Source organism: Triticum urartu, chromosome 7A, assembly GCF_056163025.1.
Source record: "Triticum urartu cultivar PI428250 chromosome 7A, HENAU_Tu73, whole genome shotgun sequence".
Taxonomy (NCBI): Eukaryota; Viridiplantae; Streptophyta; class Magnoliopsida; order Poales; family Poaceae; genus Triticum; species Triticum urartu.
The window spans coordinates 536391990-536464078 of record NC_141879.1 but is presented as its reverse complement, the minus strand read 5'-3'; the positions used below and the strand labels follow the sequence as shown (position 1 = coordinate 536464078).

At 46.3% G+C, this 72089-nt stretch overlaps 1 protein-coding gene across 1 annotated transcript; it reads left to right on the top strand.

Moving 5' to 3' along the window:
* Positions 1–17740: 17740 nt before the first annotated feature.
* On the top strand, positions 17741–24510 carry LOC125525284 (NAC domain-containing protein 75-like). The gene is made up of 6 exons (XM_048690282.2): positions 17741–18098; positions 18191–18383; positions 19108–19712; positions 22690–23016; positions 23128–23229; positions 23764–24510. The coding sequence occupies exons 1-6, from the start codon at positions 17952–17954 to the stop codon at positions 23842–23844; spliced, it is 1455 nt and encodes a 484-aa protein (XP_048546239.1). The 5' UTR covers positions 17741–17951; the 3' UTR covers positions 23845–24510.
* Positions 24511–72089: the final 47579 nt, after the last annotated feature.

Sequence of the window (72089 nt, the reverse complement as noted above, 5' to 3'; positions counted from 1 at the left end):
TTCTGCGATCATATCGTAGAAACTTTTATTTTTGTTACGATGATTCTCCACTTCACTCTGAAATTCTTCGAACTTTTCAAATGTTTCAGACTTGTGCTTCATCAAGTAGATATACTCATATCTGCTCAAATCATATGTGAAGATCAGAAAATAATGATACCTGCCGCGAGCCTCAATATTCATCGGACCACATACATCAGTATGTATGATTTCCAACAAATCTGTTGCTTGCTCCATTGTTCCGGAGAACGGAGTCTTAGTCATCTTGCCCATGAGGCATGGTTCGCAAGCATCAACTTATTCATAATCAAGTGATTCCAAAAGCCCATCAGCATGGATTTTCTTCATGTGCTTTACACTAATATGACCTAAACGGCAGTGCCACAAATAAGTGGCACTATCATTATTAACTTTGCATCTTTTGGTTTCAATATTATGAATATGTGTATCACTACGATCGAGATCCAACGAACCATTTTCATTGGGTGTGTAACCATATAAGGTTTTATTCATGTAAACAGAACAACAATTTATTCTCTTACTTAAATGAATAACCGTATTGCAATAAACATGATCAAATCATATTCATGCTCACCGCAAACACCAAATAACACTTATTTAGGTTCAACACTAATCCCGAAAGTATAGGGAGTGTGCCATGATGATTATATCAATCTTGGAACCACTTCCAACACACATCGTCACTTTGCCCTGAACTAGTCTCTGTTCATTCCGCAACTCCCGTTTCGAGTTACTACTCTTAGCAACTGAACCAGTATCAAAAACCGAGGGGTTGCTACGAACACTAGTAAAATACACATCAATAATCTGTATATCAAATATACCTTTGTTCACTTTGCCATCCTTCTTATCCGCCAAATACTTGGGGCAGTTCCGCTTCCAGTGACCAGTCCCTTTGTAGTAGAAGCACTTAGTCTCAGGCTTAGGACCAGACTTGGGCTTCTTCACTTGAGCAGCAACTTGCTTGCCGTTCTTCTTGAAGTTCCCTTTCTTTCCCTTTGCCCTTGTCTTGAAACTAGTGGTCTTGTTAATCATCAACACTTGATGCTCTTTCTTGATTTCTACCTTCATCGATTTCGTCATCATGAAAAGCTCGGGAATCGTTTTCATCATCCCTTGCATACTATAGTTCATCACGAAGTTCTACTAACTTGGTGATGGTGACTAGAGAATTCTGTCAATCACTATTTTATCTGGAAGATTAACTCCCACTTGATTCAAGCGATTGTAGTACCGAGACAATCTGAACACATGCTCACTGCTTGAGCTATTCTCCTCCATCTTTTAGCTATAGAACTTGTTGGAGACTTCATATCTCCCAACTCGGGTATTTGCTTGAAATATTAACTTCAACTCCTGGAACATCCATATGATCCATGACGTTCAAAACGTCTTTGAAGTCCCGATTCTAAGCTGTTAAGCATGGTGCACTAAACTATCAAGTAGTCATCATATTGAGCTAGCCAAACGTTCATGACGTCTGCATATGCTCCTGCAATAGGTCTGTTGAAGGAAATATGCCCTAGAGGCAATAATAAAGTTATTATTTATTTCCTTATAATCATGATAAATGTTTATTATTCATGCTAGAATTGTATTAACCGTAAACATAATACATGTGTGAATACATAGACAAACAAAGTGTCACTAGTATGCCTCTACTTGACTAGCTCATTAATCAAAGATGGTTATGTTTCCTAACCATGAACAATGAGTTGTTATTTGATTAACGAGGTCACATCATTAGTTGAATGATCTGATTGACATGACCCATTCCATTAGCTTAGCACCCGATCGTTTAGTATGTTGCTATTGCTTTTCTTCATGACTTATACATGTTCCTATGACTATGAGATTATGCAACTCCCGTTTGCCGGAGGAACACTTTGGGTGCTACCAAACGTCACAACGTAACTGGGTGATTATAAAGGAGCATTACAGGTGTCTCCAAAGGTATATGTTGGGTTGGCGTATTTCGAGATTAGGATTTGTCACTCCGATTGTCGCAGAGGTATCTCTGGGCCCTCTCGGTAATACACATCACATAAGCCTTGCAAGCATTACAACTAATATGTTAGTTGTGAGATGATGTATTACAGAACGAGTAAAGAGACTTGCCGGTAACGAGATTGAACTAGGTATTGGATACCGACGATCAAATCTCGGGCAAGTAACATACCGATGACAAAGGGAACAACGTATGTTGTTATGCGGTCTGACCGATAAAGATCTTCGTAGAATATGTAGGAGCCAATATGGACATCCAGGTCCCGCTATTGGTTATTGACCAGAGACGTGTCTCGGTCATGTCTACATTGTTCTCGAACCCATAGGGTCCGCACGCTTAAGGTTACGATGACAGTTATATTATGAGTTTATGCATTTTGATGTACCGAAGGTTGTTCGGAGTCCCGGATGTGATCACGGACATGACGAGGAGTCTCGAAATGGTCGAGACGTAAAGATTGATATATTGGAAGCCTATGTTTGGATATCGGAAGTGTTCTGGGTGAAATCGGGATTTTACCGGAATACCGGGAGGGTTACCGGAACCCCCCGGGAGCTATATGGGCCATAGTGGGCCTTAGTGGAAAACAGAAGGGGCTGCCCTAGATGGGCTGCGCGCCTCCCCCTTCCCCTAGTCCTATTAGGACTAGGAGAGGTGGCCGGCCCCCTCCTCCTCTTTTCCCCCTCCGAGGAATCCTAGTTGGACTAGGATTGGGAGGGAATCCTACTCCCAGAGGGAGTAGGACTCTCCTGCGCCCTCCTCCTTGGCCGGCCAGCCCTCCCCCTTGGCTCCTTTATATACGGAGGCAGGGGACACCTCTAGACACACAAGTTGATCCACGTGATCTATTCCTTAGTCGTGTGCGGTGCCCCCTGCCACCATATTCCTCGATAATACTGTAGCGGAGTTTAGGCGAAGCCCTGCTGCTGTAGTACATCAAGATCGGCACCACGCCGTCGTGCTGACGGAACTCTTCCCCGACACTTTGCTGGATCGGAGTCCGGGGATCGTCATCGAGCTGAACGTGTGCTCGAACTCGGAGGTGCCGTAGTTTCGGTGCTTGATCGGTTGGATCGTGAAGACGTACGACTACTTCCTCTACGTCGTGTCATCGCTTCCGCAGTCGGTCTGCGTTGGGTACATAGACAACACTCTCCCCCTCGTTGCTATGCATCACATGATCTTGCGTGTGCGTAGGAAATTTTTTGAAATTACTACGAAACCCAACAGTGGCATCCGAGCCTAGGTTATTTATGTTGATGTTATATGCACGAGTAGAACACAAGTGAGTTGTGGACGATACAAGTCATACTGCCTACCAGCATGTCATACTTTGGTTCGGCGGTATTGTTGGACGAGACGACCCGGACCAACCTTACGCGTACGCTTACGCGAGACCGGTTCCCTCGACGTGCTTTGCACATAGATGGCTTGCGGGCAACTGTCTCTCCAACTTTAGTTGAACCAAGTATGGCTACGCCCTGTCCTTGCGAAGGTTAAAACGGAGTCTATTTGACAAACTATCGTTGTGGTTTTGATGCGTAGGTGAGATTGGTTCTTGCTTAAAGCCCGTAGCAGCCACGTAAAACTTGCAACAACAAAGTAGAGGACGTCTAACTTGTTTTTGCAGGGCATGTTGTGATGTGATATGGTCAAGGCATGATGCTAAATTTTATTGTATGAGATGATCATGTTTTGTAACCAAGTTATCGACAACTAGCAGGAGCCATATGGTTGTCGCTTTATTGTATGCAATGCAATCGCGATGTAATGCTTTACTTTATTACTAAGCGGTAGTGATAGTCGTAGAAGCATAAGATTGGCGAGACGACAACGATGCTACGATGGAGATCAAGGTGTCGTGCCGGTGACGATGGTGATCATGACGGTGCTTCGGAGATGGAGATCACAAGCACAAGATGATGATGGCCATATCATATCACTTATATTGATTGCATGTGATGTTTATCTTTTTATGCATCTTATCTTGCTTTGATTGACGGTAGCATTATAAGATGATCTCTCACTAAATTATCAAGAAGTGTTCTCCCTGAGTATGCACCGTTGCGAAAGTTCTTCATGCTGAGACACCACGTGATGATCGGGTGTGATAGGCTCTACGTTCAAATACAACGGGTGCAAAACAGTTGCGCACGCGGAATACTCAGGTTATACTTGACGAGCCAAGCATATACAGATATGGCCTCGGAACACGGAGACCGAAAGGTCGAGCATGAATCATATAGTAGATATGATCAACATAAACGATGTTCACCATTGAAAACTACTCCATCTCACGTGATGATCGGTTATGGTTTAGTTGATTTGGATCACGTAATCACTTAGAAGATTAGAGGGATGTCTATCTAAGTGGGAGTTCTTAAGTAATATGATTAATTGAACTTAAATTTATCATGAACTTAGTACCTGATAGTATCTTGCTTGTTTATGTTGATTGTAGATACGGCTCGTGCTGTTGTTCCGTTGAATTTTAATGCGTTTCTTGAGAAAGCAAAGTTGAAAGATGATGGTAGCAATTACACGGACTGGGTCCGTAACTTGAGGATTATCCTCATTGCTGCACAGAAGAATTACGTCCTGGAAGCACCGCTGGGTGCCAGGCCTGCTGCTGGAGCAACACCAGATGTTATGAACGTCTGGCAGAGCAAAGCTGATGACTACTCGATAGTTCAGTGTGCCATGCTTTACGGCTTAGAATCGGGACTTCAACGACGTTTTGAACGTCATGGAGCATATGAGATGTTCCAGGAGTTGAAGTTGATATTTCAAGCAAATGCCCGAATTGAGAGATATGAAGTCTCCAATAAGTTCTATAGCTGCAAGATGGAGGAGAACAGTTCTGTTAGTGAGCATATACTCAAAATGTCTGGGTATAATAATCACTTGATTCAATTGGGAGTTAATCTTCCGGACGATTGCGTCATTGACAGAATTCTCCAATCACTGCCACCGAGCTACAAGAGCTTCGTGATGAACTATAATATGCAAGGGATGAACAAGACTATTCCCGAGCTCTTCGCAATGCTGAAAGCTGCGGAGGTAGAAATCAAGAAGGAGCATCAAGTGTTGATGGTTAACAAGACCACTAGTTTCAAGAAAAAGGGCAAAGGGAAGAAGAAGGGGAACTTCAAAAAGAACGGCAAGCAAGTTGCTACTCAAGAGAAGAAACCCAAGTCTGGACCTAAGCCTGAAACTGAGTGCTTGTACTGCAAGCAGACTGGTCACTGGAAGCGGAACTGCCCCAAGTATTTGGCGGATAAGAAGGATGGCAAGGTGAACAAAGGTATATGTGATATACATGTTATTGATGTGTACCTTACTAGAGCTTGCAGTAGCACCTGGGTATTTGATACTGGTTCTGTTGCTAATATTTGCAACTCGAAACAGGGACTACGGAATAAGCGAGCACTGGCAAAGGACGAGGTGACGATGCGCGTGGGAAACGGTTCCAAAGTCGATGTGATCGCGGTCGGCACGCTACCTCTACATCTACCTTCGGGATTAATATTAGACCTAAATAATTGTTATTTGGTGCCAGCGTTGAGCATGAACATTATATCTGGATCTTGTTTAATGCGAGACGGTTATTCATTTAAATCATAGAATAATGGTTGTTCTATTTATATGAGTAATATCTTTTATGGTCATGCACCCTTGAAGAGTGGTCTATTCTTATTGAATCTCGATAGTAGTAATACACATATTCATAATGTTGAAGCCAAAAGATGCAGAGTTGATAATGAAAGTGTAACTTATTTGTGGCACTGTCGTTTAGGTCATATTGGTATAAAGCGCATGAAGAAACTCCATACTGATGGACTTTTGGAACCACTTGATTATGAATCACTTGGTACTTGCGAACCGTGCCTCATGGGCAGGATGACTAAAACACCGTTCTCCGGTACTATGGAGAGAGCAACAGATTTGTTGGAAATCATACATACTGATGTATGTGGTCCGATGAATATTGAGGCTCGTGGCGGATATCGTTATTTTCTCACCTTCACAGATGATTTAAGCAGATATGGGTATATCTACTTAATGAAACATAAATCTGAAACATTTGAAAAGTTCAAAGAATTTCAGAGTGAAGTTGAAAATCATCGTAACAAGAAAATAAAGTTTCTACGATCTGATCGTGGAGGAGAATATTTGAGTTATGAGTTTGGTGTACATTTGAAAAACTGTGGAATAGTTTCGCAACTCACGCCACCCGGAACACCACAGCATAATGGTGTGTCCGAACGTCGTAATCATACTTTACTAGATATGGTGCGATCTATGATGTCTCTTACTGATTTACCGCTATCATTTTGGGGTTATGCTTTAGAGACGGCCGCATTCACGTTAAATAGGGCACCATCAAAATCCGTTGAGACGACGCCTTATGAACTGTGGTTTGGCAAGAAACCAAAGTTGTCGTTTCTTAAAGTTTGGGGCTGCGATGCTTATGTGACAAAGCTTCAACTTGATAAGCTCGAACCCAAATCGGAGAAATGCGTCTTCATAGGATACCCAAAGGAGACTGTTGGGTACACCTTCTATCACAGATCCGAAGGCAAGACATTCGTTGCTAAGAATGGATCCTTTCTAGAGAAGGAGTTTCTCTCGAAAGAAGTGAGTGGGAGGAAAGTAGAACTTGACGAGGTAGCTGTACCTGCTCCCTTGTTGGAAAGTAGTACATCACAAAAAATTGTTTCTGCGACACCTACACCAATAAGTGAGGAAGTTAATGATAAAGATCATGAAACTTCAGAACAAGATACTACTGAACCTCGTAGATCAACCAGAGTAAGATCCGCACCAGAGTGGTACGGTAATCCAGTTCTGGAAGTCATGCTACTAGATCATGATGAACCTACGAACTATGAAGAAGCGATGGTGAGCCCAGATTCCGCAAAGTGGCTTGAAGCCATGAAATCTGAGATGGGATCCATGTATGAGAACAAAGTATGGACTTTGGTTGACTTGCCCGATGGTCGGCAAGCAATTGAGAATAAATGGATCTTCAAGAAGAAGACTGACGCTGATGGTAATGTTACTGTCTACAAAGCTCGACTTGTCGCGAAAGGTTTTCGACAAGTTCAAGGGGTTGACTACGATGAGACTTTCTCACCCGTAGCGATGCTTAATTCTGTCCGAATCATGTTAGCGATTGCCGCATTTTATGATTATGAAATTTGGCAGATGGATGTCAAAACTGCATTCCTGAATGGATTTCTGGAAGAAGAGTTGTATATGATGCAACCGGAAGGTTTTGTCGATCCAAAGGGAGCTAACAAAGTGTGCAAGCTCCAGCGATCCATTTATGGACTGGTGCAAGCATCTCGGAGTTGGAATAAACGCTTTGATAGTGTGATCAAAGCATTTGGTTTTATACAGACTTTCGGAGAAGCCTGTATTTACAAGAAAGTGAGTGGGAGCTCTGTAGCATTTCTGATATTATATGTGGATGACATATTGCTGATTGGAAATGATATAGAATTTCTGAATAGCATAAAGGGATACTTGAATAAAAGTTTTTTCAATGAATGACCTCGGTGAAGCTGCTTACATATTAGGCATTAAGATCTATAGAGATAGATCAAGACGCTTAATTGGACTTTCACAAAGCACATACCTTGACAAGATTTTGAAGAAATTCAAAATGGATCAAGCAAAGAAAGGATTCTTGCCTGTGTTACAAGGTGTGAAGTTGAGTAAGACTCAATGCCCGACCACTGCAGAAGATAGAGAGAATATGAAAGATGTTCCCTATGCATCAGCCATAGGCTCTATCATGTATGCAATGCTGTGTACCAGACCTGATGTGTGCCTTGCTATAAGTTTAGCAGGGAGGTACCAAAGTAATCCAGGAGTGGATCACTGGACAGCGGTCAAGAACATCCTGAAATACCTGAAAAGGACTAAGGATATGTTTCTCGTATATGGAGGTGACAAAGAGCTCACCGTAAAAGGTTACGTTGATGCAAGCTTTGACACTGATCCGGACGATTCTAAATCGCAAACCGGATACGTGTTTACATTAAACGGTGGAGCTGTCAGTTGGTGCAGTTCTAAACAAAGCGTCGTAGCGGGATCTACATGTGAAGCGGAGTACATAGCTGCTTCGGAAGCAGCGAACGAAGGAGTCTGGATGAAGGAGTTCATATCCGATCTAGGTGTCATACCTAGTGCATCGGGTCCAATGAAAATCTTTTGTGACAACACTGGTGCAATTGCCTTGGCAAAGGAATCCAGATTTCACAAAAGGACCAAACACATCAAGAGACGCTTCAATTCCATCCGGGATCTAGTCCAGGTGGGAGACATAGAGATTTGCAAGATACATACGGATCTGAATGTTGCAGACCCGTTGACTAAGCCTCTTCCACGAGCAAAACATGATCAGCACCAAGGCTCCATGGGTGTTAGAATCATTACAGTGTAATCTAGATTATTGACTCTAGTGCAAGTGGGAGACTGAAGGAAATATGCCCTAGAGGCAATAATAAAGTTATTATTTATTTCCTTATAATCATGATAAATGTTTATTATTCATGCTAGAATTGTATTAACCGGAAACATAATACATGTGTGAATACATAGACAAACAAAGTGTCACTAGTATGCCTCTACTTGACTAGCTCATTAATCAAAGATGGTTATGTTTCCTAACCATGAACAATGAGTTGTTATTTGATTAACGAGGTCACATCATTAGTTGAATGATCTGATTGACATGACCCATTCCATTAGCTTAGCACCCGATCGTTTAGTATGTTGCTATTGCTTTTCTTCATGACTTATACATGTTCCTATGACTATGAGATTATGCAACTCCCGTTTGCCGGAGGAACACTTTGGGTGCTACCAAACGTCACAACGTAACTGGGTGATTATAAAGGAGCATTACAGGTGTCTCCAAAGGTAGATGTTGGGTTGGCGTATTTCGAGATTAGGATTTGTCACTCCGATTGTCGCAGAGGTATCTCTGGGCCCTCTCGGTAATACACATCACATAAGCCTTGCAAGCATTACAACTAATATGTTAGTTGTGAGATGATGTATTACAGAACGAGTAAAGAGACTTGCCGGTAACGAGATTGAACTAGGTATTGGATACCGACGATCAAATCTCGGGCAAGTAACATACCGATGACAAAGGGAACAACATATGTTGTTATGCGGTCTGACCGATAAAGATCTTCTTAGAATATGTAGGAGCCAATATGGACATCCAGGTCCCGCTATTGGTTATTGACCGGAGACGTGTCTCGGTCATGTCTACATTGTTCTCGAACCCGTAGGGTCCGCACGCTTAAGGTTACGATGACAGTTATATTATGAGTTTATGCATTTTGATGTACCGAAGGTTGTTCGGAGTCCCGGATGTGATCACGGACATGATGAGGAGTCTCGAAATGGTCGAGACGTAAAGATTGATATATTGGAAGCCTATGTTTGGATATCGGAAGTGTTCCGGGTGAAATCGGGATTTTACCGGAATACCGGGAGGGTTACCGGAACCCCCCGGGAGCTATATGGGCCATAGTGGGCCTTAGTGGAAAAGAGAAGGGGCTGCCCTAGATGGGCTGCGCGCCTCCCCCTTCCCCTAGTCCTATTAGGACTAGGAGAGGTGGTCGGCCCCCTCCTCCTCTTTTCCCCTCCGAGGAATCCTAGTTGGACTAGGATTGGGGGGAATCCTACTCCCAGAGGGAGTAGGACTCTCCTGCGCCCTCCTCCTTGGCCGGCCAGCCCTCCCCCTTGGCTCCTTTATATACGGAGGCAGGGGACACCTCTAGACACACAAGTTGATCCACGTGATCTATTCCTTAGCCGTGTGCGGTGCCCCCTGCCACCATATTCCTCGATAATACTGTAGCGGAGTTTAGGCGAAGCCCTGCTGCTGTAGTACATCAAGATCGTCACCACGCCGTCGTGTTGACGGAACTCTTCCCCGACACTTTGCTAGATCGGAGTCCGGGGATCATCATCGAGCTGAACGTGTGCTCGAACTCGGAGGTGCCGTAGTTTCGGTGCTTGATCGGTTGGATCGTGAAGACGTATGACTACTTCCTCTACGTCGTGTCATCGCTTCCGCAGTCGGTCTGCGTTGGGTACGTAGACAACACTCTCCCCCTCGTTGCTATGCATCACATGATCTTGCGTGTGCGTAGGAATTTTTTTGAAATTACTACGAAACCCAACATCTGTCACCTAGCGGTGCATTAAGGACATAATTCTTCTGTGCAGCAATGAGGATAAACCTCAGATCACGGATCCAATCCACATCATTGCTACAAACATTTTTCAACTTAGTTTTCTCTACGAACATATCAAAAATAAAACAGGGGAGCTAAACGCGAGCTATTGATCTACAATATAGATATGCTAATACTACCAGGACTAAGTTCATGATAAATTTAAGTTCAATTAATCATATTACTTAAGAACTCCCACTTAGAAAGACATCCCTCTAATCTTCTAAGTGATCACGTGATGCAAATCAACTAAACCATAACCAATCATCACGTAAAATGGAGTAGCTTTCAATGGCGAACATTAATATGTTGATCATATCTACTATATGATTCACGCTCGACCTTTCGGTCTCAGTGTTCCGAGGCCATATCTGCATATGCTAGGCTCGTCAAGTTTAACCTGAGTATTCTGCGTGTGCAAAACTGGCTTGCACCCGTTGTAGATGGACATAGAACTTATCACACCCGATCATCACGTGGTGTCTGGGCACGACGAACTTTGGCAACGGTGCATACTCAGGGAGAACACTTTTATCTTGAAATTTAGTGAGAGATCATCTTATAATGCTACCGTCAATCAAAGAAAGATAAGATGCATAAAAGATAAACATCACATGCAATCAATATAAGTGATATGATATGGCCATCATCATCTTGTGCTTGTGATCTCCATCTCTGAAGCACCGTCATGATCACCATTGTCACCGGCGCGACACCTTGATCACCATCGTAGCATCGTTGTCGTCTCACCAATCTTATGCTTCCACGACTATCGCTACCGCTTAGTGATAAAGTAAAGCATTACAGCGCAATTGCATTGCATACAATAAAGCGACAACCATATGGCTCCTGCCAGTTGCCGATAACTCGGTTACAAAATATGATCATCTCATACAATAAAATTTAGCATCATGTCTTGACCATATCACATCACAACATGCCCTACAAAAACAAGTTAGACGTCCTCTACTTTGTTGTTGCAAGTTTTACGTGGCTGCTACGGGCTTAAGCAAGAACCGTTCTTACCTACGCATCAAAACCACAACGATAGTTTGTCAAGTTGGTGCTGTTTTAACCTTCGCAAGGACCGGACGTAGCCACACTTGGTTCAACTAAAGTTGGAGAAACTGACACCCGCCAGCCACCTGTGTGCAAAGCACGTCGGTAGAACCAGTCTCGCGTAAGCGTACGCGTAATGTCGGTCCGGGCCACTTCATCCAACAATACCGCCGAATCAAAGTATGACATGCTGGTTAGCAGTATGACTTATATCGCCCACAACTCACTTGTGTTCTACTCATGCACAACATCAACGCATAAAACCTAGGCTCGGATGCCACTGTTGGGGAACGTAGTAATTTCAAAAAAATTTCCTACGCACACGCAAGATCATGGTGATGCATAGCAACGAGAGGGGAGAGTGTTGTCCACGTACCCTCGTAGACCGAAAGCGGAAGCGTTAGCACAACGCGGTTGATGTAGTCGTATGTCTTCACGGCCCGACCGGTCAAGCACCGAAACTATGACACCTCTGAGTTTTAGCACACATTCAGCTCGATGACGATCCCCGGACTCCGATCCAGCAGAATGTCGGGGAAGAGTTCCGTCAGCACGACGGCGTGGTGACGATCTTGATGTTCTACTGTCGCAGGGGTTCGCCTAAGCACCACTACAATATTATCGAGGACTATGATGGAGGGGGGCACCGCACACGGCTAAGAGATTAATGATCAACTGTTGTCTGGGGTGCCCCCCTGCCCCTGTATATAAAGGAGCAAGGGGGGAGGCGGCTGGCCTAGGAGGAGGGCGCGCCAAGGGGAGAGTCCTACTCCCACCGGGAGTAGGACTCCTCCTTCCCTTGTTGGAGTAGGAGAGAAGGAAAGAGGGGGAGAGGAACAAGGAAAAGGGGGCTGCACCCCTTGTCCAATTCGAACCAGAGGGGGGTGCGCGCCTCCTTCCTTTTGGCCTCTCTCCTCTATTCCCGTATGGCCCAATAAGGCCCATATACTCCCCGGCGAATTCCTGTAACTCTCCGGTACTCCGAAAAATACCCGAATCACTCGGAACCTTTCCGATGTCCGAATATAGTCGTCCAATATATCGATCTTTACATCTCGACCATTTCGAGACTCCTCGTCATGTCCCCGATCTCATCCGGGACTCCGAACTCCTGCGGTACATCAAAACTCATAAACTCATAATATAACTGTCATCGAAACCTTAAGCGTGCGGACCCTACGGGTTCGAGAACAATGTAGACATGACCGAGACACGTCTCTGGTCAATAACCAATAGAGGAACCTGGATGCTCATATTGGCTCCCACATATTCTACGAAGATCTTTATCGGTCAAACCGCATAACAACATACGGTGTTTCCTTTGTCATCGGTATGTTACTTGCCTGAGATTCGATCGTCGGTATCTCAATACCTAGTTCAATCTCGTTACCGGCAAGTCTCTTTACTCATTCCGTAATACATCATCCTGCAACTAACTTATTAAGTTGCAATGCTTGCAAGGCTTTAAGTGATGTGCATTACCGAGAGGGCCCAGAGATACCTCTCCGACAATCGGAGTGACAAATCCTAATCTCGAAATACGCCAACCCAACAAGTATCTTTGGAGACACCTGTAGAGCACCTTTATAATCACCCAGTTACATTGTGACGTTTGGTAGCACACAAAGTGTTCCTCCGGTAAACGGGAGTTGCATAATCTCATAGTCATAGGAACATGTATAAGTCATGAAGAAAGCAATAGCAACAAACTAAACGATCAAGTGCTATGCTAACGGAGTGGGTCAAGTCAATCACATCATTCTGTAATGATGTGACCCCGTTAATCAAATGACAACTCATGTCTATGGCTAGGAAACTTAACCATCTTTGATTCAACGAGCTAGTCAAGTAGAGGCATACTAGTGACACTCTGTTTGTCTATGTATTCACACATGTATTATGTTTCCGGTTAATACAATTCTAGCATGAATAATAAACATTTATCTTGAAATAAGGAATAAATAATAACTTTATTATTGCCTCTAGGGCATATTTCCTTCACCAGCAGGGGCTCGCCCTGGTGCGGCGCGCCCGCGACCCGCACTACCACCGCATGCCCCAGGCCGCAGCCATCCCCGCCTTGCCGCCCGCGCCGCTCAACAGAGGAGCTCCACCGTCGCGCCCAACTCGCCAGATCCGCACACCCTCGGAGCTGCCAGATCCACAGCCTCCCCGACACGGCCAAGCTATGCCGCCCTACGCGCGCCTCCCCGCGGTCGAACGCGGCTGCCCCAGCCCGTGTGCGCACCAGCGCGGGAGCAGCGCCCTGGATCCCACCGAGATGGGCAGCCCACGCCGCTGGAGCTCAGACGGGAGGAGGTGGTGCCCCCCCGCCGTTGAGCCATGCGGGCTTTGCCCGGCGACGTCTGCCGGCGGCGGCGAGGGGAAGATGACCGTGGATCTATGCTGGCGGCGGCTAGGTTTTCGCCCCCATGGACGCCCGCGGGAGCGACCCGAGGAGCGTTCCGCTTTTCGTCCTGGGGCGGGAGGGGTTTGGCTTTGCTGCGGTATAAGCATGATCTTGCAGCTCTACCAACCATGTTTAGTTGGGTTCAGCTTCAATGAAAGCAACTTATGTAGGCAACAATCAGGTGATGATCCAACCTATTTAGCATGTTTAGCTCCTTTATAGTAGCTACTATGGATCGTTTCCTTCATTGCCTTTTACTTCCTCCGTTTCATAATATAAAAGCGTTTTTGACACTACACTGAGGGAGTACTTTTCCTGGCTAGCAAAACCCTGCAACATGTGACGAAAGAAGAATAGCTGTCCTGGCTGATCTAGGTCGCTTCTAGAACTGATATCTAAATTATTGTATGGCCCACACGACATTTGGTTACCAGGCTCGAGGTAGCCCTTTTCTCTCTTTTTTGAAAATTTATTTCCACATCTAAAAAAGTATTGGGAGTAGTGTGCACATATATATATATATCGACACAGTACTCCCAATAAACAAGTATACCGATTGAAAATTCATGCTCGAACAAGGTTTGTGCAAATTCATAAAATGTTACAAAAATGCGAGCACATCCCAAAATGCCAACATTTCCACTTACCAGCGGTAATCGGTTCTACCGGTGTTGCTCGGTATTGTTTCTCGACCATTACCTAAAACATTGATTTGGAGTAAAAAAAAAGAATACCAGGAGACTACAAACTCAACAAGTCATCAAGGTTGATTCTAGAGCTTTGATTCCTCGTGACTCTTCGAGTAGAATATGACTATTTAGGATGATTCATTTGCTACTGAAAAGGTTATCTGAGATGGTTTCTCAATGTCATATATGACAGTTTCGAGAGGGGTCTCCTTTGGAGTCACCGATATCGTGGTATCTTAGACAGTTTCCAAGCCGTTTAGAAAAAACTTCACCTTAGATGGTTCTAGACAAAGACCTGTATGAGTTGGGTGACTTTTATCTTTGGCGTTTGTAGTGACCATGACATTTTAGTTGATTATGCCGTAAATCCCGTTTGAGATAACTAAGATGTGTGCACTCCATCCTTTGTGCTCCACCTCAATAATATTCTTGTGTGGTAGGGCGAAGAGTCACCTGATCAGCCAAGTCTTTTGACCATGCCCTAACACAATTATTATGAATGTGTTTTTGAGAAGTAAATCAAATCCATGACGAAATTGTACTTGTAGTAAAACGATACTAATATTATGATATTCGGTAGGTAAAGTTTAATACTTTCTTGAGCATGTAGTTAATACACATATAAGTTGGTAAAATCAGAGCGCTTGTTTCTGCATTCGTTTCCGCACATGGGGGGGGGGGGGGGGGGGGGAGGGACTATATATGTTTAATTTGATCACATGGAGGATATCATATGAAGGTGCACACACATTATTTCCTCATTCAATAGTTCCCTCATTATCCCACCTCCCGCTCAAGCCTTCTCTTATTCAATTGTTTCTAACTCCTCGAAATCCACTGATACCATCTCTCATCTGATGCCTTCGTTGTGCTTTGCTTCGTGCTATGATGCTTGTTGTTACCGACAATGCCTTTTGGTTTGAAAAAATGAGTGCACATTTGGCTAATTTGTTAAGCTAAAGTTCATATCGATTTAGTTTTGATTTTTAGTTAAGAGATTAAGCTTGAAACTGGAAAAAATATATGCTTTTCAGTAGCTAATATTAGGATATTTGATAGGCACCCTAAAATTTTGAGTATGTAGTTAATATTGGACAGCAAAATTTTGAAGACGTAGATATTTATTGATAAAATCAGAGCGCTTGATGTGCCACCCTTCTGGCACATAGGGAGGGATTCTACGCGCTTGACCCAATCGCATACGGAGGTGTAGCATACACATTTATTTCTCCATTCAATACTTCCCTCATTGTTTCGCCCTCGCTCACGCGTATTCCTATTCAACCGTAGTTGGCACCTCCAAATCCACTGATACCCTCCCATTTGACATCTTTGTGGTGTTTTTTCCTTAGTTGAATACGGGGAATATCATAATAGGCCGCAAAACCATTTATTTACTCATTCAATACTCCCATTATTATTATTTTCCACCTTGCTCACACTTCTGCCCATTCATTCATTGGCGGCATCCCAAAATCCACTAATACCGTCTCCCATCTGATGCCTTCGTGGTGCTTTGCTTTATATCGACAACTCATCCAGAGGTCAAGATATCTCTAGTGTGGAAGGTCCCGCAACGCTACTGGCATCCAATAAGGTGAGTGCATGGATGCCCTTGTTCCCGGTATTTGATGTTATTAGAGTTTGTATTTGGTTTAGGAGATGACTAATAAGTTCGTTGATTTGTTAATAGAAAGTTCATATGTTCAGTTAAAATTTCACCATTTTTATTTGATTATTATATTTTTAGTTCAAAGGTTAAGTGGGCGGTTGAAAATATGTTTTTTTTTCATGAGCTGAAAGGTGGAGGTTGTGATGGAGTAAATGTCAACAAGGGTGTCAACTATATAGCGAGAAACATGTAGTTGGGGAAGGATGTAATGTGTACGAGTGAAGTGAATGTGAGAGACAAAAATGAAACACCCTTTTGGAAAATAATATAGTGCATGCTACAATTTTTTGCTTTGATATTGGCATGTTGGCTTGTGGGATCTCAAAGAAGTGTAATAAATCATTTTAGTTCGTTTTTCATCCCCCCCCCCCCCCCCCCCACCTACAGAAAAAGGTGATAGTTGTCAAGTGTTTTCTTTCTACGAGAGTTTTTCTAGCTCACCTTTACATGTAACACAAATAATTCAACATTTCAACATTTAGTGTTTTAATTAAATAGATATTCCATTCCTGAATAACATAAGTTTCACAACAATTCTCCACCAAGAAATGTAAGGTGGACAATTCCATGACTTATTCTAGTCTGACCAATAGTTAGTTCTCACATATGAATATCCTCATATTTTTAACTAATTATTGGCCAAAGATAAATCTCGGCAACATGGACACCTTACAATAATACAAAATAGTTGGTGACTTAGAGTTTACTTTATATCTAACTGAGGTTTGTAATATAGCTGGCACAGAGGGCTTATCCTATTCATATAAAACACATATAGCACCCGCAAAAAAAACACTTACTAGCATGTAACATGTGTTTATGTTATAATAATATTATTTCTTCTGAATTTTGTGCCAGTAAAACTATTTAGTATAAGAATTAAATATATCCAAAACGTTGCAATATGTCCAATATAAAAACATTCCAATTTTCTCGAACCATTGTAGGATGAGTGCGCCAACCAATACTGCAATGTATCCTATATTTAGAAAATACAGTGCCCAAAATTGTGATTCATATTAGCCTTGAGTATCACTCTAGTATCAACTGAATTAATTTTATATTTAGGAGCAGCATTAAGTGAGCAATAGAAGTGTGCATGCATAGCAGAGACATACTACCTCCTTTTCAGTTTACAAGTCCAGGGCATACTCCTAGATTGTTAGTCTTTCCAACTTAATATGAATTGTGTATTATAATAATTATATCATTAGAAATATAACTTTTGAAGTTTTTAATGGTATATTTTTTTGGTGAAATATAACTCGTATTATGTTGGTCAAATCGTCAACCTAGAGATACGGGAAACGAGTAAAGTCTTTTTCTTTTTGAAACGGTTTTATTTTTTTTAAATGGAAACGAGTAAGCCTTACAAACTGGAAAAGAGGACCGGAAAAGAGGGTAGTATCTCTCTAGAGACAGGTGGAGGTTTATTTTTTTGGGAGATGAAATAGGTGGAGTTATAGGGAGGGACAGCTTGATCTAGCGTGTGTCCAAAGGTGTTTCGTGCGTACCTGGAGAACCTTTTCCTTTCTCTCTCTCTCTCTCTCTACCCCTTCAGTTAAAGCGATCAACACATGGAATTCTGGTCTCCAAATCTTTATTACTTCCTCAAAACCCCCTTCACCACCCCCTCCCCCCGGCCGGTCTCTCCCTTTCCTCTCCACCCCTATCTCTCCTGTCTCCATCCACCTCTTCTTCCTTCTCCTCCTCCCTCCACCCTGTGAATAATCCTCTCTCTTACATGTGATCATGCTTAGGCAGGGAAGATAGCCAGGCAAGGTGCTACTGTCCCCTTGGCAGGAGTAACTGAGGTGACGACTGAGACATGGACGATGGTGCAACGGCAACGACAGGAGGAGGTACAAGCAGCGGCGGCCACCACCTCATCGGATCGAGGATTGAGGAGCACCGCAAGTACATGTCGGAGTCGAGCTGCTGCCCCAGGTGCGGCCACAAGATCGACCAGAAGCTGGTACATACGCACGATCTCGGCCCGTGACAATTTCGGTTCTGCTATAGGCCTTCTTTCTGTTGATTCATTGTGTATATGTATGTTGCCCGCAGGATTGGGTGGGGCTGCCGGCCGGGGTGAAATTCGACCCGACGGATCAGGAGCTGATCGAGCATCTAGAGGCGAAAGTCCAGTCCGGCGGCACGGCGGCCGTGGCAGCCCCGTCTCACCCTCTCATCGACGAGTTCATACCCACCATTGAGGGGGAGGATGGCATCTGTTACACCCACCCGGAGAAACTGCCAGGTTAATTTGCATAGTTTTTTCTATTGCCGGGAAGTTAACTTATAGCGTAGTAACTTATTATATTATAAATCTAGAACATCTGTTTCTAGCTACCTACCGTACGTTTCCAATCTCTTGAAAGTGCTTTCTTCTGTCAGGAATATTTTCTCGAAATACAATGTTTTAGTTTTTGGAGTTCTGCAATTTCAGTTTCTTGTTTCGTAGCTCAGGCTCTTTTTTTGTTCTCGTTAATTTTTTTTATGTTCTCGCTATTCTATTGTGTATACATTCACCATCCTGTCTTTCGTGTTCTGGGATTTGCTTTGCATTTGAATACTTGATGCGCGTATCTCCATACATATGAAAAGTATATTACTGGTAGATTTTCAAGTGCACTGTAGGAATCTTGGAACAAAAGGAAGAAAATATTGTACACCCATATCTCTCGGTACTGCACGTACGACATTAATGGCCATGGCATATTTCTCTCTCTCTCTCTCTCTCTCTAGAATGAAATGTGACATGAGATCTGCCCCTAGCTTCCAAAGTTAGGTTTTGTCCCCCTCTCAAGGTTGTTATATCCTCCAACAGCCGACGGGGTGATGTTGCATAGCTGCATCACTGTCTCTTTTCTCGCTTTTTTTTTTCCAAAGTCATGTTTTTCTTAAAGTCGTCCAACCAAAACAGACATGACTAATCCTCGGGTGGCATGCACGTCCTGACATCCATGGCCATGCTCATGCAGGTGTGTCCAAGGACGGTCTGAGCAGGCACTTCTTCCACCGGCCGTCCAAGGCTTACACCACTGGTACCCGCAAGCGCCGCAAGATCCAGCCGCCGGCAACCGTGGACGCTTCCGCTCTCTCCTCCGCCGGATCAGTAGCTGCGGGTGCGGCTCACCAGCAGCAGCAACAACAGCAGCGGAGTGAGACGCGGTGGCACAAGACTGGCAAGACGCGGCCGGTGGCTGTGGGCGGCCGACAGAGGGGGTGCAAGAAGATCTTGGTGCTCTACACCAACTTCGGCAAGCACCGGAAGCCCGAGAAGACCAACTGGGTGATGCACCAGTATCACCTCGGCGAGTCTGAGGAAGAGCGCGAGGGCGAGCTCGTCGTATCTAAGATCTTCTACCAGACGCAGCCGAGGCAGTGCGGCGTCGGGGATGGAGCCTCGGCATCAGTCCCGGCGTCTAGCACTGGCACGTCCGCCATGGAGAGGAGGAGGGCCGACCGTGCGGGCAGATCGCGGGCGGTGCGCATGACCCCGTCCGACATGGTCAATGCCGCATTCCATGGCACCACACGCATTCAGGACTTCAGCTTCTCACAATTCAGAAACAACATCGAGGAGGTTAGTTTTGATCAATCTCTTCTAGTAGTACTCCCTCTCTTGACCGAGGGAGTAGTTCTCTTCTAGTAGTAGTTGGGGGATTCGGGCTTGCGGCACGAGTGCAAGATGTTTTTTTAGATGAAAGATAAGTTTTTTTTTTGGTATTTCCTCAGCCGTTCAATCTAACATACTGTTGGGGGCAGATGGGAATGGAGAGGCGGATGGATCCATAAATAGACAAGATATCAAGGGAAAATGCACATTGAACAACTTAGAGCGAAACACTCACCTACCTACTCTAGATGGGATACCCTCCTTTTCAGAAGAAACAAAAACACAGTTTGGATGTACATGCAACCGATGTCAATATGAGAGGAGGAAGGGAGGGAGGCCAGGCATGCCCGATGGAGAGAGAGGAAGAGAGAATAAGGTGGTGTTTGGTTGAGAAGTCCTAGGACTTTTTCTAGTCCCAGGGACTAATCAAAAAAGACTCTCTAGTAGAGTCTTTTTCTAGTCCATATAGAAAAAGTCCCTCATGTTTGGTTTCTAGAGACTTTTTAGGACTTTTTCTAGTCTCTGGGACTAAAAAGTCCCAGAACCAAACACCCCCTAAGAGGGATGTGCGGAGGGACACAAAAGGGAGCGAGGAGGTTGACCCGAGTGGTGATTGAAGAGAGCGATAATGGCTAGAGCTGCGACCTCCACCCCATGAGGCTAGGGTCTCACTTGCGCTAAACGGATGATGCCGAGCCCTTCCTCACAAAGATTAAATAAGTTTTTTTTGGCATTTCCTTAGTCATTCAATCTAACATATTGTTGGGGGGAGAGGGGAGGGAGAGACGGGAGGATCCAAAAATAGACAAGATATCAAGTGAAAATGCACATTGAACAACTTAGAGTGAAACACTCACCTACCGGCTCTAGATTGGGATGTCCTCCTTTTCAGAAAAAAAACAAAGTCAGGATCTACATGCAACCGATGTCGATATGAGAAGAGGAAGGGAGGCAGGTCGGGCATGCCCGATGAAGAGAGAGAGGAAGTGGGAATAAGAGGGATGTGCAGAGGGACGCAAAATGGAGTGGGGAGGTTGACCCGAGTTGCGATTGAAGAGAACGATAATGGCTAGAGCTGTTGACCTCCACCCCTTGGGGCTAGGGTCTCACTTGCGCTAACTGGATGATGCCGACCCCTTACCTCGTGACGTCGATGAACTTAGGATTTCCTTATACGTTTCCCAACAATAAGGTAGGAGGAAGAATAGGTGGGTTGGAGGAGCAAAGAGGTTTAGAGGAATCACACAAGAAAAGAAATCATAGTTTTAAATTATTAGATGCTTTTCTTCCTTTCAAAATTTGGGAGATATATTTGCAGCTAGGGTGAGTGGAATGACAAAATCAAAACCTTTCATGAAGAGCAATGTCAAACCAAAAACACCGATCCGACATTCATCATGAATATTGAATTGTCGAGTACAGAATAGCACACTTAAGCACATCGGCTGATGTAAGTCATTATAATGTGATTTGCATATCAACAAAAAGTATATAACATTAAACAATAAGTTACACGTATTTTTGGTATTTATTTTGCTTCTCCGGGTATAGATAAAATTTGTATTCAAAGTTTTGTGGTTTTGAAGATTTCTATTCGGTTAAATTTGTTTGGGGATGACTTATTTGTGTTGCTTTCCAAGCTATATGGTAGCGTGGAAGCGACTAAGACATGGTAACAATAGATGTTTACGGCATAACTCATGCCATCGTGTGTTTTCACATTGGCACATCAAAGGAAACCCGATGTGAATCTTCAGAAACTAAATAGCTAGCCTCCACTAATAGTCCTGGTAGGCACGCTATCTTATGAGTGTTGCTATGGGTACGATAAAATCTTGTACGATTTTAGTACAACCTACATGGGAGCCTTCGATGCATCAGCCCAAAGCAAGGGAGTCAACCGGATTAAGCATCATATTGCAATCGTAACCTCAAGTGTCGTATGCACGGCACTTTCACTAAGTTATAGAGTATGTATGATTCCGGCTTCCTCAGCCTACCTATATAGCCAGCAGAACTGCTCACATTATCAGCTTCATGTCCTTTTCATTTCAATTTGGATGCTGTAAAATTGATCATATTTCTTTATTTCAATTTGAAGTAGGAAGGTATCTTGGAGATGAAATGTTCCCTTTTCCATTATCAACGAAATGTAGGTAGGAATTTGATGCAAAGTTTTTGTTTGGGAGGGTTGTGGGGTCACTGTGGTGTCAAGGCAAATGTGTCCATTCAGCACAATCTGATCAATGAATTAATATAATGGTAAGGTGAGGGAAATTCTTGAAGAAAACAGTAATAGCTAGGGTTGAGATCTTACCTAAAGTGATGGATGTCTTTGACCTACATGCATGCATGCAATGCTGAAGTAACACATATTTCCATGCCATGCAATTAATTAAGATGTAAGAAGACGTACACAAACTGGTTGTAGGTCAGTTCTATTACACGCCTAGTCCACAATCTGCACAGTATCAAATACTGTGCTTAATTAGGGCATCACTTTGTCCACACAGCAAGCAACCCTAATTAAGGGCACGAATAGTCTATTCATTACCCACATGTTTATATATGTATCAGCATATACAAAATCTAAGAATAATATCTCTTGCATTACTTTCTAAATTTGTTCACTTTCCCTGTCTACCAAACAGTGAGACGTTTACTCATCAATAAAGCTTGAGTGTAACATAATTAAGTTTTTCTTAGAGAACTAACAAAATTAAGTTATGGGTTACCATGTAGTATCATTCCGTTCCAAATTATAAGATGTTCTAACTTTTTTTCTGATGTATATGGACATGTTTTACTGTGTTTATTCACTCATTTCAATCCAGTCCATATAAAAATATCAAAGGGAATACTTGTCAATGTAGTTAATTATTACGTACAGTATGATTTATACCGTGCAAGTATTAACATTTACAGCTAATGTGTATACACGCAGGTGGGAATGGGAGGATCAGATCACCAAGTGGTGCAAGTTAGGGCTGACGAGGGAGTGCTGCATCGTCCTGCAGCGCTTCACCATCAGCACCCCCACCAGCAGCAGCATCACGTCGTGGACGAGCACGATCACCGGCGCCACCACCACCACTACGCCGGCCTCCAGCAGGAGCACCACCACTCGTCGACAGCGGCGTTCCACGTAAGCACACCGACGGACCCCATTGCCACGCTGATTGCGGCGCCGCCTGTCCACCAGGGCTCGGTTGTGCTTGCGGCGCCGACGGCGGAGCCCTATGGTCATGGGGCACCGAGCTACCATAATCAGGTAGCTTACCAGCATGATCCATGCAGTTTGTTTGGCGTTGTACCTAAGTATATACACTTTATTCTTACGGTTTGGTTTGATTAATCTGTGACACAAAACGAATGTGATTAGGAGGATGAGCGGCCACACCAAACGCGAAAGTTCGATGGACGGTCGACTTCTGGCCTCGAAGAGGTGATCATGGGATGTACATCGAGGAGGTCCAAAGGAGGAGTAAGAAACTCTCTCTCTCTCTCTCTCCCGCAGACTTCACATCTTTTTAGTGTTGAACATGGGAAGTTCGATCGTAGTACCAATAATGGCGCACATGTAGTGCTGCTACTAGATATTTATTTCTTCTTGTTTCTGGTGCCATTTCTCTTCATGGTAGTCAAATTAGGAATATCTGGTGGGCATGAGCCGACTAACAATCCCGGATGGAGGAAGTACTCACATTGGTTACAAATGTGTGTATTACTAACTGGGTACCACACTACAACTAGTAAGATACAAGACCGGGCTTTGATCCCATAGATCAGTGCTCTAACTTTTTACAACTAGATCAATGATATAATTTTTACGGTGGAACGCCACTGTCACCGGTCTAATACCCTAGTTGTACGACACTGTCTTAACCTTTGTTCTACTCCCTATATTGGATGTAATAATGTCATGTATTATGGGACCAAGGAACTATTTTTTTACAAATATCAAGTAACTCTTGATCTCTGCAAGACTTCTAATTGTTTACCCCTCCTTTTCTTTCAGGAAACATCAGGCAGCAAGGAGGATACAGAATGGCAGTACCCATCCTTCTGGCCTTCTGACAACCAGGATCATCATGGGTGAAAGAGCAAACACATCTGCCATGCACCTTAGGGCACTAGCCGGTCTTGGAGAGGTACCCAAAGCCGAGCCAAAACATCATCATTACTGCCATGATAGGATCATCATACATTTCACCAATCGTCTACAAGACTAAAAAGCACAGGTATAGTAGCATAGGAGGAGTGGCTTCCAAGAAACACCCAAAAGGCAAAGTGTCCAACAAAATCAAACCCCAGCTTTTATCCCCCCCCCCTCCCCCCTCTATCTAGAATTAGCTTTCTCTTCACCCAATGTGTCTAGATAGAAGGATGGAAGTTTCATCTGAGTGCATAAATTCGTATGTCTAAAGAGACAAAGACGATATTTGAGAAAAAGCAAAAGGGGAAACAGAAAAAAGAAAAAGGAGAGTACATAAAACAAAGGCCATGACATCACAAGAGAAGGTCAGTTAACCGCCGGCTGTGGTTGCTCACGCTGATCAATGCAAATCATTGTGGCAATCATCGTTTACCGTGGTCTTTTTGGTCAATTGTCACCATATTAGTATTGAATAATCAGGAGTATACCATACTTTTTTTTCTTGCTTTCTGATTCTATTGCTTCATTAGTTAATTGTGTACACCAATTTACTTTTACTTTTTGACACATGTTTGAGCAAAGAAGCTAACATTTGGGAAAGGAAGGAAATGATGCCTTTGTAAAGCTGGCATATGCCCTATTGAGTTGGTCCATTTGTTTACATGTTCGATTATTTAATAGTTTTATGAGATATACATGTGTCAAGAAATATTCCATGTCCAAGCAAACTAAGACGGCAAAGTAAAGTGATTGGGGGCTTTAGTTCCAAAATCATCCTTTTTCCTTGAGGAACATCTTTGGTTCCAAAACCTTCTCAGTGCCATGCATGAGACTCAATGTTACCCATATTCTTTTGTGACACTGTCATGCAAAAGAAGAGAGCTAGCTAGGGGCAAGGGAAAGCTTTTCATGTCACCTGCTATGAATGAAAAGGCTTTATGTCACCTCTTACTCCTAATATATTTCCCCCCTCATCTTTTCGGAGCTTTTGCAAAAACAGTTGATTGGACCATGAACGGCTAACACTTGAACTGAATGCTTCCCATGCAGACTGCATGCATGTGTTTATTTAGGCGCTGGCTTCCTGGTAGGGTTGAAGTTAACAATACAACTTTTGCATGTGTAGTGGAGGAGGAATATGAGCACGCAGCATGGTCCTGATACTGCCCTTCTCAGATTCTTCCAGACCACTGTGATCCTATGAGTACCTCCGTTTCGTCTCAAAATGTTAAGACTGTTGCGTCAACTTCTTTTTTATATACTCCTTCCGTTTCAAAATAAGTGTCTCAACTTTATACTAGTTCTAGTATAAAGTTGTACTAAGGTTGAGACACTTATAAAAAGCATAAAGCAAATTTTTACTGCTTCCAGCCTCTGTATAAAATAAATACATAAAAACCTTAACAGTTTACACATTTCGTGTCCGATGACACCAAGTGTGAAATAAGATCACATATCATCCACTAGATTTAAAGAACGCTGAGATTGTTACTGGAAAGAATGAAGAGGATGTGTGTGTCTCAGTTGGGGCACTTAAACACAAACCTGGCCAAATGGGCCGGCCTAGCCCGGCATGGCGCGGCCTGAGTTAAACGAGAAAATTCCTTATTTGACACTGTCTTAAAATCTGGTTCCTTATTTGACACTGGAAAAGTTTTTCTTCCCTATTTGACACTAGTCCTAAATTTTATTCCCTATACGACACTTTCGTCCATTTTGAGCCTAAATGATACCTAAAAAGACGGTTTTGCCCCTCATGCGGTATGTGTGTGCGCGCGCGCGTGTGCTGTTGCGTGTGTGGGTGCACGCGCACATGTGTGCTGCTACTGCATGTGTGTGTGCATGTGTACTGCTGCGTGTGTGTTTGCTACTGCGTGTGTACGTGCGCGCGCGCGCGTGTGCTGTTGCGTGCCTATGTGCTGCCTGCATGTGTGCTGCTGCTGCTGCTGCGTGTGTGTGTGTGTGCTGCGTGCGTGTGTGTTGCTGCATGCGCGTGCGTGTGTGTGCACGTGCGTGTGCGTGTTGTTGCGTGTGTGTGTGCGCGTGCGTGTGTGTTGGTGCATGTGTATGTGTTGCTGCGTGTGTGCTCATGCCCTCGCACTGATGCTGCGTGTGTGCATTATTGCCCCCCACACACATACCACATGAGGGGCAAAAGAGTCTTTTCAGGTGTCATTTAGGCTTAAAATGGATGGAAATGTCATATAGGGAATAAAATTTAAAACTTGTGCCAAATAGGGAAGACATTTTTTTCTAGTGTCAAATAAGGAAGCAGATTTTAAGATAGTGTCAAATAAGGAATTTTCTCGAGTTAAACTGGCCAGGCACGGCACGGCCCGACCAGGCATGCTTAGTAGATGGGCCGTGCCAGGCCGGCACACATGCTGACCTCCATGGCCCATGCACAACACCACTATTAAATGGGCTGACTAGACTAGTTTGTTTTCTTTGAACTGCTCTTGAACCTTTGTCGATACCTTGTTATGCTCGGTGGTTGATTTATAATATAAAGCGGGGGAAACCCTTTTTCGTCACTATTAAAAGGGCCGGACCATCGACACGTTTTACTACAAAAAAAGACACATTCGTGACATTTTCGGCCGAACGATTTTTTTTCCTGTCATACATATGACACTTCTATGACGATAATTGTGACAAAACCCGGTATCATCATAGATGTGGTGGGCTCCTACTTCTATGACAAAAAATCATGACAGAAAATGGGCTTTTCGTCCTGTGCGGGCCGGAGACGCAGCTGCATGACATTCTTTGGGCCGTCCATGATGGAAAAAACCGTGGTAGAAGCGAGGGGAGGAAAATTTCAGGGAGTTCCCGGTTACGGTGGGAGGTCGGGGGCCGAGCGATGCGCGTTTCTCTCGTACACGTACGCGCGTGTGTGCGAGGCATTGGCTCTAACTGAGCCCGAGCGAGGCGTTGGGCTCTAACTGAACCCGAGCGATTGCACTGCAGGCTACGCGTTACTGAACCCGAGCGATCGATCGATGGCTGTTAACTGAACCCGATCGAGCGATTCCTTCGCTACTGCTGCTAACTGAAACCGATCGATGCTGCCTCTGGGATGAACAGTGAGCGTTGCGGGGGGTTTGGATGAACAATGAGCGGTGGCGTTGCCTCTGGATGAACAGGACCCCGTGGTGTGGTGGAGGGCTGGATGAACAGTAGACGGTGGAGGGGTGCCCGTGGAGGGGTGGTTGAACAGGACCCCGTGGTGTGAAGGGCTGGATGAACAGTAGACGGTGGAGGGGTGGTTGAACAGTAGCCGGTGGAGTAGCGCGTGGTGGAGGCTGGATGAACAGGAGCCCGTGGAGGCTGGAGGAGGTCGACGGTAGCCCGTGGAGGCTGGAGGAGGTCGACGGCGAAGATGAACAATATCCCGTGGAGTCCCGTTGTGCAGTACGCCACACCCCTCCTGATGAACAAGACCCCCGTTTCGACCGTAGGAGGTCCGTTTCGTCTGTTTTGCGGTACGCCACACCCCTCCCAATGAACAGGACCCCCGTTTCGACCGTAGGAAGTCCGTTTCGTCCGTTTTGCGGTACGCCACACCCCTCCCGATCAACAGGACCCTCGTTTCGACCGTAGGAGGTCCGTTTCCTCCGTTCTACGGTAAGCCAGGCCTAGTTTCCATCGCCTATTCCGTCCAAGCCCTCCCGATGAACACGACCACGCATTCCATTCCGACCCAGTCGGTTGGCTCCCACGCGTTCCGTTGCCTCCCGATGAACATGACGCATTCCGTTGCTTCCCCATGAACACGACGTATTCCGTTGCCTCCCCATGAACACGATGCATTTCGTTGCCTCCCCATGAACACGACGATGACACTGTTTCTCCGTTCCGACCCAGCCATGTACACGAGCCCTGGCTGTACGTATGCGCGAGTAGGCGTTCGAGACCCCGCCCGTATATACACATACGTGGCCGTATTTTCTTTCTTGCACCCTGGCCGCTGTACGTACGTGTACATGCTACGTGCGCGCCTCTACTACGACACGTACGCGCCTCTACTACGACACGTGCGCGCCTCTACATCCACCAGTATATATGTACATACACGTTCGCGACCAGAATGACAACGGTACGTACGCTTCGACCAGGTGGGTCCCGACTGTCAGACACTTCCTTACGTGCGAAGATGTAGCTGGTGGATCCCAGCAGTCAGGGGGGAGAATCATTTTTTTTGTCCGGACGCACTTCCTTGCGTGCGAAGATGTAGCTGGTGGGTCCCAACAGTCTGTGGGGCGAATCATTTTTTTTGCCCAGACGCACTTCCTTGCATGCGAAGATGTAGCTGGTGGGTCCCAGCAGTCAGGGGGAAACGTTTTTTTCGCGAAATACGATGGCCCGTCTGGTGGGTCCCCGCTGTCAGGTGGAGGAATCATTATTTTGCGCGTAACAAGGAGGCACTTCCTTGCTGCGGCCGTGGACCCAACTGTCAGCCTTTCCATGTACAGTCCACGTTCGATGGAAGTCGTTCCTTGACCACGTTGACCACTAAAAGATTGTGGATGTCGCCTAGGGGGGGGGAGGTGAATAGGCGCTTTAAAATAATTACGGCTGAGGCTTGAACAAATGCGGAATAAACCTAGTGGTTAATTTATCAAGCACAAAACCTACAACAACTAGGCTCATCTATGTGCACCAACAACTTATGCTAAGCAAGATAAACTACTAGGTGATAGCAAGATATATGACAAAAAACAATATGGCTATCACAAAGTAAAGTGCATAAGTAAAGAGCTCGGGTAAGAGATAACCGAGGCACACGGAGACGACGATGTATCCCGAAGTTCACACCCTTGCGGATGCTAATCTCCATTTGGAGCGGTGTGGAGGCACAATGCTCCCCAAGAAGCCACTAGGGCCACCGTAATCTCCTCACGCCCTCGCACAATGCAAGATGCCATGATTCCACTAAGGGACCCTTGAGGGCGGTCACCGAACCCGTACAAATGGCAACCCTTGGGGGCGGTCACCGAACCCGTACACTTTGGCAACCCTTGGGGACGGTCACCGGAACCCGTCAAATTGCTCGGGGCGATCTCCACAACCTAATTGGAGACCCCGACGCTTGCCCGGAGCTTTACACCACAATGATTGAGCTCTGAACACCATAAAGGTTGGGGTTAACTCCCCAACGACACCACGAAGCTTCACCATAATGGAATATGGCTCCGAGGTGACCTCAACCGTCTAGGGCGCCCAAGCACCCAAGAGGAATAAGCTCAAGGGTACCAAGCACCCAAGAGTAATAAGCTTCTCAACTTGTAACTTCCACGTATCACCGTGGAGAACTCAAACCGATGCACCAAATGCAATGCCAAGGGCACACAGAGTGCCCAAGTCCTTCTCTCTCAAATCCCACCGAAGCAACTAATGCTAGGGAGGAAAATGAGAGAAAGAAAAAGAAGGAGAACACCAAGAACTCCAAGATCTAGATCCAAGGGGTTCCCCTCACTTAGAGGAGAAAGTGATTGGTGGAAATGTGAATCTAGATCTCCTCTCTCTTTTCCGTCAAGAACTAACAAGAATCATTGGAGGGATTGAGAGTTAGCAAGCTCGAAGAAGGTCAACAATGGGGGAAGAACACGAGCTCAAAGGATAAGGTTCATTGGGAAAGAAGACCACCTTTTATTGGTGGGGAAAAAATCCAACCGTTATGCTCACAGCCCGCACAGAGCGGTACTACCGCTCCAAGGAGCGGTACTACCGCTAGGGCGGAAGTACCCCTTTGAAAAACAACATCGAGGAGGCAAAAGGCCAGAAGAACCGCCGGAGCGGTACTACCGCTCGTCCTCACGGTACTACCGCTCGACCTCACGGTACTACCGCAAATGGTAGCGGTACTACTGCTTGCGAGCGGTACTAAAAAATACATCCAGGCCTACCACCGCAATGACTCTTTTCCAAGTCTTTCTTCAAAGAAGTGACTTGGACCTGAGTATTCTACTTGTGCAAAACTGGCTTGCACCCGTTGTAGATGGACGTAGAGCTTATCACACCCGATCATCACGTGGTGTCTGGGCACGACGAACTTTGGCAACGGTGCATACTCAGGGAGAACACTTTTATCTTGAAATTTAGTGAGAGATCATTGTCGGTGTCAAAACCGGCGGATCTCGAGTAGGGGGTCCCGAACTGTGCGTCTAGGCCGAATGGTAACAGGAGGCAAGGGACACAAAGTTTTACCCAGGTTCGGGCCCTCTCGATGGAGGTAAAACCCTACGTCCTGCTTGATTAATATTGATGATATGGGTAGTACAAGAGTAGATCTACCACGAGATCGAAGAGGCTAAACCCTAGAAGCTAGCCTATGGTATGATTGTTGATGTGTACATTGTCCTACGGACTAAAACCCTCCGGTTTATGTAGACGCCGGAGAGGGTTAGGGTTACACAAAGTCGGTTACAATGGTAGGAGATCTGCATATCCGTATAGCCAAGCTTGCCTTCCACGCTAAGGAAAGTCCCTTCCGGACACGGGACAAAGTCTTTAATCTTGTATCTTCGTAGTCCAGGAGTCCGGCTGAAGGTATAGTCCGGCTATCCGAACACCCCCTAATCCAGGACTCCCTCAGTAGCCCCTGAACCAGGCTTCAATGACGACGAGTCCGGCGCACAGATTGTCTTCGGCATTGCAAGGCGGGTTCCTCCTCCAAGTACTTCATAGAAGATTTTGAACACAAAGATAGTGTTCATCTCTGTAAAATAAGTTTCCACATATTGCCATAGAGAGAATAATATTTACACCAATCTAATCTGCTGACGTATTCCATAGCGTGACACACCACGGCCAAGCCTTTATCCGAGTCGTTTTATTATCCCACCTCAGCGCGTCATGCGAGGCGGTTTCCTTGGCACGTCTTGTTAAAGCAGAGATCGTGTCCCCTTATCCCGGGATTCTCATCAATACGGGCGTGGGTAACCCAACCGCTTCTAGGACTCCTAGATTATAGGCAAGTCCAAACGGACACGGAGAGGACGCTTGATATTCACCCTCTTTATAAAGGGGACAAGGCTTTTATTTTTCCCTCCCGTGCTCAATCTAATCCTTCCCCCACCTCAAGCTCAAACGCCCGAAGTTCAGGTCAGGCGCTCCGAACCTTCAGTCATGTCCGGATCTAGCCTTCAAGGCCGATGGATGCCTTCCTCCGTCACGGAAGAAGACATCAAGAAGTTGAGGGAGGCCAGATATCTGACCGCCAAGATTTTGCATTGGCTGCCTCCCCGAGGGCAGGCCGTCCCCACCCCCGAACCCAACGAGAATGTCGTGTTCGTTTCCCACTTCCTCCGAGGTCTAGGCCTTGCCCTAGATCCTTTCGTCAGGGGTTTGAAGTTTTACTATGGGCTAGATTTTCATCATCTAGCTCCGGACTCCTTTCTTCATATCACGACATTTATTGTCGTGTGCGAGGCCTTCCTCCGGGTTACCCCTCACTTTGGCCTATGGCTCAAGAGCTTTGAAGTGAAGCCGAAGATGGTCGAGGGGCAACATGCATCGTGTGGAGATGCCTCAATACGCAAGATGAAGGGAGCTCCGTGGCCCAAAGATTCCATCCCAGAGGTGTCTGAATTGTGGCAATAGGAGTGGTTCTACATCACGGCTCCTAGAAGTGCCAAGTGGGCGGCCCCCCTATTTTCCGCTCGGGCCCTCCACCACAGCTGATGTCATGGACCAGCAGAGGTCTGAGCTGGGGTCCAGTCAAGGACGTGCCTATACTGCAAGGCCGCATTCGAGATTTCTTCAATGGAGATTTCAGTTTGGTTGCGGTAATATAAGTTATGCTGGTTCGTCAAGTCCAGCCTTGCAAACGCCGGCCTCTTCGCCTGTGGGAGTTCAATCCCGAGGGACCACGTGCCATTCAAAATTTTCTCGGCCTGACGCTCGAGGAGATGTACAAGTCATTCTTCGGACCTCAGGTGGAGTCTCCGGAAATCACCGAGGACGTGGGCCTGAGTAGTAACCGCACCGCCAAACAGGTCAGACATCTTCCGGCCGAACATACTATCTCTACTTTGTTACGAAGTTATTTCTGAGAGTTTGCTTTTTGACAAGGACTGGCTAACAAAGGCGAAGTTGATTCGGTGTTCGGCCCTCCTCCCTGAGGGTTTGGAAAATCCGGTACTGGAAAAGATGCTCTAGACCGCACCTTGCCCGGAGCCCTTGAAGGAAGATACTGTGGAGGATAATGCGGGCGGACGCGGGCACCCAACGCTGCCCATTCTAGCCGAGGGAGTGAGCGTCTCCATGAGGGAAAGCGACCAGAAGAGGAAGAGGACCCCGCCCGGGGATTCGTAAGCCGAAGCTTCCAAACGGGAGAAGAAGTCTCCCACAGAGGGTCCTACCTTGGGGGGCACTGTTGCCGCACAAAGTCCGCGGGGGGATCAATTCTCCCACGAGTCGTAAGTGACCCGAAATACTTTTAATAGTACAGATATGCCATCTTTTTCTTCTGAGAAAATAACCACCGCATATATTTTTGCAGTTCGGGCCTTAGCCCCTCTCAAATGAGCTCATCTTCGGGGGATCTTCTTCCAGAGATGATGGAGAGCGAAACGCCTCCTCCGGACTCCTCCGCTCCAGAAGCGGGCGACCCTGAAGTGTCGTCGCGGAGGGCCTCTCCGAGTCTGGTGAGGCCAAAAGATAATCCCATTGACCCCCAAAGCTCCCAGTGTCCGGCTCCCGAAGAGAGCAGACAAAAGAGTCCGGCCCCGTCTAGTGTGCGATCGGATGTTCTGAGGGAGTTGGTGGGGCGAGCGGCCATCTCAGATGAACACCGTGTGATGATGAATACGGTGATGGAGAGAATATCGTCCGCCGAAAGCGGATTGCATGAAGCTTTTATGAGTCTATTGACAGGCTTTGAGGTACGTAAAAGAATGTATGATAATCCTGCACATGCTAGGTGTGCCCTGTGTAGATAGTAGCCCTTGAGACTCTGGTTGTCGTTGGAAATGATGACGAACAGAGGATCATATTCCCAGGAAATAACCATACTGCCTCTATGTGCAAGTGATGGAAGCTTCGGTGGCTAGCGGACTAGCAGGTTTTCCCATTTAGAACGACAGTTGGATGCGGCAGACGCCGACATCGAGCTTGTTAACAAAAGGCTTGACGAGGCACAGGGTAAGTGTCAATATCTGGTAAACGCCACATAGGAAGAGCAGCATGATGCCAGTATCTTTAATATGTTGTGACTGCAGATGGAGCTGCCACTGTTGAAGCCTTGCGGGCAGAACTTGCCCGAGCCAAGGAACAAGCGAGGTTGGGTAATGCGGCTGCTGTGAAGGCGGCCGAAGAGTTGCAAGCCGAGAAGGCCGCGCATGGCGAGACCCGAGACAAGATGGCCAAGATGGATATAGAATTAAAATCCGCCGCCGACCGTTGCCAGGTTCTTGAAAAGGAAAACCAAGCGAAGGCATCGGACCTTGAGAAGGCTGCTACGACGAAAAAGGATCTCCGCTCTGCTATGAGGGCATAGAAGGAGGAGCTGCGGGAAGCCGGGGATATTGTAGCTGGGAAATCCTTTATGTTGCGGAGGAAATTCGGAGATCCACGGTATGCCCCTCTGGATCGGCTGTGGAGTTCGGAGGATGTGTATATGGATTTGGCGGCGAGCGCTGCCAATGCGGCCAAGTACTTCCAGGGTCAGACGGACCGTGGAGTAGACCAGCTGTTTTGGAGACAATTCCATTCTCCCGAGCGTCCACTTTCATTGACTGACCAATTAGCCGAATGGGCCGAACTAAATAGGTTGTCCGGACTCTCTATGAGGTCTGTTGTGGATCAGCTATGGCCGGGAAGGTCAAAACCGAACAACTATTTCAGCTTGGTGCAGCAGGTCCTTGACGTGGTGCCGCGCATTAATGCGATGAGGAGGTCGGCGTGCATAGAGGGCGCACGGATGGCCTTTTCCCGTTTTAAGGCATATTGGGCGGAGATAGATGCTACCAATGTTGCAGCGCGGGATTCGTCTATAGGTCGAAAGGCTGCCGAGCACTACTTTGAAGAAGTTCTTGAGGGTGCCCGTTTGATAGAGACCCAGTGCTCAAAAAATATTATGTTTGGGTGATATGTAATCTCATTGTAAGCGAAATGCTTTTATAAATTTTTATAAGGCTATTTTTATACTTTTGCCTGAAAGTAATATGATGCCTCCTGGGCGGCCGTTTATGTATACATGTGTATAACCTGAAAGATTGCAATCGTCGGCTTCAACCCTCACACATATAATGCGGAGGTGCTCGCAAAAACATGCATTCACACTTAACCCAACATCTTGGTCCTATTAAGGAGGTGATAGCGGAGCGAGCGAGGCAACCGGACTATAATGCTTTAGTACTTTCACTTAGTCATAGGAGTTTGACAGTGGGGCTACTAGATAGCCGCTGGTGGTTCCGCACTCTCCTGATCTCGGGGTGCGTATATGCCTGGTCGGGAAATGGCCCTTCGTTAAGGTGGAGGAATTCTAACATTCCCACAGGTCATCGAGTGGTTGACCAGTCTCACGCTATATCATGGCAGTAAGTTTTCGACTTTCTCTACTGAGGTGCTCGTCCGGATGAACCAGGGCACAATCGCAGTAGTTCTCCTGGTGCTACCTTAGCCGGCAAGGCGGAACATAAGGCACCAAAACACAGGAGCCGGGCAAACCCAACATTTTACCAAAGACAATGATTCGGAGCTGATGCATATAGGGCCAAACTCGCGACGCCGAACACTCCCTAAGGTATTCGGTCTTTGTGGTATAAACCGGGCCTAAATAGTGGCCTTTGTAAGAAGCCCCGCGTGTCCAGGTACGTGCATTGTTCTAGCGTGGCCACATGCCAAGACGCCAGCATCCTTCTCAACAGTGGATATAAAAAAGGTTTACGCAGGGTCTTAATCTAAAAAGAATCCTTGGAGCGGGTCCCTGCTGCACGTCTGCGCCTGTGTCTCCATTGTGCCGTATCCTAGACGGGTGTAGCACGATGATCGTCTGTAAAAGAGAGGAAGTTAAGTGAAAAAGTTGTCATGCAAAAGGATAGTTTTTAAAGAAACCATGTATAATTCAAGATGATAAGAAATTGCCACTTGTCTGCGCGCGTTGATCCCCTTGTATTGACAAATAGGGGTGTGACCACTTATTTCCGTATAAATAGCGGCGCCGGACTTGATTAGTTGTATCTGAGGTCTTGATGACCTATTGGATGCTTTTGCTTGTCCGGGCGCCTTTAGTGTGCGTCGGCCAAGGCAGCCTCACTCTCTTCGGCGCTGTCGGAGTAATGGGCCACGGGTAGGCCAACCCGAGCCCCAGAACCTTTCAAGACATCGGGACAGGCTGCACCCCTCAAGACCCCAGGACGAGGAGCCGCCCTCAAGAAGTCAACGGCAAGATGGCCGACTGACCACTCACGGCCGAGTCCCAGGGACGGCTTTAGGGAAAGCCGACTCCTGATTGGTGACTTCCAGAGAAGCCGGCTTTGGGGAGTTAGCCTGCGACTCCAACACTCCCCACGACCTCATCAAGTGGGACAGGGCAGGAGAGTGGCAATGATGAAGCCCGCCCCTGCCCCTTCCCAAGGGCAGGCATGGCCACAGCACGCCGTACCCCGGAAGATCTCCACGCGGCGTGGCACTGTTGCCATCCGGCCCTGACATCAGCACCGCAGGGCCGAATCTTGCACCCACGACGGCTTGTCTGTACGGCCTAGAGGCAGCGGGACCCACCAGCTAGTGAGACCCCAGGAGCCGGCGAGAGGACCACCAGTCGGAACCGTTGGGAGTCGGCCCCGGGGAGTCGGCCGAGCCCTCCCCTGGGGCCCACGCACCATTAATCGAGAAGTGATGGGGAGTGGCAATAGTGATCGCCCGCCAGGCGGCGGGGCTATTGCCATGACCTCATGATCAAGCCCGCGTCATCAGAAGCACGGCTACAGTGATCAGCAGCCGGCAAGACCCGCCCACGGCGGACACGGCCTGTCGGCTCCGTACCAGACCAGTCGGCGGTCCCCAGCAGTCGGCGGAGAAGACGGAGGCCAGAGGCACTGACGGTTGGGCCCGCGTCCAGACGGATTACCATTGTACCCCTGGGGGGTAGGCCTATATAAACCCCCCAGGGCACCCATGCAAGGGGTTGGAACCCATTAGCTCTAGGCCAGATCATATAGAAGGGAGAGAGCTAGCCTTGCCCTCTCCTACCTCCAAGAAACAACTCAAGGAGCAACCGTGTAAACACTTTGCCATAGTGATCATGCGGAGACCCCACAGAGCAGCAGTAGGGGTATTATCTCCTCGGAGAGCCCTGAAGCTGGGTAAGATTCGCCGGCGTGCATGTCTTCGCCTCATCCCGTTTCCAGGCACCGACGACGTTCTACTCGCCCCCACCATGATAAGCCATCCTTTGGCATATGTCGCATCAAACCCCCGACAGGCTCGCAGAGATCGCTTGATATTTCCGTGCACTGTAATGATGCCACGTGGACCGGGCATCTTGAGTGTGAGGGAGGCGTAGAGTGGTATTGCATTAAAGCGAGCGAAAGCTTCGCGTCCGAGCAGTGCTTCATAGCCACTCTGAAACGGAGCGATGTGGAAAGTTAAATGCTCGCGACGGAAGTTATCGGGGGAGCCGAATGTAACTTGTAGTAGGAGGGAGCCCGTACAATGAGCCCCTGGGCCTGGCGTTACTCCTTTAAAGGTAGTATTGCTATGGCGAATTTGTGTTGGGTCTAACCCAATCCCGCGGATTGTATCCTGATATATTAGGTTTAGGCTACTGTCGCCGTCCATCAAGACCCTTGTGAAGTGATATCCGCCAATTACTGGGTCTAATACCAGGGCAGCCCATCCTGCGTGTCGGATACTTGCTGAGTAATCACGATGGTCGAAAGTGATCGGTTGAGATGACCAGTGGAAGGACTTCGTGGTGACAGGCACTTGGGTATACTTTCCTGGGAGTGCCGCATTGTTTTTTCCCTTGATTACGTGTAACACGTTTACTGTTTTGACTTCTGGTGGAAATTGCTTTTGTTCCCCCGTGTCTTGCTTGGTCCAGAATTTTGTTGAGGCTGGACAATTCATCCCTGGTGCCTTTAGGGGGCGGCTTTTGTCCTGGCCAAGAGCTTTTGAATCCGGCATTTACTGCCGTGCCCTTCGTGCCGTCTTCTTTATTCCGGCGTTTGTTATTGCTGTTGCGCCGTGATTTCCCGTTTCCATCTCTAACTTCAGATGTACTGGGGTCGCTGGTGCTGCATCTGGATAGCCAGCTGTCCTCTCCCGCGCAAAAGCGGGTCATGAGGTTTGTTAATGCGGCCATCGTTCTCGGCTTATTTTGGCCGAGGTGTCTGGCGAGCCATTCGTCACGGACGCTATGCTTGAAATCTGCTAAGGCTTCGGCGTCCGGACAGTCGACAATCTGGTTCTTTTTAGTAAGAAACCTGTTCCAAAGCTTTCGGGCTGACTCTCCGGGCTGTTGAGTTATATGACTCAAATCGTCCGCATCCGGAGGTCGGACGTAAGTCCCTTGAAAATTTGCCCGAAAGGCGTCTTCGAGCTCTTCCCAAGTTCCAATGGAGCTTTCGGGGAGGCCTTTGAGCCAGTGACGAGCTGGCCCTTTGAGCTTGAGGGGTAGGTACTTGATGGCGTGGAGATCATCTCCTCGAGCCATATGGATATGAAGGATGTAGTCCTCAATCCAGACCCCAGGGTCTGTTGTTCCGTCGTATGCCTCTCTGTTTACGGGCTTGAATCCCTCTGGAAATTCGTGGTCCAGCACCTCATCGATGAAACATAGGGGGTGTGCGGCACCCCTGTAGCTGGGTGTGCCGCGTTGTTCGGATGTTTGTTGTGTTGCATTGTATGCTGGGGCGCGCTTGCGTGGTCCATAGATGGATCTTGTTGCACCGTTCTTTGGGTGCGTGCCCTTGCATTGGTTGCCTGTTGTATGGTGAGCGGCATTGTATGCCACTCTGTGTTGGTAGAGGGGCCGTCTATCCGACCAGGTGGCTGCTTTGATATTTGGTTGTGGGGGGTCTGAGGCCTCCTCATCGAATTCGGGCAGCAGCTTCCGCTTTGGGTAGCTCTTGTAGGGGCGATTGTCGCCGTACCTTGCTGCTGTGTTGAGTATTTTACTCCATCTGATTTGGAGTGTGTCTTGCACAGCCTTGAGCCTTTGCTTCTGTTTTTTCAGACTCCTCGCGGTGGCAACAAGCCTTTTACGGGCAGTCTGCTGCTCCGGGTGCCTGTCCGACGTTATGTCGTCCGGAGCATTATCCTTGATAGGATTTGTTTGTTCGGTTTGATTATCCGGATTGCCGTTGTCCGGCAGCGGTTCGCCCTGCTCCAGTGCTGGGTCTGTGTGATCGCTATTTCTGTCGAGGCGGGATTTGGGGCGGCGCTTGTGTCGCCGCTTTGACTGCTTTTCGAGGGAACAAGCCTTCGGTGCGTCCTTCCGCTCCTCGTCGTCATCTTTTGGTGCGTCCACCATGTATACGTCATATGACGAGGTGGCGTTCCAGGGCCCAATAGGCGCTGGTTCTTCATCGTCTCCTTCATCGGTGTCCATACCATCGATGTCTTCGGAGTCGAGGTCGAGCATGTCGGTTAAATCGTCGATGGTGGCTACAAAGTGGGTGGTGGGTGGGCTTTGAATTTCTTCATCGTCCGTATCCCAATCTCGCTGACTGTAGTCCGGCCAGGGCTCTCTTGATAAAGAGAGAGACTTTAGTGATTTCATAATATCGTCGAAGGGCGAGTGCTGAAAGATGTCCATGGCAGTAAACTCCATGATCGGTGCCCAATCGGATTCGATCGGCAGAGGCGCGAATGGTTCAGAGTCCGGAGAGGAGTCCGGCTCCTTGGAATCATGAGTTTCGCGGAGTGCGGGGCTGGTGTTCGACTCAATCGCCGTTAAGATCGTAGCCCCTGAGGCGGCGTCCAACCATCCGTCCTCGATCGATGCAGTTGGTTCCGAATTAAGGGTCGAAGCTGATGCGGGTGCGGCCTCCAGGGCACTGTTCAGCGGCAGAGCTAGACCATGCTCGTCAGGACAGTGCGGCGTGCTCGGCAGTGGCTCGAATCCGTTGAAGATCAAGTCCACGCGGATGTCAGCCGTGTAGTTTAAACTTCCAAATCTGACCTGACGGCCAGGGGCGTAGCTTTCGATCTGCTCCAGACGGCCAAGTGAATTGGCCCGCAGTGCGAAGCCACCGAAGACGAAGATCTGTCTGGGGAGGAAGGTCTCACCCTGGACTGCATCGCTGTTGATGATCGTAGGAGCCATCGAGCCTGACGGCGACGACACACATGAACTCTCAATGAAAGCACCAATGTCGGTGTCAAAACTGGCGGATCTCGGGTAGGGGGTCCCGAACTGTGCGTCTAGGCCGGATGGTAACAGGAGGCAAGGGACATGAAGTTTTACCCAGGTTCGGGCCCTCTCGATGGAGGTAAAACCGTACGTCCTGCTTGATTAATATTGATGATATGGGTAGTACAAGAGTAGATCTACCACGAGATCGAAGAGGCTAAACCCTAGAAGCTAGCCTATGGTATGATTGTTGATGTGTATGTTGTCCTACGGACTAAAACCCTCCGGTTTATATAGACATCGGAGAGGGTTAGGGTTACACAAAGTCGGTTACAATGGTAGGAGATCTACATATCCGTATCGCCAAGCTTGCCTTCCATGCCAAGGAAAATCCCTTCCGGACACGGGGCAGAGTCTTTAATCTTGTATCTTCATAGTCCAGGAGTCCGGCTGAAGGTATAGTCCGGCTATCCGAACACCCCCTAATCTAGGACTCCCTCAATCATCTTATAATGCTACCATCAATCAAAGCAAGATAAGATGCATAAAAAATAAACATCACATGCAATCAATATAAGTGATATGATATGGCCATCATCATCTTGTGCTTGTGATCTCCATCTCCGAAGAACCGTCATGATCACCATCGTCACTGGCGCGACACCTTGATCACCATCGTAGCATCGTTGTCGTCTCGCCAATCTTATGCTTCCACGACTATCGCTACTTCTTAGTGATAAAGTAAAGCATTACAGCGCGATTGCATTGCATACAATAAAGCGGCAACCATATGGCTCCTGCCAGTTGCCGATAACTTGGTTACAAAACATGATCATCTCATACAATAAAATTCAGCATCATGTCTTGACCATATCACATCACAGCATCCCTTGCAAAAACAAGTTAGACGTCCTCTACTTTGTTGTTGCAAGTTTTACGTGGCTGCTACGGTCTTAGCAAGAACAGTTCTTACCTACGCATCAAAACCACAACGATAGTTTGTCAAGTTGGTGCTGTTTTAACCTTCGCAAGGACCGGGCGTAGCCACACTTGGTTCAACTAAAGTTGGAGAAACTGACACCCGCCAGCCACCTGTGTACAAAGCACGTCGGTAGAACCAGTCTCGCGTAAGCGTACGCGTAATGTCGGTCCTGGCCGCTTCATCCAACAATATCGCCGAACCAAAGTATGACATGCTGGTAAGCAGTATGACTTATATCGCCCACAACTCACTTGTGTTCTACTCGTGCACAACATCAACGCATAAAACCTAGGCTCGGATGCCACTGTTGGGGAACATAGTAATTTCAAAATTTTCCTACGCACATGCAAGATCATGGTGATGCATAGCAACGAGAGGGGAGAGTGTTTTCTACGTACCCTCGTAGACCGAAAGCGGAAGCGTTAGCACAACGCGATTGATGTAGTCGTACGTCTTCACGATCCGACCGATCAAGTACCGAACGTACGGTACCTCCGAGTTCAGCACACGTTCAGCCCGATGACGTCCCTCGAACTCTGATCTAGCCGAGTGTTGAGGGAGAGTTTCGTCAGCACGACGGCGTGGTGACGATGTTGATGTTCTACCGACACAGGGCTTCGCCTAAGCACCGCTACAGTATTATCGAGGTGGACCATGGTGGAGGGGGGCACCGCACACGGCTAAGAGACAATCAACTTGATCAACTTGTGTGTCTAGAGGTGCTCCCTGCCCCTGTATATAAAGGAGCAAGGGGGGAGGCGGCCAGCCTAGGAGGAGGGCGCATCAAGGGGGGAGTCCTACTCCCACCGGGAGTAGGACTCCTCCTTCCCTTGTTGGAGTAGGAGAGAAGGAAAGAGGGGGAGAGGAACAAGGAAAAGTGGGCTGCACCCCTTGTCCAATTCGGACCAGAGGGGGCGCGCGCGCCTCCTTCCTTTTGGCCTCTCTCCTCTATTCCCGTATGGCCCAATAAGGCCCATATACTCCCCGGCGAATTCCCGTAACTCTCCGGTACTCCGAAAAATACACGAATCACTTGGAACCTTTCCGAAGTCCGAATATAGTCGTCCAATATATCGATCTTTACCTCTCGACCATTTCGAGACTCCTCGTCATGTCCCCGATCTCATCCGGGACTCCGAACTCCTTCGGTACATCAAAACATATAAACTCATAATATAACTGTCATCGTAGCGTTAAGCGTGCGGACCCTACGGGTTCGAGAACTATGTAGACATGACCGAGACATGTCTCCAGTCAATAACCAATAGCGGAACCTAGATGCTCATATTGGTTCCTACATATTCTACGAAGATCTTTATCCGTCAGACCGCATAACAACATACGTTGTTCCCTTTATCATCGGTATGTTACTTGCCCGAGATTCGATCGTCGGTATCTCAATACCTAGTTCAATCTCGTTATCGACAAGTCTCTTTACTAGTTCCGTAATACATCATCCCTCAACTAACTCATTAGTTGCAATGCTTGCAAGGCTTAAGTGATGTGCATTACCGAGAGGGCCCAGAGATACCTCTCCGATAGTCGGAGTGACAAATCCTAATCTCGAAATACGCCAACCCAACAAGTACTTTCGGAGACACCTGTAGAGCACCTTTATAATCACCCAGTTACGTTGTGACGTTTGGTAGCACACAAAGTGTTCCTCCTATAAACGGGAGTTGCATAATCTCATAGTCATAGGAACATGTATAAGTTATGAAGAAAGCAATAGCAACAAACTAAACGATCAAGTGCTATGCTAACGGAATGGGTCAAGTCAATCACATCATTCTCCTAATGATGTGATCCCGTTAATCAAATGACAACTCATGTCTATGGTTAGGAAACATAACCACCTTTGATCAACGAGCTAGTCAAGTAGAGGCATACTAGTGACACTCTGTTTGTCTATGTATTCACACATGTATTATGTTTCCGGTTAATACAATTATAGCATGAATAATAAAATTTTATCATGATATAAGGAAATAAGTAATAACTTTATCATTGTCTCTAGGGCATATTTCCTTCAGGGAAACATAAGTTGGATGTGGCGTTCCTATTCTTATATAGAAAAATAGAACAGACCTCTGCATTTTCTTCAAAAAAATACATAAATTGGGCTGCCAAAAATAAAACCTCGGATGGGAGGTCCATAGGCCGGTCGATACATGACGGCCCTAAGAAAATACAAACAGGCCTATGGACCTCCCATCCGAGGTCGTGGGCTGCGCATGTTAAAAATGAAAGCCTAGACGGGGCAGCCCAAAACCACGTCCAACACTTGCCAAAACTTCGTCCCTCGTTTTCTCTGTGTTTCACACACTCGACATTGTGTGGGCATTTTGACTGTGCATCATATGAAGATGTGCTATGCATGAATGTTGATCAGCATGATGTTAACTGGCTGGTTGTTCCATTTTCGACTATGAATAAAACTTCCAACACGATGTTAACCCTGTTTGAAAAGGCCGTGTTAATATAAATGCTCTGCCTCTGAAAGTTGCAGTTTCTTATCTGAAACTGAACTTGCAGTTTCTTATCTGAAACTGAAACTTGCAGTTTCTTCTCTGAGAATCACATTGTCTGCACTTTTATACTCCTATGAAACTACATTTTTTAAGTGCTAAAAATAGATATCTAGAATTCATAAAATATTTCCTATGCTCAATACCGCAAATCTGAAATTCAAAAGACATTCATATCTGAAAGTACTCTCAAAATACACAACACAAAACACAATTCACGACTTGTAAATAATGACAACCCTAAGCTCCTCCTGACAATTCACAACCTGCCCGACTATTGGACAGGGGGGCAACCCCCTCCTATTCCTCGGCGGCAGACAACAGCCCCGTGAGATGATGTGAATGGCGAGGGAGACGATGGCGGGGAAGCGTCGTTGGGCCAACTGCTTTTCTCCTCTTGCAGTTGGGTTCGGTCGACGGAGACTCCACCGGCTCGCTCTGGCAGGACACCCTCACAAATGGCACCCTGTAGATGCTCGATCCTTCAATCTCTGGTGCATGCTCCATCTGGGATCGATACTCCCACCACCACTCCCTCATGATCGGATTCGGTGAATCTGTTTGCTCCATGGCCCAGAGGAGCAGCTCTATGTACTCCGGCGCGACTCCCTCCGGGAGTATCGCCGCCTTTTCGCTCTGTTGCAGATATTTGACCATGGATGTCGCCGTCGCCGCTAGTTGGTCCTTGTTGTCAAACCAAGACTGTATCTCCAACATCCTAGCTAGCTTCACAGGGTCGCCGTCTGCGATCCTCACATATCGGTTGTACTCCTCCATCGATCTACTTCTCCACAGCACCTTCACTCGCCGGCGGTGGTTTTTGAATGGAAGAGGAGAGGAGCAGTGCTGGTTTTGGATTAGAATGGGAGAGGAGCGATGCTGGTTTTGGACTGGAACATGAGAGGAGGGGTGGTGGTTTTGAAATGGAAGAGGAGAGGAGTGGCGCTGCATTTAGATTGGAACATGAGAGGAGCGGCGGTGTTTTAAGAGGAGAAGAGCAGAAGAGCGGCGCTGGTCTTGGAAGTATTTTTTTGTTGTTTTGCGTATTTTGGGTCAAAGTTTGACCACGTACTGTATTTGACAAGCAAAATGTGAATGCATGTTACCAAAAATTGTATCATTTGGTTCGTATCTGAATGTACTTTCAAATTATATTATTTTTGCAACGTATAACATATATTTTATGTGCGAAAATCATGGTCAATTATGACCCAGAATAAAAGGGAGACTAGTTAATGTGGGGTCGCTTTCTTAATTGAAGGGTAAATTGATTTTGATTTTGATCCAGTCACAACGCGCCCGCCCTCTCGTCCGATCCTAAATCGCTGCCGCACGCTCCTCTCCCTCTTCTCCATTGCAAAACCACCTCCTGTCCTCTCCATCATCTCAATTCCAAAACCACCGTCTCGCCTCTCCCTCTTCAGATCTTCTCCATTGCAAAACCACCTCTTCTCCTCTCCATCATCTCCATTCCAAAACCACCATCTCTCCTCTCCCTCTTCTCTATTGCAAGACCACCATCTCTCCTCCATTTTCTAGATGCTTTGCTCCATGGCGCGGGCGCAATCCATGGATACAAAATTAGTATACTGTATACTATTTAAAAGTCGAGGGCGGGGCTTTTCCTGCGCGGTAGGCGGCGGGGCAGTTCCGCCTAGTCGGTTCGACAGAGACGCGAGAAGACGAGGGAGTAGGCTGCTGCAAACGTAGGGCTGTGTGATTTGACAGCGAGTTACTGCTGGACAGGTGGGGCCCCGTGATTTGACTTGCCATTATCATTTTAACTGCGGTGCTACGACCGGCGTGAGTCTCCCGATTCTTGACCACCTCCATACGGGTGCCTCTCCCAATGCTCCACCATGTAGTAGAGGCTAGCTCTTGCATGAGAGCCCACTTCTCCACTTTTTCCTTGCCTCTCTTTCCTCCACATATGCAAAAATGCCATGTAAAGCGCACTATTGTACTTACTTTTACTTGCTCCTACAGGTGCTTAAGCTTGCCACATAGGCATAAAGTCTGATGTGGCAAGTTAATCAAGAAGAGAGAGACTAGTTTGGTGAGCCAACAAAGAAACGGTGCTAAGCGCGTGTACCTAGGTGAAAAGACAATTTTGAGTCTATAGCTAATTAAATGAAGCAAACTTAGCAACACCATTTCATTGGAAGAGGCCACTCCTTGGCAAATGCAATAAATACTAGTACTCCCTGTGTCCCATAATATAAGAACGTTTTTGGCACTACACTAGTCTCAAAAACATTCTTATATTATGGGACGGAGGGAGTATGAAGAAAGAGATAGAGAGGAGTAAAAAAAATACACTTATAGCCAACCTTATAGCCAACCTTGTTGTAGTATGAGTGACTAAGTGATGACTATGTATGACATGCCAACATCAGATAGCCTAACGCACCGTGTTAAATCTCTAAGGGCGCGACCGCGCGAGCGACGCGACGGTCGTGGTAGGCGCGACCATGATACGCGCTGCTGGCAGCCCTTGGATCTGAGATCAAACGGTCACATGCTAAGTTGCTAAAAATTTGCAGAATAACCCTCTAGGATAGGATATTCACCCATAGGTCTAGAATCACGCCATGCAACCGTTCGATCTTAGATCCAAGGGCTCTTGGAAGCCCGTATCATGGGAGAATGGAAAGCCACTACCCTGCCGTTCGCACAGTGGCAGTTCACTCCTACTCGTCCCCGCATGTCCTTCAATACTATGGCGGTTCGCTCCTAGTCGTCCCATCCATTCACATTACGACAGTTCCACTAATCCTAACCCTCCTCCCAAATCCATGGCATCCCAAATCTCCACGATCGGCGGTGAGTACAAGGTTAGAACCATCACCGACGATGAGTTCGATGTCATCTACACCCGTTCTTCCGCGACGGTGAAAGGATGCCTTTCTCGCTTCAGACGCATGTTCGGAAACTCAGATGATGAGTGGGTCGCTGGGCTAGATGTTGAGTACACCACAGTCATAGGACCAGAGAAGGATCTAAAGGACGAAGAGAGGAAGAAGCCCGCCGTGATCCAGGTTTGCGTACATAACGTTTTCTTAGTCTACCACATATGCCATGCCGACGTTGAGTGCTAGTATTTTAAGAACTTCCTCAAGGACAAAACAGTGAAATTCGTTACTGTAGACTTTAAGAATGATAGGGATGTCCTGCGTCGGATAGGTCTCGTTGTAGGCAACCCCTTCGACCTCCAGAAGAATCGGCTGGTGTCCTCTCGTTAGCCTTCAATGCTGACCCTGGTAGGAGCCATGGTTCATCCTTCGTATGGTAATCTGGAGAAACCTCCATACACATTTCATCGTCATGCATGGCACCAGAATGTACTAGATATAGACCACATCCACTATGCTGCAATGGATGGCTACCTTTGCTTCAATATCTACAAGGGTTGGATGAAGAGCAACAACCAAGTGTGTGGTTCAAGCAAAGAAGTATCGGCCAAGAGGAAGAGGGACAAGGACGAAGTCGAGGACGTGGACGAGGACTCCGAGTAAGGTGGCAGTGTCATTGCTCATGGTGGTTCTAATGCAATGTCTACCAGAATAGTTGCAAAGTTTAATTTCAGGTGTGCTTAATTTAATTTGAGGGGTATGTTGTGCTGAGCCCCCAGCAGAACTATGTTATGTTTTTTCTTGTTACTTTAACTCTTCAGTACGTACATACTAGTATTTCTTACATTTCATCTTTTAGTTGGTATAGTACTACCACTCGTTTCTTCACATTATATACGTACAATATATATGGCCAACATCATATAGCCAGCAGTTTAGTTGTCAAAGAATTTCAGGGTGCTTAGTTTTGTCAAAGAATTCCAAGATGCTTAGAGGGTGCTTGGATCCAAGGGACTTATTTTAGTATGACTAAAAATAGTCTCTTTAAGAGGCTAAAGTTCCAAGCACCCTGACTAAAGAGGGGCTAAAACTAGTCTTGAGACTGAATTTTTTTAGTCAGGGGTACCCCTACTAAAATGTGGATTAGTCCTCTCTCTACTCATTTAACTCCTCTCCTTTAACACAGGCGAGTTCTGGATTGGAGGGTTTGGAGGATAATAAATGCTCATTAACTTGATTTTAGCCTTTTTAGTATTTGGATCCAAGCATGGGTGAGGCTAGCATGTTTTAGTCCCACTACTTTTAGTCATGGGACTAAAATGTATCCAAGCACCCTCTTAGTTTTATTTGCGGGGTGGGTTGTGCTGGACACCATTATTGTGACTAGCCTTTTTAATAGTACTATATGCATAATTTGGCGACGAGCGCTCTCTATATGTACCACCTTTTTTTAATTTCAAGTTTTGCTCCATGGCGCAATCCATCGATACTACTGCTATAAAAAAGTATGCATTTTTTAAATGGCTAGAGGGCGGGGTAGTCTAGCTTGGTCAGTTTCACGAGAGGCGAGGGCCTTTGTGATTTGATAGCTCATTGCTGCTGGAAGGCAAGGCCTTGTGATTTGACTGCTCATATAAATGCGCCGACGACTTGATCGAGGAGGAGCAAAGAACCGTGCGGTATACTCAAGTTTTCCACTGGAGTAGTACTGCGACGGAGGAGCACGAAACACGGCAGCCCAGTGCCATATGGCGATAAAAAATGATCTAATTTGCTAGTCATCTCATTGTTAGCATTGTTCTATTCATTCCCTAAAAAAACCCATTGTTCTATTCATGCCTCGCAGAGAATGTGACACGTGCGGCGAAACACCCGAAGCAAAAGATGAAACACAGGAGCAAAAGAAGAAGGAAGATTATCACCCAAATGATCTAATTCACCACGGAGTCGTAACTTCTTCTTTATCTCCTCCACGACCTCCATCTCCTTGCGCGTCTCCTCCGCCATCTTCTTCATTCTGTCCATGACGCAGGATTTCTCGACGCGAGCCTTCATCATCTGTTCCACGGCTGCATTACGTACCTTGACAGCAGCCGAGTGCTCGATGCGGAGCTTCGCCAACTCCTCCTTCTGTTCCATGACGAGGGCCTGCAACATCTTCATCAAGGAACTACTATTCTCATACAGCTTCTTCCAGCCGGCATTCTTCTCCTTCAACATGTCGATCTCGTGGCAGAGCTTCGCCTTGTCCTCCTGAAGTCGCAGGATTTCGCCGTTCGCCTTCTTCTCTGAGGCAGTGCTCTTCTTCAGCAACATCACCAAGCCGGTGGTCAACTCCCCCTGCTGATTGAGCTCAGTGGGCATGTCGTCGAGGCTCTCCTTCAGCAACTCCATCAAGCCTTGGATGAACTTCTTCTGCTTATTGAGGTGCTTATTGAGCTGATCGGGCATGCCATCGAGGGATAACGACTCCAGCTCCGCCGGCTCAGCATGTTCGCCTCCGCAGCTAGGGCGCTCCTAGGAGCCATCGCCTGCCCATGAGAGATCTTTCAAGGTCTCTGTGTGGCGGCGAGCCCTCTTTTTTTTCCGCAGCCTTGGTTGCCGCTCCCTTGTTACGAGTAGTTCTCGACCTAGAGCTCCGCTCACCGGCCATGGCAACGACGGATGAAGAAGAAGCACTTATGAGGAGGAAAGGTAGAGTAATTTTCGGTTAGGTAGTTCCCCTTTTTATAACCTAAGTACTAGCACTAGTACTAATACCTGCATAGTGGGAACACGTCCAGGTTTGGTACGTACTAGTAGGTGTGAGCAGGCTTTCGAATGTGACGGGAACAAGGTAAAGATTAATTGATGGGTTTGATTTCGAGGCCCGAAACGGCTCCCGATGAGTTTAGCGGAACATAAATTTCAAGTACTACACTGCTCAAATGCGTAAATATTATGTTACTGTCAAAAATTGGCACAAAATACGAAGGAGACCAATGGAAGCACTACTATCAACCCACGATTTAACTACTCGCATGCGTGCAGTGGAGTAATAATGTCTTTCTTCCGCCCTCACGTCCACTCAATTTGCATGCGCTGTATTAATTGACCATCAATGAAGTGAATGACTTCACACGCATCAAATTATCACATGGGGTGGAACTTGGTACAAAATTGCATCCGCCCGTGTACCCGCGTGTGCGTGCGAGGGAATGAGTGCGTGCGTGGCGTGCGTGCACATCTTCGCTTCGTGCATGTACCGCCAGTATGGCTCAGGGAGGACGACTACATTCTTCTGGAACCAGCAACACGTCACTGTGATCAATCCATGCAAGGAGGTCGCGACAATGCCTCCACATGTGCCACGTGGCTTCATGAACTGTAAGAGAGACACCGTGTAGCATGCCATTGGTATTCTAATTTACGTGTTTTGCACATACTCGAAGTACTAGTAAGGTACACGTGCATTGCAAGCATCAAATTTTGCAACCAAATTATGAATAAATACCACACTATAGCATGTAAGCTCTGAGTCATATATGCCTGATGTAGCCCTTCGTTTAATTCTTATAGTTCATCTCATTCAAAATCAATTAGTTTTTATAAAAAAGCTAAGAACGCAGGAATAGGAAAAACATGGGATTATAGTGGAATGCCGTCTTGATTCCTACAGGATTGTACGAGTGTTTGATTGTGCATAGAAAAAGCGCATAATTCTTTCAAAGAGGTTTGAGTGCATGGGATGTTTCCTATGAAATCTAGTGCAAATGAATCATATGGAAAGATTCCTATGGTTTACAATCCAACGAATCAAACAACCAAGATAGGAAAAATTCCTAATGATTAGAATCCTCCAAAATTCCTTTGAGAATCCTTTGAATCAAAGAAGCCCTTAATCTATTTTATGATTCATGGAATTGTGCGTTGTAAAGCATAAAGTAAAAACAAATAATGGAAATTCAACTAGAAAAAAGTTTGGACAGTTATGATACGGAAGATTCTAGAACAAAAGAGAACCACTGTTGTTTTGAGGTTTGTGCATTATGCTTAAGTTCAACCATGGAGTCTGCTAGATTGTACATGTGGAAAATCTGGTGGGGGGCTAGAAGATGGTGCGAGGGGCCGAGTGGAGGGAGACTACGAAGGAATGCACAAGTGCGAGATCGATATTTAGAGAGAGGGGGCGAACACGTGCGCTGTTGCGCGCAGTTGCGGAGCCATGAAAAATAAATGAGCTAGGGGGCCAAGCATTGCTAATCCTTTACGAGGAGGGTCAATTCATGAACTTAAACCATCTTTAGCAGCAATTGTCTAATGATCACATTCTTATTAGCCTCGATATATAGTGATGTTAGGGGGAGGGGGAAGGGCCCTTAATGCCCATGTCTTCGCCATTGTGCACGCGTCTGAGAGATGAAGCGGAAGACATGGATGATGAGAGGGGGACATTGGATATATAATTAATGTGGGTGTATTAGCTATATATGTTAATCCTATATAGAGAGGTATAGGTTGATCGATGTGGACGTGGGAAAGAGGGTGAGACCTCACTGGATATATCGATTGATCGGTTTGCGTGGAAAACTATGAAAGACCTAGCTATATACACACATACATAGAGGAACATCGATTGTTGCGCATGCACACGTGAGAGATAAAGAATGCCCGATATGATGGAGAGGGGGATGTGTGTGGGTGTGTGCCTTCATGGGAGACCGACCTAAAGAAAAAGATTGCATGCGTGCAATGGATAATGCCGACTGGTAGTGTGTGTGCATGCATGCATGAGAGAAAGTTAGTGGTGCAATTATAAAGAGAAGACTACCGTGTGGGTGTAAAAGAATAGGTGAGGTCATAATCAATGTAAAGTTGAATTCAAATATTTGAATAAGAGATTCTGATGTTTTAAACCCATGCATGCATGAATATAACGGAGATCTGCGCGGTGTGGTTTGGAAACGAGCATGTTGTAATGTATACACATTGAACAAGGTCAAACTGATTTGAATTTGAGATACCGATGGCAGACATCATTTGGCCACGTCGCACCCGTGCATGGACACACTATTCTAATTGGAGATGATGGGCGGCTTTCGCATCACATATCTATATCTATACCCCTATATATTATTTTTATATTTTTTATATTGTGTGCAGGTATCTTTAACTTTGAAAGATGGTCGTTGGATGAGGCGAATCCGATGGTCCAAAGATGGCAAATTTGATCACTACTGGCCGTTGGATATCATCTAGATTCCACCAGATTTCGCCACATGTATAATCTAGAAGACTCCATGGTTGAACTTAAGCATAATGCACAAACATCAAAACACAAGCACTTCTCATTTGTTCTAGAATCTTCCGTATCAGAATTGCCCAAATGTTTTTCTACATGATTTGCCATTATTTGTTTTTACTTTATGTCTTAAGACGCACAATTCCATGAATCTTAAAATAGATTAGCTTTCTTATAAAAACTAGATGATTTTGAATGAAATGAACTATAAGAATTAAACGAACATCTACATCATGCATACATGACTCAAAGCTTGCATGCTATAATGTGGTATTTATTCATAATTTGGTTGCCAAATCTCATGCATGCAATGCACGTGTACCTTACTCTAGTCTAAATGGTGTTTGTGTGTGTGTTGTGCGTGTTGAGGTGCAAATTGTCTTTTTTGGGTACACGTTAAGCTTGTTCTTCCGAAATTTCAAGCCGCGCCTTGTTATGCCGAAAATTCAAGCTAGCGTCTCTGTCTATCGTGCTGCGAAACTCCCGCCTCTTCAACCCGCGCCTTGTTAGCCCAAAATATTTAAGATATATCTTTGTCTCATTGTGGTCCGACAACTCCCTCCATCTCAACCTGCGCCTTGCTATTCCGAAATTACAACGCGTGTGAAAACTCCCACCTCCTGTGAAATCCCGACACGTGAAATGCCCGTGGTACCCCTGAACCAAAAGAGCCGCCTCAAATTGGTGGGGTACTTTCGTAACTTACCCCACATTTCGGACAAGCGCGTCTCTAAGCCATGGTTCCCCACTGCCATCCCATCCGCCTACCCATTCGTACACCGAGGCTACGAAAACCCGCGACGAAATCCCACACCCTGCTCCGTCCGCCACCCAGCCGGAGCCTCTTCCCCGACGACGTCGTCCACAACAACACCTCGACGTCCCTCATCCACTGTACCAGATGAGGATCCGTCATCGATCTCATCGTCCCACCGGTTCAGCCACCCCGTCCTCCACCTCCTAGGAGCCGCCTCGACGTTCCCCTCGTCTTTCGTGCCACCTCCATTCCCACACCGCCGTCTTCACCTACACCACCGGAAGAGCATCATCATCACCGTTTCCTCGGATGAAGCTGTGGCCTAATCGGCGCCACCAAAGAGGTTGTACACTAATCACCGCATTTTCTTCTTGATTCGATCTCACGGTGCTGCCGGCGCTCGGTCCCAAGCTGACACGGCGCGGCTCCATCCACGGCGGCGTCGCCGGCCACTTCCTCCACGGTGTCGCTCCCTCGGCGGCGACGTCCACATTAGTAGGACATGCTACTGCTTTAGCTCTCGCTCGCGCTGCTTCTCTGCTCTTGCTCTCGGTCCCTGCCTGTTCTGCTCTTGCTATTGCTCTTGCTCGCGCTGCTGCTCTCGCTCTTGCTCTTGCTTGCGATGCTGCTCCGATTTAGCTACACTTTAGTCGACTGAATCGACTTTTGGGTTTTCAGGGGGTGGGGGGGGGGGGCTCGCCGGGGTGAAGGAAGAACCAGCCGCAGCAGGGAGGGGGGCTCGCCGCAGAGGTACCCCACTATCTATCTTAGGGATCAGGATAGGGGCGGTGGTCGTCGGCGGTGGCGGGGCGGTGGCATGGGGATCGCCGGCGAAAAAGCTCGGCACGGGGGGGGGGGGGGGTAGAGGGATGGACGGGGCGGCGGCGGACCGACGGTGGGGAGTGTTTTCGAGGCAGGCGGGGTGGCGCACCGCCGGCTGCAGGCGGCGGGGGGCTACTGTTTGGCCGGTGGTGGCTGGCGGCTCAGGGGGTGGAGGTTGAAGATGAACCGCAGGCCCTTGATTTCATATCCAACGGCTGCAAAATCGACTGACCAGAGATGAAAAAGTCAGTCGACCGACGTGTAGCCTCACCTTGCTAGTGCGTTCAGTTTCAACAGCAAAATTCAGTTTCGACAGCAAAATTCAGTTTCGACAGCAAAATTCAGTTTCGATAGTTAAGTTTAGTTTCGACAGTTAAGTTCAGTTTCGACAGTTAAATTTAGTTTCGACAGTTAAGTTCAGAGATGAGCGGCTGATGTATTTTACATCTAGCACTTCGTGGTTATGTATTTTACGTCATGTATTGGAGATGCTATTAGAATTCCACTCAGGTTAACGTTGTTCGTTGTCTCTCTTGTCCTGCTTCAGCCTCGGCGTCGTACAACTCACCGGAGCTGCTCCAACGACAAAACCCTCCATCACAGTGGAGCAGTACCTCGGGCTCCATCTCCAGACGCCTAAGATCTTCTTCCCCTCCTCCGACAGCCAAGTCAGCTGGAGCATCCTCACCGGCAAACCCAATCACGCTGAGATCGACATGGCTTCGCCAAAGAGGTTGTACTCTTGTTGCATCTTTTTTACTCTACATGTTATATATATATATTTTCCACTGAGCACTCGTAGTAACGGGAAATATGATTATTTTATCCTACTATATGATAAGGAGTGAGGTACCAGGCAACTTAGCTATCCGTGATGGACTCTCTTGAACGCCATCATTATTTATCTCTGCGCGTTTGAGCTGTGCATTTGTCGATGGGCCTGGGAGTTGAGCTAGTATGGTAGTGGCTTGGGTCCAAAGTAATAGAAGTAGCACAAAAACATTTTTTAGTGTATGATTTTCCTTTCTCAAGCCCGCCTACTAGAATCGCCAATGCTTGAAAGGAAAAGTGAATGAAAAACATCGGAATTGGAAAGTTTCCTATGGTACTACTTTTCATGAATTTGGTGCAAAGGAATGGAGCAAAGGAAAACTGTAGGATTTGTTCCTTTAGTGTCTCCTTGAAAGAAAAACCGCAGGAATTCTAATTTCCACTTCTCCTCCTTTTCATATTCCTATTCATCAAGCACAAGACTAAGAGATAGTAGCATAATAGCATTATAACCGTACATTTTCTTGTGGTTTGACTTAATCTCACCATGCTTTTTTGCATCCTGTGATCTTCCAATTGTTGTGAATCAAACACCCAGATTGGCAGAAATCCAGTGTTTTTAAATTCTCTGTTTTGCACATTCATTCCTATCCTATTCCTGTCTATTTCCTATCCCTGCATTGTTAGAATCCTCAAATTCAAACAAGCCCTTACTCAATTATTTCTGTTATAGATATGTGTCAAAGAAAACCTTGTGTGGTTTGTCCTGCTCCTGCGGCGCTGTGTTCCACCCCAGCTCAGCTACTCCAACGACGGAAGGGTTCACCATAGCAGGGATCCGCTCTCCAGACTGTCTTTCGCCACCTCAGATCTTCTTCCCCGCCGCTGGCAACCACGACAACTGCATTACCATCATCAACTGAGCAGATGACCTTGAGGACTACACGGGTCCGCAAGAGAGGCCACACTCTTTCGTGTCTGCTTACGTTATGCGTCGCTTAATATGATGACATGCTACATTATCATCGTGTTCACCTATTAGACTCCGAGTCAGGTCCAAACTAATGCTGAAAGTTGAGTTTTTAAATGGTTGTGGGGTACATATTGGGGTTAATCAGTACTATCTGTCTACTATTTGGTTAATCTCCGGTGTCTACTATGAGTTTCATGTTGGGTGCAAACAAACATTAAAGGAGCCATTATCTGTATTTTTTAACTAAAGCTATTATCTGCCTGCTATCATTGGTTTTGGGTCTATCCACAGTTTGCTACCATCACTCTGGATTTGTGCATGCACTCCTTACATAATCTCACTATGTTTTATTCCTATGCATGCCAGTTATTGTACACAATGGAACTGATCATGTAGAGCAAAATAGATGAGCCTTGCGTGGCAATAAAATTTCATGCAGACGTCGTTCCATGGTGGGCGCAAAGGCAGCCCCCCTCCACCCATTTTGGATCATAATCAAGAGGAAGATAACTGTTCTGAGGGGGATTCAGAAGGAGAAGACCACTCCTATTTACCCCATGAGGTCTTCGCTCTAACTTGGCATGCTGATGTTGGTAATATCATGCATATGGTGCCTTGCATTGCTTACTGCATACATTAAAGATGTCATCTGCTTAGTTTAGACATGCTTTGTGTCAATGCCATCTGTTTAGTTTCTTTATCGTATATGTGAATCATGCAATGTCATCTTGTCTAGCCAGGCATCATATATGTGAATTTTGCAATGCCACCCTAGTTAGCCAGTCATCTTATATGTGAATTATATCATGCCATCATTTTTTATTACGTGTTAAATTTGTGAACAATTTTAGTACATTCAATTACTCTTTGTGTGCATCAGCCATTCGGCACGGTCATGGAAAAATCTGGAGTGGAAACAAGGTCTTCAGAGCCGACAATGCTATCTGACGAAGCGCATGTCTTGCTGGTTATCGATAGCTCCTCAGAGGAGGATTCAGAGATAGATGACCAGTCATATCCCCCCCCCCGAGATGCATGCCCTAACTCGGCAGGGTTATGTTGCTCATATCGTGCGTACACTACTAGGAAAAGGGCTATAGATGATATGGCCACTAATGGCGCACCAGACATGTGGTGCGCCATTAGTATATACTAATGGCGCACCATGTGTAGGTGCGCCATTAGTGTCCAAATACTAATGGCGCACCACATCCACGGTGCGCCATTAGTAACAATTTTTTTTCATTTTTTTTCAAAACTAGTAATGGCGCACCAGTGGATAGTGCGCCATTACTAGTTAAACTAGTAATGGCGCACCACATCCACGGTGCTCCACTAGTAAATTTTTTCAATTTTTTTTTCAAATTTATTTATTTATTTTTTCAAAACTAGTAATGGCGCGCCAGTGGACAGTGCGCCATTACTAGTTAAAACTAGTAATGGCGCACTTTCAACTGGTGCGCCATTACTAAAATTTTTTCAATTTTTTTTTTCAGAATTTGTTTTTCTTTTCAAAACTAGTAATGGCGCACCGTGGGTGTGGTGCGCCATTACTAGTTTAACTAGTAATGGCGCACCACTCCCACGGTGCGCCATTACTAACTTGGGCCAAAACTTCCACCGAATGCACCCCCTTGGACCGCCTTTTCAGTTTAAAAAAAATTAAAAGAAATTGATGGAAATGTCAAAAAATAAAAGAAAATAAGTTTCCCATGTGATATGTGATCTAGTTGTTGGGAAAATTTACAAATATGAATTTCGACTTTATTTACAAAATCTCTCTGGAATTTGTAAAATGGGCATAACTTTTGCATACGAACTCGGATTAAAAAGTTTTCTATAGGAAAAATCATCTACTCGAAATCCCCAAAAACCTAACAGAAAAAAAGTTACGGGGCTTTTAAGATCCGGAGGCAAAAAAATTCAAAAAATTTCAAACTTACTAGTGGCGCACCGTATGCTAGGTGCGCCACTAGTAAAAGAAAAAAAAATTGGTTTCGAAAAAAAAATTTGAATTATTTTTCAAAATATGATACGTAATATGGCCGGAAAGATTGAAATATTTTTTCAAAATTTCATCATACTCATGAACATGAACAAAGTCCTAGACATCAGCAAGGTTTAATAGGATTGATATGATAGATATATCAACAAGTGCCTGTGAAGTGAGGTGGTGCTGGGGTTGGATAGAACTACGAAGTTAAGCGTGCTCGGGCTGGAGTAGTGTGAGGATGGGTGACCTTCCAGGAAGTTTGACCATAGAGTGCGATTTGACCTAAGATTAAGCATATTGACCCGAGATTAAGCATATTTCCTGTGTGGTGCGCCATTAGTATACCAGATACTAATGGCGCATCGTGGGCTATAATAATGGCGCACCGTGGGCTATACTAATGGTGCACCTGTGGTGCGCCATTAGTATACCAGATACTAGTGGCGCACCTGTAGTGCACCATTAGTAGCGAAAACAGGTGCGCCACTAGCAGCCCTTTTTCTAGTAGTGGTATGGTATCTTGCATTGCTATGTCATTTGCTTAGTTTAGACATGCTTTGTGTGAATGCCACCTGTTTAGTGTCTAATTAACATATATGTGAATTATGCAATGCCATCTTGTTGCAAGACATTATATATGTGAATTATGCAATGTTATCTTGTTGCAAGGCACTATGTATGTGAATTATGCAATGCCATGCTGTTTAGGCAAGCGTCATATATGTGAATTATATCATGCCGTCCTTTTTTGTATTTCTCATTGCTTTTGTCAACAATGTTTGTATATTCAACTGCTCTTCCTGTGCATCAGCCATTTGAATTGGTGATGGAGCAATCTGGAGTAAAAACAAGGTCTTCAGAGCAGACAATGCTACCTGCTGAAGCAGCTATCTTGCTGGTTACAGATAGCTCTTCAGAGGAGGATTCAGAGGCAGATGACCAGTCCTATTATCCCCCTGAGGTGTATGCTCAAACTTGGCAGGGTTATATTACTCATATAATGCATATGTTGTATTGCAATGCTTAGTTTTTACATCATATACACAATATTGAATGCCATCTCCTTAGTTGACACATCATATATGCGATTGCCCTCTGCTCACTTCCTTAGTATATAAATCATATATTTGAATTATGTCATGCCATGATGTTTACATAGACAGCATGTATCTGAATTATGGCATGCCAACACATTTTCTAAAGACATAATATAGTTATATCATCTCATCCTGTTTACATAGTCATCATATTTGAAATTATGTCATTCTATCCGTGAATTATATCATGCCATCATGTTTCCATCGACGGCATGTTTGTGATTTATGGCATGCCAACCACTTTAATAGACACATCGTATAGTTATATCATGTCATCCTGTTTACATAGTCATCATATTTTGAAGTATGTCATTCTATCCTGTTTAGTTCGCCATCATACATGTGAAATTATGTCATGCTATCCTTTTTAATTAGCCATCATATATGTGAAATTATGTCCTGCTATTCTGTTTGCTTAGACAACATAAATGCGAATTATTTCATGCCCTGTTTTCTTCCCTACTATCCATTGCACCTGTCTATCTTACAATGTCTGTACATTCAATTACTTTTCTTGTTTATCAGCCATTTCAATTGGAGGGAGTGATGGCAGTATCTGTGGGAGTAAAAACACGGTCTTCAGAAAAGATCTTGCTACATGTCGATGCAGATAGAACCACGATTGTACTTGCCCAAGAACCAGCCCCACCACACATAACCCACACTCATGCAGATTGTACCCCTACCCAGTTGGACAGAGAACAAGCTACACCCCTTCTAACCCCAACCCCAGCAGATAGACACCCAGTCCCCGTTGACACAGCACCGTCTCCACCACAGAGCACCCAAACACGAGCAGTTAGTAAGGCAACTGCAGTGCCCAAATCACGAGGACCACCACTCCGAACCCTAAGTCAACGCTTAAAGCAGAAGAAGAATTGTTCTCAGGTCATGTTCCGTAGCTATGGTTCATACTAATTTGCTCTTGCATTACTGTATTTACTAATACCAACTAATTTCAAATTTGAAGGATGCAATTGAAACTCCAATGGCGCAACAGGTATGTTTTAAACCTGTTTCTTCAACGTGTTTGGCTGTTTGCTTTTGTAACTTGCTCTATTTTGATTTCAGTTTGAATTGAATAAACAGTTATGTTCTCATGCCATGCACATTACAAGTGTTGTTATTGCTGTGTAGTTTCCCACACTTATATTCTGTGTATGCTGTGTCTTAGATAGATATGATTCGAACTGTATCTATCTTGATTTGGCAACATAAACTAGAATGATATAGACCATGCAGTGACCATAATACATAGATATATGTTTGTTTCATGCTGTTATACTGTCCACCTTACTACTGAATTGGTTTACCAAAATGAGTTTCATATACTACATTGTAAACCTGAGATGTGTTTGTTTGTTTCTCTTTTAGAACACGGATAAAATATTGGAGAAGAGTACCCTGTTATGCAATGGTAAAGGAAGTAATGCAGATAAGGTTCAAGATAGTGAGACATCCCTGTTGGTCTCCAAGAAAGTTGATAAAAACTATATTGAAGACATTGTGACAACCCCAAAGTCCTGTCTTGATGTAGTGTTCGAGTTACTGGCTACCATTGCTGGCACCAGCTCTTCGAACTCGTTGCCTGAATCAGTTCGGCTTCTTGAGTCTCAACTTCAAGTTGAAAGACATTGATCAGATGATATGCGACAGGAAGCCAAAGGACCGAGGAAGTCCTTGCAGAATTCAGATGCATACTTTCTGGTGCAACAACAAGCACTGGAGGACTTAAGCGCCAAACAAGAGAAAGTTAATAAGCTTGCTAAGCATCTTGCCAGCATTATGGGTACCCAGGATATTGTTTCTTGAGCTCTTCTGAAGTGGTTTCTGTTTTGGACTTGTTTTGCTGCGGCGTTTATATGCTGCTGTGTTCTCTATATTTGCACTGGTGGCGAACTTTGATGCCCAGTGGATGTAATATGTGTAATAGCCGTGATAGCCTAGTGTAAGTTGCTTGCTTATTTATTTCTTTGTTGTCTTGTTTATTTGTTTGCTTGTAGTCAGTGCAGTTCTTTTTCCGCGGTTTCCTAGTGGCTGCAATAACCTATTTTTTAAAACTAGGCCACAATAACCATGGGCTAATATTTACTGTAGTGATACTGGGCCTCCTACGGGCCGTAGAAACAGTGGGCCTTCTACGGGCCATATAAACAGTGGGCCTTCTATGGGCCATAGAAACAGTGGGCCTTCTACGGGCTGTAGAAACAATGGGCCTTCTACGGGCTGTAGAAACAATGGGCCTTCTACGGGCCGTATCATCAATGGGCCTTATACGGGCCGTATGATCGATTGGCCAATCATGGGCCAAACAGACCGCATTCTGGCCGTAAACGGGCTAGAGTTGGAATCGTCTGTTCATGGGCCGACCATAACGGGCCATCGTTAATAGGCCTCATTTGATGACGCTATGAAAACGGCCCAATGTATTAATGGACCACAAACGGGCCGACTGTAACCACGGGCTGAATTTGGCCCACAAGCAGAAAATGACAGTAACGGGCCGTAAGTAAAAGAATGCTGGAAAATAGCCCAAGAATAAATGGGCTCTGAGAAGGCCAAAAGATAACATGGGCTGGAAATGGCCCAACGGAATAACGGGCCGTTAATGGGTATAAAGTGATACTTTGTTCTTTACGGGTCAGTTTCACCACGGGCCGTTAATGGGTGTAAAGTGATACACTGTTCATTACGGGCCAGTTTCACCACGGGCCGTTAATAGACCAAGAGTTACATAGGGCCTCATATGGGCCGAATGACGTCATGGGCCATACATGGGCCAGAAGTGAAAACGGGCTGGAATCATATTGGATGGCCCAGATGACGCTACTGGGCCTAATTCGAATAGGGCGTAACGGGCCTTGGGTTAGCGGGCTGTAAATGGGCTATATGCGAACACGCCGTTAACAGGCTTTCCATGGGCCGGCCCACCACCTTTTGACCAAGTCAAACGGGCCAGCCTTTTGACAGGAATGGCCCTCTGTTGGGCCGTGCCATGTGTCGACGTATCATAGGCACCTTCTGTACAATGAGTGGATGACATCTGTCCCAGCGATGAGCCGACACGTGTTTCCTCCAGCCAATGATGATTTTACACGTGGAAAATCCCCATTGGTCGGGGCTGTTAACGGGTTATCGGATCCAAAACCCGACCCGATAGCTTAACGGCGTTCCGTTACGGTGGATGCCACGTGTCGGTCACCCTTGACGAAAGCACTTCTGTGACGCATGATTTATCGTCATGGAAGTGGACAATTCCGTGATGATAATTTTGGTAATGTCATGGAACACTTCTACGACAGCACAAGTATGACTATCTTGATTCTGTCATAAATTTGTCATGGATGTACATGCATGACAGAAAATGGGACCTACTGCGACAAACACGTATCATCACGGAAGTGTATTTTTTTGTAGTGTTTAGTCGTCAACCCACCTATTATTTAGCCTATTGGGCTACGTATATGGCCTAAAAAAAACTGAATGGGCCGTGCCATGCCGGCACGCATGCCCAACCTCTAGGACCACGCATGGCCCTAGGTAGGCCACGTGCCAGGCACGACCCGATTAACCACGTGCCGGGCCGGCCCCTCACGGGCTGGGCACACGCACTAATGGGCTGGCTTGCCAAGCACTACCGTCTTGGGAACGTAGCATGCAATTTCAAAAAAATTTCTATGATCACGCAAGATCTATCTAGGAGATGTATAGCGACGAGACGGGGAGAGTGTGTCCATGTACCCACGTAGACCGAAAGAGAAAGCGTTAGGTTAACGCGGTTGATGTAGTCGAACGTCTTCACGATCTAACCGACCCAAGTACCGAACGTACGTCACCTCCGTGTTCAGCACATGTTCAGCTCGATGACGTCCCTCGAGATCTTTATCCAGTAGAGGGTCGAGGGAGAGTTCCGACTACACGACGGCGTGGTGACGGTGATGGTGATGTGATCCGCGCAGGGCTTCGCCTAAGCACTACGACAATATGAACGGATGAGTAAACTGTGGAGGGGGGCACCGCACACGGCTAAGAAAAAACTGTTGTGTCTTTGGGGTGCCCCCTGCCCACGTATATAAAGGAGGGGGAGGAGGAGGCCGACCCAAGGGGGGACGCGACAAGGGAGGGGAGTCCTACTTGGACTCCCAGTCCAAGTAGGATTCACCCCCTCCATCCAACAGAGAGGGGAAAGGGGAAAGGGGGGAGAGGGAGAAGGAAAGGGGGGCCGCGCCCCGACCCCTTGTCTAATTCGGTTTGGGCTTGGGGGGGGGGGTGCCACCTCCCGTGGCAGCCTCCCTCTCACCACCATGGCCCAATAGGCCCATTAACTTTCCCGGGGGGTTCCGGTAGCCTCCCGGTACTCTGAAAAATCCCTGAACCTTATCGAAACCATTCCGGTGTCCGTATATAACCTTCCAATATATCAATCTTTACCTCTCGACCATTTCAAGACTCCTCGTCATGTCCGTAATCTCATCCGCGACTCCGAACAAACTTCGGTCACCAAAATACATAACTCACAATACAAATTGTAATCGAACGTTAAGCATGCGGACCCTATGGGTTCGAGAACTATGTATACATGACCGAGACACATCTCCAGTCAATAACCAATAGTACAACCTGGATGCTCATATTGGCTCCTACATATTCTACGAAGATCTTTATCAGTCAAACCGCATAACAACATACGTCATTCCCTTTGTCATCAGTATGTTACTTGCCCGAGATTCGATCGTCGGTATCTTCATACCTAGTTTAATCTTGTTACCGGCAAGTCTCTTTAATCATTTCGTAATGCATTATACATCAAATAACTCAGTAGTCACATTGCTTACAAGGCTTATAGTGATGTGCATTACCGAGAGGGCACAAAGATACCTCTCCGATGCACGGAGTGACAAATCCTAGTCTTGATCTATGCCAACTCAAAAAACACCTTCGGAGACACTGTAGAGCATATTTATAATCACCCAGTTACGTTGTGACGTTTGATAGCACACAAGGTGTTCCTCCAGTATTCGGGAGTTGCATAATCTCATAGTCAGAGGAATATGTATAAGTCAAGAAGAAAGCAATAGCAATAAAACTAAACGATCATTATGCTAAGCTAACGGATGGGTCTTGTCCATTACATCATTCTCTAATGATGTGATCCCGTTCATCAAATGACAACACATGTCTATGGTCAGGAAATTTAACCATCTTTGATTAACGAGCTAGTCAAGTAGAGGCATAGTAGGGACACTCTGTCTGTCTATGTATTTACACATGTACTAAGTTTCCGGTTAATAAAATTCTAGCATGAATAATAAATACTTATCTTGATATAACAAAATATAAATAAAAACTTTATTATTGCCTCTAGGGCATATGTCCTTCAGTCTCCCACTTGCACTAGAGTCAATAATCTAGTTTACACAGTAATGATTCTAACACCCATGGAGTCTTGGTGCTGATCATGTTTTGCTCGTGAGAGAGGCTTAGTCAACGGGTCTGCAACATTCAGATCCGTATGTATCTTGCACATCTCTATGTTTCCCTGCTTGACTTGATCGCGGATGGAATTGAAGCGTCTCTTGATGTGTTTGGTTCTCTTGTGAAATCTGGATTCCTTTGCCAAGGCAATTGCTCCAGTATTGTCACAAAAGATTTTCATTGGACCTGATGCACTAGGTATTACACCTAGATCAGATATGAACTCTTTCATCCAGACTCCTTCATTTGCTGCTTCTAAAGCAGCTATGTACTCTGCCTCACATGTAGATCCCGCCACGACGCTCTGCTTGGAACTGCACCAACTGACAGCTCCACCATTCAATATAAATATGTATCCAGTTTGTGACTTAGAGTCATCCAGATCAGTGTCAAAGCTTGCATCGACGTAACCATTTACGACAAGCTCTTTGTCACCTCCATAAACGAGAAACATATCCTTAGTCCTGTTCAGGTATTTCAGGATGTTCTTGACTGCTGTCCAGTGATCCACTCCTGGATTACTTTGGTACCTCCCAGCTAAACTTATAGCAAGGCACACATCAGGTCTGGTACACAACATTGCATACATGATAGAACCTACGGATGAGGCATAGGGAATGACTTCCATTTTCTCTCTATCTTCTACAGTGGTCGAGCATTGAGTCTGACTCAACTTCACACCTTGTAACACAGGCAAGAACCCTTTCTTTGACTGATCCATTTCGAACTTCTTCAAAACTTTATCAAGGTAAGTGCTTTGTGAAAGTCCAATTACGCGTCTTGATCTATCTCTATAGATCTTGATGCCCAATATATAAGCGGCTTCACTGAGGTCTTTCATTGAAGAATTCTTATTCAAGTATCCTTTTATGCTATCCAGAAATTCTGTATTATTTCCAATCAACAATATGCCATCCACATATAATATTAGAAATGCTACAGAGCTCCCACTCACTTTCTTGTAAATACATAGTTCTCCAAAAGTCTGTATAAAACCATATGCTTTGATCACACTATCAAAGCGTATATTCCAATTCCAAGAGGCTTGCACTAGTCCATAAATGGATCTCTGGAGCTTGCACACTTTGTTAGCACCTTTAGGATCGACAAAAACTTCTGGTTGCATCATATACAACTCTTCTTTAAGATATCCATTAAGGAATGCACTTTTGACATCCATTTGCCAAATTTCATAATCATAAAACCCGACAATTGCTAACATGATTCAGACAGACTTAAGCATCGCTACAGGTGAGAACGTCTGATCGTAGTCAACTCCTTGAACTTATCAAAAACCTTTCGCAACAAGTCGAGCTGTGTAGACAGTAACATTACCGTCAGCGTCAGTCTTCTTCTTGAAGATCCATTTATTCTCTACGGCTTGCCGATCATCAGGCAAGTCAACCAAAGTCCATACTTTGTTTTCATACATGGATCCCATCTTAGATTTCATGGCCTCAAGCCATTTCGCGGAATCTGGGCTCATCATCGTTTCCTCATAGTTCGTAGGTTCGTCATGGTCTAGTAACATGACTTCTGGAACATGATTAGCGTACCACTCTGGTGCGGATCATACTCTGGTTGACCTACGAGGTTCGGTAGTAACTTGATCAGAAGTTTCATGAGCATCATCACTAACTTCCTCACTAATTGGTGTAGGAATCACTGTAACTAATTTATGTGATGAACTACTTTCCAATTCCGGAGAAGGTACAATTACCTCATCAAGTTCTACTTTCCTCCCACTCACTTCTTTTGAGAGAAACTCCTTCTCTAGAAAGGATCCATTCTTAATAACGAACATCTTGCCTTCAGATCTATGATATAAGGTGTACCCAATAGTCTCCTTTGGGTATCCTATGAAGACACATTTTTCCGATTTGGGTTCGAGCTTATTAGGTTGGAGCTTTTTCACATAAGCATCGCAACCCCAAACTTTAAGAAACGACAGCTTAGGTTTCTTGCGAAACCACAGTTCATATGGTGTTGTCTCAACGCATTTAGATGGTGCCCTATTTAACATGAATGCAACCATCTCTAATGCATAACCCAAAACGATAGCGGTAAATCGGTAAGACACATCATAGATCACACCATATATATCTAATAAAGTACAGTTATGACATTAGGACACACCATTTCTGTTGGGGATATAGCTACCAGGTATGACCTGCCCAGGAGGGGCCGGGTCAACCCCAATGGCGGGTTACAAAAAGAAGCCCAGTAATATTCAAGGTGATAGTTTATTAAGACTTGTAGAAGGCCTAAGCCCAGAGGTGGCTTAAGGCCCAATATTGTAAACCGCCATATGTAAAGAAAGACTTGTAAAGAAAGGCATATAAAAGAAGTCACCGAGCCGGACACGTTTTATGAGCCGGCCGGGACTCTATAGGCCGCCAGGCGTCAACCCATGTATATAAGGGGATGACCCGGCGGTGGCTTAGGACAAGAAACAGGAGATCGATAACCAAGCCTGCAGATTCACTCCTGGGTCATCGAAACCCAGCAATACAACATCAACTGGACTAGGCCTTACCTTCACCGTAAGGAGGCGAACCAGTATAAACCCCTTTAAGATTCCTAGTTGCGATGGCCCTACGCCTAATTCCTTTCGCTAGGACATCTGCCGTGACAATTCCACGATAGTTGGCGCCCACCGTGGGGCCAGCGCATGGTGGATTTGAGTACTTGAAGGGCAGCTTTGAAGGGCTCAAGGGATATGTTGTGGGCCGGATGACCAGAAGTCATCGCGGCAAGCTCTACATCAACGACGAAGGCTGGGGCCCCGAGGCCGGCTCAATTGAGTACAGGTACCAGGTTCCCTTTGGCGGAATCCATGTCTTCATCGGCCGGATCGGCGAATCAGGCCTTGAGACGGACGTCTGCACCAACCTCATCGAGACGGCTCAGCACGCGAGATCCGCCCGGGCTCAACCTGCCGTGAGGCATGCCTTCGTGGGTTGCATCCATGGAGGTGAATTTTCTGAAGGATCAGTGGATGGCGGTGAGAGGCCATCTGTTTTGACGGTGAGTCATCCTCAGGCGAGACAGATTCTTTGTATCAGTTACAAGATGGCGTGCTTGGGGGCTGTTCCAATGGCAGCAGTATTCCGGACCTCTCTGAGCCACCTAATCGAGCCGGAGTTTTCATAGCTGGCACTCAACCCAGGAAGAACTCTATGGCTGCGACAGCGATAACCACCGGGTCGACACAGCCGGCTCAGGAGACCCCGCGCGCCCCCCCTGCTCAGGTGCTAATGGACCTCATGGATAAGTTGACGGCTCTGTTCACTGCTGTAGTGGAGCCGACGGATAAGGCTCAACATGACGCAGAGGTGGCACGGCTACACGAAGAGATGGCACATGCCAAGGAAAATTTAGCAGAAGAAGAGTTTAGGATGGCCGCGGGGCGGGCGACTTTGGATGCTCGTGCTCAGCAGCTTCATGCAGAGACTTTCCGGCTCTTGGTGGATCTGAATGCGTCAAACGAGGTCATGAGGAGAAGGCACCAAAAAACTCAGTCACGTATGCCTCTGACTTATGACCCTAGGAATCTCTTCCACACACTCGGGGCTGGTCCAAGTAACCCGCTGGAGGCAAACTGGATCACGACACCCGGGGCTGGGGCGCCGGTTCAACCACGGGCCATGGAGCCACCCCGTATGAATACTGCTCTGCCTCATTACACACCGATACTGCCGGGTCACTTTTCTAACCCTTTGGAGAATCTCATCGCTGCGTCGGCTCGTTTGGCGGCTGTCCCGATGGAAGGCGACTCTCCGACAACAATTGAAACACGAACGGTGAGAGAACTTCTTCAGACGGCTCTGGCGCAGCAGGATGCGTACTCTTACAGTCGAGACAAAATCCATTCAACCCCTCGCCCAAGCCGGAGCCCGAGCTATAGTAGGCATGTGGACTCAACCGCTATGTCGAGCAATTCTCAACGCCGTAACCAACCGCACATGCATGAGCCGGCGCAGGGGGGACCTTAACTTGGCGGATCAAGAGAGAATCCGTCAAGAGGCTGAGCGGGCGGTTCAACTGGCAGCTGAGCAGGCGACTCATCAGGCTTTTCTGGTTTATCCGGCAACCTCTGTTGAGGCAGGAGTGGCCACAAGAATAGGAGGTGTCCCTTTCCTGGTGCCGGCTATACGTAATGAGCGCTTGCCAAAAGACTTTAAGGGGCCTCGTAAGGTGCCTAATTACACGGCCGACTTGCAGCCTGGGGCATGGATTGAAAGTTATGAGATGGCGATGGAGCTGTTGGAGGGCAGCAATGTAGCAATGGCTAAGTATTTCACTATGATGTTGGATGGAACGGCTCACACTTGGTTGAAAGGGTTGCCACCCAACTCCATCGGCTCATGGACGGAGTTAAAAGCCCAGTTCATTCAAAATTTCAAGGACACATGTAGACAACCTATGTCAATCGTGGACCTGACTAATTGTAAGCAGGAGGAAGGTGAGTCCACGACCCATTGGGTGTGCCGGGTCAAGGAGATAATACATTCATCTGATAAGATGGATGCCGGCTTTGCAGTCTTAATGTTGGAGAAAAATTGCCGTTTTGAACCTCTGAAACAGAAGCTGGGGCGGCTCAAGCGTGATTGTAATGACATGGGCCAGTTGATGGCGGCTCTGGTCAAATATGCTGATTCTGACAGTACCAAGGATCCCATGTCTGATGAAGAAAAGACAGGAAAGGGAAAGAAGAACGACAATGGCAAGGGTCACCAGCATAACCCGACGAATCAAGGAGGTAATAAACGTAAGGCTGATGAGTTTGTGGCTAACACCAATACACATGGCAATAGCCAACGGTGCAAGGGTAGGCCACCTCCTCGTTCAGGCGGGTCAGGTCCCACCCTCGAGCAACTACTGAATGAACCTTGTCCAAGACACGACACCCGGGAGAAGCCAGCTACCCATCTGTTGAAGGACTGTATGATCATGAAGGCATTTAAAAATTCCAACATGTTTGATGGTAGCCACGGACCTGGTGGCGGTTCAGGCGGAGGCGGTTTTCACGGTCAGGGCCATCCGGGTAACCAGGGTGGCTATAATCAGCAACCCGACCGAAGTAATCAGTACCAACAACAGCAACAGTCCGGGTATTAGAGTAACCCAAAACAATTGAATAGTGGGCAGTACCACATATTTACCACTAGTTTATGCAAGAGGGACCAGAAGCTTCATAAGAGGGCTGTCAATGCTGTTGAGCCGGTGATTCCACGTTATTTGAGGTGGTCACAATAGCCTATTGTGTGGAGTAGAGAAGATCACCCTCCCCGGGTTGATAATCCGGGTCACTTGGCCTTGGTGGTGGCACCTCAGGTTGGTGGATATAAGTTCATTAAGGTGCTCATGGACGGAGGCAGTAGCATCAACATCCTCTATTATGAGACGTTTCGTCGGATGGGGATGACTGATAAGAGTCTTAAACAATCCAACACTATTTTTCATGGTGTTGTGCCTGGTAAGTCGGCATACCCAGTTGGTAAGATTGAACTGGAAGTAGCCTTTGGGGATGAATATGATTCCAGGGCTGAGAAGTTAACTTTTGAGGTGGTTAAGATCAAAAGCCCATATCATGCTCTGTTTGGACGGCCGGCTTATGCAAAGTTCATGGCTCGACCGTGTTATGTGTATCTGCAGCTCAAGATGCCGGGTTATAAAGGCACCATCACAGTACATGGAAGCCGGATAATAGCCCTGTAATGTGAAGAAGGTGATACCACTTATGCCGAGTCTGTTTGTGCGACAGAGGAGTTAAAGTTTTATAAAGATAATGTTGACCCGACAGACATGACGTCTTTGAAGAAGCCAACCATGGAGCATGAACCGGTGTTGAAATTCAAGTCAGCTGATGACACTAAGATGGTTGATTTTGTGCCTGGCGACTCATCCAAACAGTTCATCATCAGCGCCAATTTGGATCCAAAATAGGAAAGCGCGCTCATCGAGTTCATCCGTGAGAACCGGGACATCTTTGCATGGAAACCTTCTGACATGCCGGGTGTTCGGAGAGAACTCGCTGAGCACACTCTTAATATTGATCCAAAGTTTAAGCCGGTCAGGCAGTTTCTTCAACGGTTTAACGAGGAAAGGCACAAGGCCATTGGAGAAGAGATGGCCCGGCTCTTGGCAGCCGGGTTCATTGTTGAAGTTTTTCACCTAGAGTGGTTGGCTAACCCGGTGCTTGTACTCAAGAAGAATGGCACCTGGCGTATGTGTGTGGATTATACCGATTTGAACAAGGCTTGTCCTTTCGATCCTTTTGCTCTCCCTCATATTGATCAGATCATTGATGCTACGGCGGGTTGCGAGCATTTGAGTTTTTTGGATGCATATTCAGGTTATCATCAGATCAAGATGGCAGTTAAGGACCAGGAGAAGACGACTTTCATCACTCCGTTTGGAGCCTTCTGCTATGTGTCTATGCCTTTTGGATTGAAAAGTGCCCAGGCGACTTATCAACGATGTGTACAGAATTGTCTTCACAGTCAGATTGGGCGCAACGTTCATGCTTATGTGGATGACATAGTAGTAAAATCCAGAGAGAAGGAAACCTTGGTAACTGATCTGAAGGAGACCTTTGATAACCTCCGGGTCTACAAGATGATGCTTAACCCGGCCAAATGTATTTTTGGAGTCCCAACTGGCAAACTTTTGGGTTTTTTGGTGTCTAACAGAGGTATTGAGGCTAATCCGGAGAAAATTAAGGCAATTACATCTCTGGCCAAACCGGTGTGCATCAATGACGTTCAGCGTTTAGCGGGTCGCATCGCTGCCTTAAGCCGGTTCATAAGCCGGTTAGGGGAGAAGATGCTGCCTTTGTATCAAATGATGAAAAAGGTGGATGACTTTGTCTGGAGTGACACTGCTAACTTTGCTTTTAAGGATATGAAGAAACAGCTCGCTGAGCCGCCGGTTCTTGCTGCTCCGGTTGAGAAAGAGCCATTGTTGTTATATGTAGCTGCTAACTCACGTGCAGTCAGTGTGGACATTGTTGTGGAGCGCAAGGAGGCTGGCAAGGAACATACAGTCCAGCGGCCGGTTTACTATGTCAGTGAGGTGCTCATTGAATCTAAACAAAGATATCCACACTGGCAGAAGCTCGTTCATGGGGTGTTCATGGCAAGACGGAAGCTCAAACATTACTTTCAGGGTCACCCAATCACTGTGGTTAGCTCTGCTCCTCTAGGAGACATCATTCAAAATAGAGAAGCCACAGGGCGAGTCGCCAAGTGGGCTATTGAACTTGGGTCTCATGGTTTGAAGTATATGCCACATACTGCAATCAAATCTCAAGCGCTGGTTGACTTCATTAATGACTAGACGGAGTTGTAGATGCCAGAGGAGAAACCAGACGACACATATTGGACGATTCATTTTGATGGGTCCAGACAGTTGGAAGGCTCGGGGCTGGAGTTGTTTTAACTTCTCCTCGAGGGGACAAGTTTTTTTATGTGTTGCGATTGATGTTTCCTTGTACTAACAATGCAGCAGAATATGAAGCCTTGCTCCATGGTCTTCGAATGGCTAAAGAGATGAGTCTGAGCCAGGTCTGATGCCTTGGCGATTCAGATTTGGTGGCTCAACAGGTGTCAGGCAAGTGGGATTCCAAGGATCCTCTCATGGCGGCTTATCGCCGCGAGGTCGACGCTGTTGCGGGGCATTTTAAGGGTTATCAAGTGGAACACATTGCCTGCAGAAAGAACGAAGTGGCCGATGCCTTAAGCCAGTTGGGATCTCAGCGTAAGCCGGTACCACCTAACACCTTTTTGGATGTTTTACATAACCCGTCTGTTAAGTTTCCTACAGAGGAAGATTTGGCCATTCCTGACCTGGAGGCACAGTTAGTTGTAGCTATTCATGTTATTCCAGATTGGACAGTACCGTTCCTGGCTTACATGACCTGGGGCGAGTTGCCAGAGGACGAGACCCTGGCCCGACAGATAACCCGGCGGTCCAAGTCAATGCCGATTTCTGACGGAGAGTCGTATCATCGCAGCATCACTGGAGCGTTTCAGCATTGTGTTTCTTCTGAAGAAGGTCAAGAAATACTTCGTGAGATCCATGAAGGGGATTGTGGTCATCACGCTGGGTCAAAGTCTCTTGTGGCCAAAGCTTTTTGTCATGGTTTTTACTGGTTAACAGCCCACGCTGATGCAGAGGATCTGGTCAGTAGGTGTGATGGATGTCAAAAATTTGCACGACGAGCGCATGTGCTGGCTCAAGAGTTGCGGATGATTCCAATCACTTGGCCGTTTGCAGTTTGGGGGCTTGACATGGTTGGACCTTTCAAAAAGTACAAGGATAAAAAGACACATCTTTTAGTGGCAGTTGACAAATTCACAAAATGAGTTGAGGCAGAGCCAGTAAGTGTGATGCAGTCACGGCGGTTCAGTTCATGAAAAAGGTGATTTTTCGCTTTGGTTTTCCACACAGCATTATCGCTGACAATGGCACTAATTTGTCCCAAGGTGCTATGGAGGAGTTTTGTCAACGTGAGCATATCCGGCTTGATGTTTCTTCCGTAGCTCAACCTCAATCTAATTGTCAGACTGAGAGAGCAAATCAGGAAATCTTAAAAGGTCTCAAGCCCCGGTTTATGGTTCCCTTACAATGGACGCCGAGTTGTTGGGTAGAGGAATTACCCTCAGTGCTGTGGAGCATTAACACCACTCCTAACAGGTCTACAGGTTATACACCTTTCTTCATGGTTTATGGAGCGGAAGCAGTGCTGCCTAGTGACATCCGTCATGACTTGCCTCACGTGGCGGCTTACGTTGAAGCTGATAATGAACAAGCCCGACAGGATTCACTTGACTTGTTAGATGAGGAGAGAGATTTAGCGGCGGCTCGATCAGCAATTTGTCAACAGGACATGCGCCATTATCACAGCCGCCGGGTTAAGTCCAGGATCTTTTAAGAAGGTAACCTGGTGCTCTGGCTCATCCAGGATCTGTCTGATGCACACAAACTATCCCAGCCTCGGGAAGGACCTTTTGTGGTCAGCAAGAATTTAAACAACGGGTCATATTACCTCATTGACGTTCGAGAGCACAAAGACTCACGTAAGTCGGAGGAGGAGACCCGCCGGCCGTGGAACATTTCTCAGCTTCGACCATACTACACCTGAGCTACCGGCTCTCGTCATGTACATACTTTGACGTTGTATATATTATGATAAGTAATAAAGCATGACTTCTGTCTTTTTCCTCTTCAAAGATCATATATCATTATTTATGTGACTATTAAGGATCTGATCATATCTAAATTTAGATTAACCTTTTTGGTCCGGCTTATGATCGTATTCGAATCTAGCTGTAAACCTCATAGGT

Coding starts and splice junctions, on each gene's coding strand:
- LOC125525284 (XM_048690282.2), top strand. CDS start 17,952: ATGGACGATGGTGCAACGGCAACGACAGGAGGAGGTACAAGCAGCGGC. Junction 18,384..19,107: donor CCACCCGGAGAAACTGCCAG/GTTAATTTGCAT, acceptor ATGCTCATGCAG/GTGTGTCCAAGGACGGTCTG. Junction 19,713..22,689: donor TCAGAAACAACATCGAGGAG/GTTAGTTTTGAT, acceptor GTATACACGCAG/GTGGGAATGGGAGGATCAGA.